At 37.0% G+C, this 61,362-nt stretch overlaps 1 protein-coding gene across 1 annotated transcript; it reads left to right on the top strand.

Annotated features, from left to right (window-relative positions):
* The first annotated feature begins 625 nt into the window (after positions 1–625).
* Positions 626–39,622, top strand: YTHDC2 (YTH N6-methyladenosine RNA binding protein C2). The gene is made up of 31 exons (XM_070742898.1): positions 626–921; positions 2,595–2,685; positions 3,861–4,057; positions 5,155–5,354; positions 5,526–5,692; positions 10,123–10,225; positions 11,775–11,931; positions 12,566–12,673; positions 13,366–13,511; positions 14,248–14,383; positions 14,800–14,926; positions 18,156–18,221; positions 19,337–19,515; positions 20,176–20,272; positions 20,368–20,455; positions 20,550–20,630; positions 20,976–21,058; positions 21,203–21,308; positions 21,784–21,903; positions 22,017–22,289; positions 24,076–24,202; positions 25,172–25,377; positions 26,374–26,569; positions 27,751–27,860; positions 28,890–29,182; positions 30,168–30,230; positions 31,245–31,422; positions 35,918–36,121; positions 37,442–37,624; positions 37,903–38,005; positions 38,433–39,622. Exons 1-30 carry the CDS (start codon positions 714–716, stop codon positions 37,981–37,983), a joined length of 4,374 nt encoding a protein of 1,457 aa, XP_070598999.1. The 5' UTR covers positions 626–713; the 3' UTR covers positions 37,984–38,005; positions 38,433–39,622.
* The last annotated feature ends 21,740 nt before the right edge of the window (positions 39,623–61,362 follow it).

The raw sequence follows: 61,362 nt of genomic DNA, 5'->3' as shown, positions 1-61,362 counted from the left end.
GAAAAGCTGAGCTCAAATTGGATTTTGCCTTAAGGTTAAATCAAGGGCTTCTTCTTCCTCAGGATGACAGAAAACCCTGCGAAGATGCCAAATTTTGATTTGGTTTAGCATACTTTTGGGAAGGCAGCCACTGTGATTTATTACTTTGCAGAAGTATGTTTTATTACTAAACAATTTATTCTTAGGACAAAGCTGAAAGTATGCTGGATCTTATCATCTGATCCCCAAAAATGTATATAAAAATAAATTTATCCATCTCCAGGGATGTCAGAAAAGGATGCGTTGTTCCATTTATTTAACATGTTCAGAAGGCGATTTCTCTCGGAAGATTCACAGAACACGCTAACCCATATTTTTTAAAATCGCCCTAATCACGCAACACCTTGGAATCGTGTCTTAATTTAACCCGCTCGCAGTATCAGTGTCTCTTCGCTGGGCCATTACCTTTAGTAAAGTATCGCAGTATCGACTCATTTCCAGACGGAGAAAAGCGCAGGCTTAACAAAACCGGCTTCTCCGCTTTCTACTTTCCTTTTCCCGCCTGGAAGGCCGTGACGTCACCCGCGCAGCCGAAGACTCCGCCCCCGGCGCTGCTCCTTTCAGTTTCCCGACGGAGTTTTGGGCTTTCTTGGGCCTGGCGCGGCCCGACCCGGCTCCCTCTGGCGGTGTCGAGCGTCCCGGGCTGAGCTTGAGGTCCAGGGCGGCCCTACAAGATGTCCCGGCCGAGTAGCGTCTCGCCTCGGGCCTCGGGGAGCGGCTCCACAAGCGGAGGCCCCTCGACCACCTCCGTCGCCGCCTCCTCGTCATCCGCCTGCTCCGGCGGTGGTCGCGCTAAGGGACTGAAGGACATTCGGATTGATGAAGAAGTGAAAATCGCCGTGAATATCTCTCTGGAGCGGTTTCGGTATGGGGACCAACGAGGTAACGGTTCCCTACTATCTCCCGAGGCGACCCACAATTGATGGGTCGTCCCAGCCTTAAGCCAGGGAAGCCCTCCTCCTTCCCCCACACCCCCGGTCAGCTAATCCAGTGTTTCCCAAGCTTGGCTACTTGAAGATATCTGGACTTCAACTCCCAGAATTCCCCAGCCATCATTCTCTGGCTGGGGAATTCTGGGAGTTGAAGTCCAAATATCTTCAAGTTGCCAAGCTTGGGAAACACTGAGCTAATCCATTGTTAAAAGTTTGCAAATTAAGTGTTGGTTCTTCCTTTGGATCGATCTGCAAGCTCTCTCACTGTATTGGACAAACACAATGGGAGTTGTGATTCAAGGCAACTGGAGGATATCTCTTATGGAGTGACCAATTACTGGTGAACAGCTGCCTTTGTTGTTTTTCTTAGCCTTGGGGTCAAAAGTGATCTGTGTCTGTTATGTAAAGGAGGTCAACCTTGCCCCCCCCTTGCATTGCAGGTGAAACTCGAAAAATTAGAATATCCTGCAAAGGTTCATTTATTTCAGTAAAAGGGGAAACTTAATACAGTATATGAGAGATATTCATAACATGCAAGATAGTTCAAGCCGTGAGTTGTCATAATTGGGATGATTATGGGGTACAGCTCATGAAAACCTCTAATTCCCCTCTCAGAAAATTAGAATATTACATTCGATCAATTTAAAAAAAGGATTGTAGATAGAACAATATCCGACCTCTGAAAAGTATAAGCATGTATATGTACGAAGGTTTTGGGCCCCTTTTGCAGCAATTACTGCATCAATCTGGCATGCCATGTACGCTATTAGCTTGTGGCACTGCTGAGGTGTTATGGAAGACCAGGATGCTTCAATAGCGGCATTCAGCTCTTCTGCATTGTTTTGTGTCATGTCTCATCTTTCTCTTGGCAATGTCCCATGCATTCTCTATGGGGTTCAGATCAGGTGAATTTGCTGGCCAATCAAGGACAGTAATCTCATGGTCATTGAAGTTGATTTTGGTGCTTTGGGCAGTGTGGGAAGGTGACAAGTCCTGCTGGAAAATTTAAGTCAACATCCCCATAAAACTCATATGTGGATGGAAGCATGGAGCAGTCCAAAATCTCCAGGTAGAGGGCTGTGTTGACCCTGGACTTAATGAAGCACAGTGGACGAATACCAGCAGATGACATGGTTCCCCAAATCCACACAGATTGTGGAAATGTTACCCTGGACCTCAAGCATCTTGCAGTGTGTGCCTCTCCATCCTTCCTCCATACTCTGGGTCCTTGGTTTCCAAATGAGATGCAAAGGTTTTAACAGTCTGTGTTGATTTTGAAACAAGTGTGCTCTTAATTAATCCAGGAAGTTTATCAGAAATACTTCAAACAAACATTTGTTGTTTAAAGAAATTAAGTTAAAGAATTTATATACTTCCTTGATAAAATATTTATCATATATTCACTTGTCTATTTATTTAAATGCCATGTAAAATAAAGCATATTTGCACATTTAACAGTCTATAATTAATTTTCTCCCCAGTGTGTTACTAATCAAATTTGTTCATCGGCACCTGCTATAACACTGTGTATTCTGTTCTGAAATAAACTTCTTTCTGAAACTCCTGTTTATGAATGAAAATAATCCAGTGTCTGAATATTTATGTTGTAATTTTCTCTTGCAGAAATGGATTTTCCTTCTTCATTGACCAGCACTGAAAGAGCTTTTATTCATCGACTAAGTCAATCTCTTGGTTTGATTTCTAAAAGCAAAGGGTAAGCTGGTATCTTATAAAATAATCCGCTTTCATGTATTGTAAGTCAACATGGATAGTTCAGAATTAATGTTTCTGATACAACTGTAGTTTTAAACTTCTGAAATATTTTAATGATGTGGAGTTCTTCATAAGTTTGGTGTACTTCTGTTTTAAATAGTGCTACGTATAGTTTCTGTATAGTTACTGTACTGCTGTCAAGTGTTCGTTCATAGTTCCATTTTAAGATAGAAATGATATTCAGATAACACTGGCTATCAATTTATCCTATGGTGCTGCATAGATAAATATATTCATTTATATTTTATATTTTTTATATTAAAATATTTAGAAAATGACTTTTCTTAGGTTTAAAATAAATTCTGTAGATGTTAGAAGTAAAATGAATTGAAATGAGTTGGACATTCTTCTAAATTCTGTTAAGAATTAAGTCTAGGTTTTCTGATCATTGACTGTAAAAATTCTACCATGTTTTTTCTGGAAATCTTTATCAGATGCTAAAACTATATATGATTGTTTGAATAATCACAAGGAATTTTCTTTAGTTACAAATAATTGTGATACTTATTCATGATTTCAGTAGATGGCAGCATCTGACAAAGTTTGCAAAGTAACTAGGCTCACCCTGGTTAGTGTTGAAATGGAAGATCACCAAGCACTGTAGACTAACTGGGAACTTAAAAACATCCCAGAAGTCAGCAGTGGAAAACCTTATATCAGGAAGACTTGCATGGATGCATCAATCAATCACCAAGATTCAGCTCCATTTAAAATGATCCTTAACATTTAGATTAATCAGAATATCTGGACATTAAATAATTATCTCAAATAATATTAAAATAGTGTTTAATTTGTTCTCTGTAACTGTTATTTCTAAATTATCAATTCTCAGATCAACTACTCTGAAATGCAATGAAGCATACAGTTGAAAATATCAAAGCTCTACTCTATTTTAAATACTCAGTATACATTTCAATGAATAGGATTTAAAACATGTAGAATTGAGTTGGTTTTTAGGACAAGGCTTTTTATACTGTAAGCTGAAATGGCTATCTAAACACATACATTTTAAACATAACTTTTTAGGAACATCTAAGATTTTAGTAATGGCAATCATATAAGAGTTAAAGTAAAGTATCTTCTGGTGATAAATACAACAATGCATTTATTTTACAGGAAAGGAGCAAACAGATATCTGACTGTGAAGAAAAAAGATGGATCTGAATTGGCACATACAGTGATGACTTGTAATTTGATTCCAAACACAAAGCATGCTATTAGAAGTTTAGTTCAGAGATTTCCTGTTACCAATAAAGAACGCACAGAACTTCAACCAAAGACAGAGAGGGGAAATGTATTTGCTGTTGAAGCTGGTAGGTTGAATATCCTGTGAAAAATTACACGTAAATTATGTCGGAAAAATATGTTGCTGAAAGACATAATTAAAAATATTACGATTGCAATCTGAGATTTTTGTAAATGTGATCATTGCTATCCTAATGAATGTGAGTTCAACCCTGTGTTGGTGGTGCTGATTCACCATTTCCCCAATACTGCTTTGTTGTTGTTTTAATTCTTCCCTAAAGAAGAAATTTTGGTGGAATGCTCCCCATTCTCTTTAATGAGTTCCAAGCAGAACTCAGGATTTATACCCATATTTTCAGTAGCAAGTAACAATAAGAGTCACAGGAATAACTTCATTAAGAATAAACAGTAGGTTGAATTTGACATTGTTCAAGTGGGATTTCAGTACAGATTCCACATTTCTTAATTTTATTTTGAAGAACCTGGGCCATGTCAGTTGAGATTTTGAAGACATCTGAGGAGATACACAGTGGACCAGCCTGATCTTTGATTCCTCAGAAACATTTTTGATTTTTTCCCCTACTATTGTAGTTCAAAGATCATTTCAAACTATTTTTGTACCAAAAATGAACTTACATTCTACTTCCGCTTTATCATAGGTCTGAATTTAGCTATTTTGGTCCCATAATCTGTACAATATTTTTTAAAAAATATGTCCTCTGTTTTATTAAGTCTTAAGTAGGCAGACCTTTAGCAGACCAGGTAGCCATACAGAAGAGATGAGAGTAATCCTAAAGCTTTCACCTGGAAGCTGTAAGACAGGTTTTATTAGTTCTGGATGTTATTGTGTAATCACTTTGTTATTTACTACTTTTATCTTTGATTAGCCTGGTTTTCAGAATGAAAATGTAAGCAAAGAATAGCTGTTCTGCATCTATTATGAACAAATGGAATGTGTGTCTATTGTTAGGCTGAGCAATTCCTGTTTATTCACAATTATGTTCCACCGGAATTTTATTTATCAAAGATACTATTACAATACAACTAAGTAATAGTTTGGTACTGTTTTGCTGTGTGATATTCAATTTCTAGAATAAAATTGTTTATTGTAAGTTAGAATAGATAGATTTTCAGTTTATCATAACCTTTATTTTTCTCCCCCTAGAGAATAGAGAAATGAGCAAAACAAGCGGGCGTCTTAACAGTGGCATCCCTCAGATCCCAGTGAAACGGGGAGAATCAGAATTTGATTCATTTCGGCAGTCTCTACCAGTTTATGAAAAGCAAGATGAAATTGTTAGAATTATTAAAGAAAATAAAGTAGTTTTGATTGTTGGAGAAACTGGATCTGGAAAAACTACTCAGGTATGCTATATATAAAGAAATTAAATAATATGGAACAGCTCTCCTAATAGATAAGTAAATAGTTTTAATATTTTTAAATCATCCAGTTTTAGATGGCAAGATGTGATGTGGGATTTGTATGTCGAGTTAACTTTTTGTTTTTCTACTAATAATACCTGTCTTTATGTTCAGATACCTCAATTTCTACTTGATGACTGTTACAAAAATGGCATACCGTGTCGCATATTTTGCACTCAACCAAGACGATTAGCAGCAATTGCTGTGGCTGAAAGAGTTGCTGCTGAAAGAAGAGAGAAGATTGGTCAGACTATTGGTTATCAGATCCGATTAGAAAGCAGGTCTTGTCAAATATTTTTCATAGTCTTGGATTTTAGTATTTTAGAAGACTTGCAGATTATAGACTGGTATGCAGGTAGTCCTCGATTTATGATTATAATGAATCCAGAATTTCTGGCATATATCATGACAATCCTAAATCAAGGTATCTTCATTACAAATTTTATGACCTTTTTTATGACAGTTATTGTATGAAACCATTGTCCCCAATGGATGTTTTTTGCTGGAAACTAGAAGTAAATGGCATGGGAAACTGCAGATGATCATAGATGAGGTCTGGTTACCAAGCACCCAAAATGCAATGACACGACCATGGTATGGAAACGACTGTCTTAACTTTGAATCTGGATTGTTGTTAGGTGGGAAAGATCAGGATAGTTTGACATTCCAATTAAATTGATTTTATTACTAGAGATGCCTATGTATAGGAATGTACTAAATGAATGGTTAGCACTATTTTGGTGTTAAGTAAGTATCGACAAAATTTCAGAGATTTTGAACTTAGTCCATTTGTGGCAATGTAGAGATACTAGGCCCGCCTGTGATGACGAACCTATGGCATTTATGCCACAGGTGGCAAGTGGAGCTAGGGTAAGCCCCACCCATGCTGCTCCTCCTCTCCCAGGAATCTCCACATGGGCCATTTTTGATGCCAGGTAAGTACAGGCCTTGGGCAGAGGCTCCGGGAAAGTGTTTTTTGGCCTCCAGAGGCCTCGGGGGTGGCGGTGGGAGGGCAGATGAGGCAAGAAAGGATGAAAAACAGGCATGCCAGGCCTTCTGGAAGTCATTTTTGGCCTCTGGAAGCTTTAGGGAAGCCTGCTAGGCCCAAAACAGGACACGGGGAATTGTGTGGCATTCGGGGGGGGGGGGGGGGGATGTCACATACACATGTTCAGGATAGCAGGACGTGGGGGGCATTGAATTTTGGGTGTGGGCACACATGCATGTGCAGTAGCGCACGCATACATACTTTCTGCACCCAAGGAAGAAAGATCGCATCACTGCTCTAGGCCGATTCCTTTTTTGACACTGTCCCAAGGGTTTATTACTTCTAAAGTCATTGATACATTTTTGAGGTGGGCCATTGTAATTTTTGACAATAACTAAATGATCATGAATGAATGCAAATATATCCTGGAATGCAATTCCAGGATAATGTTGCAGGATCCAATTTCGGTCGGTCACCGGGACCAGAGGTTTTGTCTTCCGAGCTTTCGCACTAATGCTGGAGCCCATCTTTGTACTGAAGGTGGGATCCAGCACAAGTCCAAACACTCAGAAGACAAAACCTCTAGTCCTGGTGATGACCCAGATTGGATCCTGCAACTAAATGACCAGTTATAAGTCAAGGACTACCTGTAATAGGCTTGTTTGATTATTAATGCTGTGTTGCATTATAATGATAAATACCAATAGCATGTGCTGTTTCCAAATGAATATCCATTTCATCTCCCAAGTCTTTTTTAAAAATAATTCTTCCTTCCAGAATTAGCCAGCAGTACAGTGTCTCATCGAAAATAAGACCCTGTATTACATTTTTTTGAACCCTGAAGTAAGAGCTTAGCCTTATTGCCATACTCTCAAAAGCCCAATTGGAGTTATTATCAGTGGATGTCTTATTTGGGGGAAACAGGGTACATAACAAGCCATAATATTTATTTCATGTTTTTTACAGAAAGTTTTGCCTCATAGATTTTTAAAAGAACTTTCTCCAGTAATTCATTAGCTTACATTTCCAAAGTTTTAAAAATGTAGTCCAAAATTTGTTTTAATGCTAGTACTGATTTCCATTTCCCTCCTCACCGTCCAGTACTCTACTCTTTCTTGTGATTCCTCACACTGCTATTCTTGATTATGTTAATCAAACTTGAAAATTGTGAAACTAAGATTAGTTAAGATATTTAAAATATTTCTTACATGTTACTTCTACAGATAAAACTAAAAAAATTAGAATATTGTGCAAACGTTCATTTATTTCAGTAATGTGACTTAAAAGGTGAAACTTAATATATGAGAGATATTCATAACATGCAAGGCACAGGGTGTCCAGCAAACCTGGAAATTGGAATTATCAGGGAAATCGGTGGTTTGGGGAATATCAGGAAATTATCAGCGAATTCGTGAAAAAAACAGAATAAATCAGGAGGAAAACCCCCAAACTGTATTAAAATGTTTAGAAATCAGGGGAAAATCATGTAAAAAAATAACAGATTGCGCTGCCTGGTAGAGTCAAGCAAAAATGAGCATAACTGTGGCAATAACTTGCTTCCTCAGCTACTGGTATTTCTCCACAGCTTAGCCGTTTGGTGGGCCGTCACCTACTAACGCGCCTTAACTAGATAGCAAGTTACAGGGAAATGTCAGGGAAATATCAGGCAATTTCAAAATGCTTCCTCCCTGGACACCCTGAAGGCAAGATAGTTCAAGCCGTGATTTGTCGTAATTGTGATGATTATGAGGTACAGCTCATGAAAACCCCAAATCCCTCATCTCAGAAAATTAGAATATTACATGCACACAGACTGATGAACACAAACTGTGGAAATCTTTGCTTCTCATTTGGAAACCAAGGACTCAGAGTATGGAGGAGAGATGGAGAGGCACACACTGCAAGATGCTTGAGGTCCATTGTAACATTTCCACAATCTGTTGATTTAGGGAGCCATGACATCTGCTGGTATTCGTCCACTGTGCTTCATTAAGTCTAGGGTCAATGCAACCGTCTACCGGGAGATTTTGGAGCATTTCATGCTTCCATCTGTATATGAGCTTTATGGGGATGTTGACTTAAATTTTCCAGCAGGACTTGTCACTTTCCCACACTGCCCAAAGCACCAAAATCTGCTTCAGTGACCATGGAATTACTGTCCTTGATTGGCTAGCAAACTCGCCTGACCTGAATCCTATAGAGAATCTATGGGGCATTGCCAAGAGAAAGATGAGAGACATGACAGGGAACAATGCAGAAGAGCTGAAGGCCGCTATTGAAGCATCCTGGTCTTCCATAACACCTCAGCAGTGCCACAGGCATCCATGCCATGCCGCATTGAGGCATTAATTGCTGCAAAAGGGGCCCAAACCAAGTACTGAGAACATTTGCATGCTTATACTTTTCAGAAGTCCGATATTGTTCTATGTACAACCCTTTTTTAATTAATTGCATGTAATATTCTAATTTTCTGAGATTGTGGATTTGGGGTTTTCATGAGCTGTACCCCATAATCATCACAATTATGGAAAATCATGACTTGAACTATCTTGCCTTGCATGTTATGAATATCTCTCATATATTAAGTTTCACCATTTAAGTTATATTACTGAAATAAATGAATGTTTGCACGATATTCTAATTTTTTGAGTTTTACATGTATGTAATGCTGACATTGATTTTTTGAGGAACCAGTGTATATCCCTCATTGAATGAACATGAACTGTTTCATATTTTAACCACCACCTTCTAGCTTTAGATTTTGTGCAGATAAGTTTAGAAAAAAACATTTCCACCTAGTATGTGCCCGTGTTACATATAAATTTTGATAGAGGAACTACATGTAACATATCCTTTCTCTATTGTTTTTACCTAGACAGGGTTTTCTATAATGCAATCTTTCCTTTGTGTTAAATCTACACTTTAAAACTAGCCATTTGGTCTTTCAGAATAATATTGCTCCATTGCAGTACAGCTTGTTCAAAATTTACAGTGATGAAATGATAACATTGTGATTAGAAGCTTTTATTTCTAGCAACTTCATGTCTATAAAATTGTGCTTAAATGTTTTATTTATTCATTAAACATTTTTATAGCTACCCAACTCACACATTGGTGATTTAGAGCAGTGTTTTTCAACCAGTGTGCCGTGGCACACTAGTGTGCCGCGAGACATGGTCAGGTGTGCCGCGAAGCTGAGAGAGAGAGAAAGCAAGAGAGAGAGAGAAAGAAAGCAAGAGAGAGAAAGAGCGAGAGAGAGAGAGAAAGAGAACAAGAGAGAGAGAAAGAAAGCAAGAGAGAGCGAGAAAACAAGAGAAAGAAAGAGAGAAAGAGAGAGAGAGCAAGAGAGAGAAAGAAAGCAAGAGAGAGAGAGAAAGAGAGGGAGGGAAGGAGAGAGAGAGAAAGATATAGAGAGAGGTAGGGAGGGAGAGAGAAAGAGAGCAAAAAAGAGAGGAAGGAAGGAAGGAAGAGAAAGAGGGATGGAGAGAGAGAAAGAAAGAGGAAGGAAGGGAGAGAAAGAGGGAGGGAGAAAGAAATAGAGTGAAGGGGAGGAAGAGAGAGATAGATAATTTTTTGGTCCAAACTTTTTTTAGACCCCCCCCCCCCCGCTCAATGTGCCCCAGGGTTTCGTAAATGAAAAAAATGTGCTGCGGCTCAAAAAAGGTTGAAAATCACTGATTTAGAGAGATTTACAAAATCTAAAAAATAACCTTATATTAACAGGGTTTCTCCGAAAACGCTCTTAACATTTTGCACGAACGGTGTATTACTCCGTACACTAATGGCTGGAGATAGCGCATTGTCTACTGTAACTCATGTTATTGTGGTAAGCTTGGCCATTGTTTTTCAGATATGGTATCCTTGCTAACATGCAAGCTTTTTAATACAAAATTCTATTTATTTAAAAATTAAAATTAAAATAATTTTAAAATAAAAATTTAAAGTAAAAATGTTAACATATAAATGAACTTTTTATTAGTATATTAGTGGTATTAATTATTTAATCAATTTCTAAGGATGCCTGTAAGTCTTGTTTTGCTTTATTGATCATATTGCTTTGAGGCACTTGCCCCTGGACTCCAAAAGAGGAATAGATTTAGATTCATTTTTTAAAGTTCTATAGATGCATTGAATAGAATTTGATTATTATACTTTTTATAATTATAGTAGGTTCTAAAGCTTAAACAACTATATCTACATACTATGTATTTTTACCAGTGTTTGTAAGATTGAATTGTGAAATAATACTGAATATTGATAAATTTACAATTTAACTAAAATTATTTTAAATTATTTTGAAATTTGGATAATTTTCACTTTAAGGTGCTTTGATAAAAACATTTATCTCCCAATATGAACATACCTTGTTCCCATGGGTAACAAATTATGAAAGCATATTATTTTCTGTCTTCAGCAATTTCTATATGTAATCAGAATGTGAGATTTAAGGAGCAGTTTTCAAATGAACCATGTAGAATTTGGGATCCTGATTGGGTTTTTTAAACTGCCTTTTATTTGACAGCTTGAAAATACTACTTAAAATCCCAACATAGGGAAGCAGGATGAATAATATGTTGATTTTTGGGACTATTAATATTAGATGGGACAATGGCTAGGTAATTCTGAGAGTGTGCATAAGGGAGGAAAAATTAAAATGAAATAAAATAAAAATGAAAATCCATATTTGTAGACAAATGCAGTAAAAACATAATAAAGCATAACTTCAGTATAGTAACCTTGATCATTATGATACATGCTATTAAAGACCAAAAAAAAGCATGATCGTCATTTTTACTATAATCTTTTCCATGTCAAAATCTTATGGCCGATAGTTTCATTGGAATTTTAAGAACTATGGATTCCATAGGACAAATATGGATGATAATCATAGTAATTATATTATCTGTTCAATCATGTTTGATTCTCAATGATTCTATGGACTAGCGCTTTCCATATTTTTTTAAATCCTTGCAGTTTCTTTCAGTTATTTTATAAAAGCTGCTGTTAGCTTTTATAGTATCTAGCCATTGTGTTTTTAACAGCCTTTTTCCTTTTACTGCTGACCATTCTAAGTATAGTTGTCTTTTCCAGTGAGTTTTATCATATGATAAGGCTGAAATAAGCAAGGTGGAATTTTGTGATTTTTGTCTTTCAGCATATGGTAAGGTTTTATATGATGTACTACATGCTTGTTTTGTCACCTTTTCTGTTCAAGGAGCCTTATTAAATTTAGAGAGATAGAGATAGATATGTAAAATTGAGATGTTGGCAAAAGCTGAACAACTTCAATTAACATGACAACAATAAACAAATGACTATGTGATATAACAAAATGCTCATGTTTTTTTTTAAATCATGGCTTCTTTATGTTACAGGATGAAGTCCATGAGAGAGATCGATTCAGTGATTTTTTATTAACAAAATTAAGAGATATGCTACAAAAACATTTGTCACTGAAACTCATACTTTCTAGTGCTGCTCTTGATGTGAATCTCTTTCTCAGATATTTTGGAGGCTGTCCAGTGATATATAGTAAGTTCAAATATTTTTTAAAATCCCAGTATTAAATACAATTGAATAAAATATGTATTAATCTGAGAGGAGGGAGAGAAAGGGGAAGGGAGGATTTCATATTTTGGACACATGCTCACATTTGAGATATCTTCGTTCAAAAATTATTGCCCTATGATGCACCATTTTAAGTTAAAGTTTACCAACAAACAGTTAAAAACTTAGTAGTACAGTGGTATCTCTTCTTAAGAATGCCTCTGCTTAAGAACTTTTCTAGATAAGAACTGGGTGTTCAATATTTTTTTGCCTCTTCTTAAGAACCATTTTCTACTTTAAAAAAATTCCCAGGAAATTTGAGAGCAGCACGAAGGCCCGGCCAGTTTCCTGGCATTCCCCCTTTAATCCCAGCTATCTCGGGCTTTTCTGGGCTACCAGAGGAGCCTTTTGGTGGCACTTAAGGAGGCTTTTGCAGTCCAGAGTGAATGAAGCATTTTCCTTTCTCTGGGCGCTTGGAGAGAGAATAAACCTTAATTCATGGAACGTATTAAGTTCTTAAGTAGAGGTACTTAGGTGTTGTCCAAAAATACATGTATTTGTTACAATTAAATTGATTGTTCAGAATGAACTCTAGGGATTTATGCATTTGTGTTTCTAGTTCCAGGAAGACCCTTTGAAGTAAAGGAGATGTTTTTAGAAGACATATTAAGAAGTACGGGTTATACAAATAAAGAGATGATCAAATACAAAAAGGAACAACAGCGAGGTGGGTATTTAGTTTTGCAGTTGTTGGAAATTTAATGTTTTGATTGATATAAAAATTGCAAAATGGAAATGGAATTTCGGCATTGGTTGCCGATCAGTTTCCGGTCACAATTCAAAGTGTTGGTTATGACCTATAAAGCCCTTCATGGCACTGGACCAGAATATCTCCGGGACCGCCTTCTGCCGCACGAATCCCAGCGACCAGTTAGGTCCCACAGAGTTGGCCTTCTCCGGGTCCCATCAACTAAACAATGTCGTTTGGCGGGACCCAGGGGAAGAGCCTTCTCTGTGGGGCCCCGACCCTTTGGAACCAACTCCCCCCAGATATCAGAGTTGCCCCCACCCTCCTAGCCTTTCGTAAGCTCCTTAAAACCCACCTCTGTCGTCAGGCATGGGGGAATTGACATGTTCCCTCCCCCGAGGCTTATAAAATTTATGCATGGTACGCTAGTATGTATGATTGGTTTAATTTGCGATGTTTTTTAAATTAACTTAAATATTAGATTAGATTTGTTTTTACATTGTGTTATTGCTGTGAGCCGCCCCGAGTCTGCGGAGAGGGGCGGCATACAAATCTGATTAAACTTGAAACTTAATATGCTATAAAATACAATGGAAAAACCTTAACATAGCAAAAGCTATGCATCTAATCTTGATTTTTTTCTTTATATAAAACATAAATACGGTATTTAGAAGAAAAACAGCAGACAACTTTGACTGAATGGTATTCTGCGCAAGATAATAGCAAACCTGAAATGCAACGACAGAGGGCAGTTCCAAATGTAGCTGAAGAATATGAACTGCTAGATGATGGGGGTGACACTGTCTTCAGTCAATTGGTATGCACTACTTTAAGATTTTCGTTATTTTATGTTAGATTTATATTGCATAGGAATAGTTATGATTGTATGCTCAGGCTGTGCCAATGAATATCAAGACCTGGTTGATACATCTTTTTCACAGATATCTTCTAAATTTTCATGCTTTTATCATTCTGTCTCTTAATTGAGGTCATGCTTTATTGTATCATGTAAAATTGAATTTGATGTACAGTATATAAATGAGGAAGCAGCTTATATTAGCTATGTCAAGAATATGTATGACTTTTTCCTAATTTTACAGTAATAACAATAATATAGTAATTTTGGCTGGTGAGGTCCAGAAGAAGAGCCTCTTCAGCTATGGCTTCCATCCCCTGGTGTTCCCCAGATGAATCTATACTCACCTTTTGGCCTTCCAAAAGTAGCCTGGGCCCCACTGGGCATGTGGCATTTTGGAAGTAGCTAATGGATTAGATAACATCTCAACCTTGTCCCTGTGCACATTTTGCTCCTTCTTTCTCTCTTGGTCAATTTTATTTTAACTAAATTTTAGATTTTAAATTTAAGATCTCTTGTTTATAGTTTTAATGTTTTATATTGCATTTTAATTGAATGATTGTAAACCTCCTAGAGATGCCTCTGGAGAGATGGGTGGCATATAAATTTAGTAATACATTTTTTGCCAGTTTTGGGACAAATGATGGGATAATTTTTAAAAAATATTTCAAGTGACAAAGTGAGTTTTCATTTGCAGGCTGAAAAAGATGTTAATTGTCTTGAACCTTGGTTAATTAAAGAAATGGATGCTTGTCTTTCTGATATTTGGCTACATAAAGACATTGATGCTTTTGCACAAGTGTTCCATCTTATTTTAACTGAAAATGTCAGTGGTAAGTTCATAATGTTTCAATTTCCCCCCCTGAATGACATGCTGAGATATGGTGTCATAGATGGCTAGGACATTTGACAGAATAATAACCCAGCTCTGTTTTCTTAGAAGTCTGAATAATAATTTTGAAATGGTTGATGGTTCCTGAATAAGTCAGCTATGTGATTGATGAATCATCACCATTTTTTCTGGTGTATGAATTTTCTCAAATAATTAAACTTGATCTTGAACAGGCTGTCTAGTAAATGTGCATAGAACATAACAGTCAAAATAATTAATATTTGGGCAATTCAATTTTAATGCTTTGTAACAATAACATAACATTTTGACAATCTTGGAAGAATAGTTAAAAGTTTGAGAAATTCATAAATAATATTTCTAAAATGTATTTCCCATCTCTTTTTCCACCCTCCCCAGTTGATTACAGGCATAGTGAAACAAGTGCAACAACATTAATGGTAGCTTCTGGAAGAGGTTTCTTGAATCAAGTAGAACAGCTGATTGGTATGGGAGCAAATGTCCATATCAAATCATCCAATGGCTGGTAAAAATACAGTTTTTTCCCCTCTATGCAATGTATGTGGATATAAGACTGGAAGGGGGACAGGAAAGAGCTTCGTGCTAGTTTTTGATGAATGTTTCAGTTTCTGATCATGGTTTAGTATGTAGTATCCAACAATGAAAAAAGTAACTCAGAAGTAAATTTGCCACAGAATTTGGCTCATCTTGGAAACCATTCCTAGATTAAGAACATAAGAAGAGCCATGCTGAATCAGGCCAAAACCCATCGAGTCTAGCATTCTGTGTCACACAGTGGCCCACCAATTGTACATGGGGATCTTGAGCAAAAGAGAAGGCAAAGCCCTAATTTTCCCTTGACCCCCAACAAATGGTACCCAAGGGAATCCTGCCTGCCTCAACCAACTTAGAGGCGGCACTTGGACATCCATTTCAATAACCACCGATACACTTGGCATCCATGAATCTGTTTAATCCTGCCGTGACGCTATCCAAGCTGACAGCTATCATGACCTCTTCTGGAAGTGAATTGCAGAAGAGGTGAATTGCAGAAGAAGACCCTCTGGGTGACGAAATATTTCCCTTTATTTGTCCTCACTTTCTTACCTATGAGCTTTAGGGAGTGCCCCCTCATCCTAGTATTTAGTATTATAATTCTATATATGGATTTGAAATGTGAGTTTTCTGCTAATCTAAAGACTTAATATTACAGTTTTAAAGGATCTTTTAAGCCATAATAAATCTCCGTTAGATTGATCTGCTGATTACTTCTGTTGATTTTTAACATATTGTTTGTATTTTAGCAAAACAATTATATACTATATTATTTAAAACTGGCTATTGAATATTGGAAATTCTTTATTTAATTCCCTGATGGTTGTAATTTTTCTCTTTCTTTATCTTTTTAATAAAATGCACTTTAAATGTATTGGATCAAGGAAGGATATTTTTCTCATATTTTGATACTATGATTCTGATACTCTGATTTAATTTAAAATGCATAGTATTGGTTATTTTGAAGTTGAAAGCGTGAGGCATTGGAAGACAGCAAGAAGGAAAAAAGAATAATTTTGGTTCTAACTTATTGAAAGCTATAATATACTAGAACTAACTTAACTTTTAAGCAATTGATTGTCTTATGATAATTGATTGTCTCACGAATCCCAGTGGCCGATTAGGTCCCACAGAGTTGGCCTTCTCCTCGAGTTGGCCTTCTCCTGTTGACTAAACAATGTTGTCTGGCGGGACTTAGGGGACGAGCCTTCTCTGTGGCGGCCCCGTCCCTCTGGAATCTCACTCCCCCGGAGATTTGAACTTCCCCCACCCTCCTCGCCTTCCGCAAGACTCTGAAGACCTATTCATATCGCCAGGCATGGGGGGGATTAACGCGCCGCCTTCTGACTAGTAAGACTTGAGTATGGTATGATTGTGTAGTATCAATTGTTTTTTTTAATGATAGTGGGTTTTTAACTTTAGTTTTAACCATTACGTTTGTACTGTATTGTTATTGTTGTTGTGAGCGGCCCCAAGTCCTCGGAGAGGGGCGGCATACAAATCTAATAAATTATTATTATTATTATTATTATTATTATTAGTAGTAGTAGTAGTAGTAGTAGTAGTAGTAGTATATCCTCACTTTCATTTCAAGAGCTTGTGTTTATTATTTGATTACATATTATTAAGTCAGCATTTAGTAAAACACATATTCTCTCTCCATGTGTGTGTGTGTGTGTGTGTGTGTGTGTGTGTGTGTTTTGTATGCACATGTATATGTATGTATTGTCCATGATAATTTGTACCCAATTTGGTCTTCAAATGATGTATCCATTGCCATTGTAAATAAATCTACCCAGCTGCTCCTGGTCATCCTTTTCTTTCTTTCCACCTTTTCCAACATTTGAGCTAGATCTTTGAGCAATGTGTCTGAAGGAGGATAATTTGAGCCTGGTCATTTGTGCCCTGAATGGGAATTGTGTAGATATCAGTGATCTACTTATTTGTTTTCTTGGCTATCCATAATATTCTGAGGAATTTTCTTCAAGACCAGAGCTCAAAATCATCAGTATTCTTCCTAGCTTGCTTCTTCAACATCCAGCTTTATAGAGTGCCACACAAAATACCGTTACTTGCACTTCTGATCTCAAGGATATATAGTCGCATTACTGCATATACCGTAATTATGTTTTCCAAAACTGTCATAGCTGCCCTACCAATGCTACTTTGCGGCATATGTCTTAACTACTTATTTTTAACCAACCAAAAGTGATACACATTGTGTACCAAACAAACTGGGCTCGGCTACTGTCCTTACCCAATACATAGGAGGAAAGCTAAATCTTCCTGGTTCTATGAAACGTTGATATAATCCTTGTGTGGATGGGTTGTGGGGGAAGGTGGGCACAATGATAGAGAACCTGCATCTCCCACATCCCATTAAATAGCAAAAATTCAGTGGGGGATCTGGAACATCTCCACTTAATGCAAACTTATCAGGCTGGTAGAAATAGCTGTAGAGAGGGGGTTCTTCAAATAATTAAATTAGACATATGACACCTGAGAAAAATAATTATTTTTTTCTCATATATTATAGATTACTTGTATTAGTAGCAGTAGTTACAGGTAAAACCTTAGAGGTCCAAATATTTTTAAGATACTCATTAAATAACATTGATTGATTGATTGATTGATTGGATTTGTATGCCGCCCCTCTCTGAGGACTCAGAGTAATAAAACAAGTTTAAAGATCAGACTTGTTCAAATGGAACTAATTGCCCCCGAGGTCCGTACCGCCTCCACTATCCTAGCCCTTAGGAAAGCCGTGAAGACTTCGCTTTGCTTGGGGCCATTGAGCTGTATAACCTAGCTCTGACCAAGTAGAATGAATGTTTTTTATATTTTGGGCTTTTATTGTTCTGATTGTTTTAAATAGTTGTACACTGCCCAGAGTCCGCAAGGAATTGGGCAGCTTAGGAAACAAACAAACAAACAAACAAACAAATAAATTATTCAAAATAAGGAGCACGTAGAAAGCATATTTCTTGCAACTATTAAACCAGTTGTATTTTTCTAGGCTTATAAAGATGTTTTCTAAGCTATGTGCTGCTGAATGCATGGTTTACATGTCATGGTGAAGCATTTATTTGAAAAGATCTTCATAGACCTATTGCAAATCCCGTAATGAATGTAACTAAAAGAGTATTGAGAATGTTTCATTGTTTTGCGTAAACCAAGCATTATATTAAATACTTTTACAGGACAGCTTTGGATTGGTCTAAACACTTTGGGCAGACCGAAGTAATTGACCTGCTGGAATCCTATTGGTAATGTATTTTCTGTTACTGAAATGCACTATTGTAATCTATCAAAACCTTTCTCATGATTATGATACTTTTGCTATCTAATTTGCAGAGATCCTTTACTTAACATAAATTTATCTAGGCCTTTAGAATATAGCTAGTTCTCAAATTACAATCACAAGTAAGCCACGAATTTCCATTGTTAAAACAGTCAGTTGATAAATGAGTGAGTCTTATTTTATTATCTTTTTTACCATGGTTGTTAAATTACTGCAGTTGTTAAGTGAATCATTTAGTCATTAAACAAATTATCTTGCCCCATTGATTTTGCTTGTTAGCCATTTGGGAAGATTACAAATAATGATCATGTGACCCAGGTTTGGTGCAACTGTCATAAATTCCAATTGCCAAGCATCCAAATTTTGATGATGTGGCCACAGAGATGCTCCAGTGGTCATAAGTGTGAAAACTGGTCATAAGTCACTTTTTCCAGTACGGTTGTAACTTCAAAGAGTTTCTAAATGAATGTAATCAAGAACTATCTGTATTTGTTGAAACAGATTAAGAGTTTTAAAGTGAAAAAAAATCATTATAAAATTGAAATGGGAAAAAGAGTTACTTAATGGTTTATGAAAGATTCTTAATGTTTAGTAAAAATATTTTAGAACCATTCCCAAACTATTTTTATTGCATACATTGCACTTCACAGTTTATTTTCTTCTGGTTGTATATGTTCAAAGTCAAGCTACCTCTAAAACAAGGCATTAATGGTCCTGGCAAAATTAGCAAATGATTTGTTTCTGTAATGTAGCCTGTATTTGAAAGGATGAACTGGAACAGCAGTTATAACACACTGCGGGAAGAGGTTTTTAAAGAATGAGGCAATTTAATGTAATTTAAAACATATTTTTTAGTGTTGATTGGAAGCCATATTTTATTTCAAGTGCCTAACAGCACTATATGAGTTGTTTTATGAGAACATTCTGAATTAGTTGTTTGCTCTTTTGTATTCTCATCTTTGAACTATAGAAAATATATTTTTAAAAAATCATTTTGGGATTTCTTATTTTTGTTTTTTAAGTTTAACACCTATTTCATAAGTATTATCTTACTTTACTTATCTCTGCTAAACATTTCAGTGCCTCTTTAGAGTCTGGTAATTTAGATGAAAGTTCCTTGGTCCATGCTAATGCTGGTGAACTAACTATAGAAGATCGAGAGCTCCTGAAAGCTTATCACTATAGTTTTGATGATGAAAAGGTAGATCTTGACCTGATAATGCACCTACTGTACAACATCTGCCATAGTTGTGATGCAGGTAATGTCCCTTTAGCTATGCCCAATATTAATACATTATGTCATATCAGGGTTTGCTTAATTCAATTATTTGGTTGTTTATTAATAAGGGTTTTTTGCTCAATCTTAGTCATTCAGGATGACTAGAAATTAATAACTATAAAATAACTTAAAAACTCAAAGATCTGAGAGAAGATATGCTAAAATTAGTGACTGAAGGATGAATTATCTGCATTACATTACAGCATGTACTCCAAGGCAGTGTGTAATGCAGCAGTGATTTTTTTGTATTTTTTTCAGCAGTATGTGATTAGATATTCTCACTTGTTTCTTGCAATTATGGTCAAGACTAAATGCATATAAATTAAATTGAGATTTGTTTCACATTCAGTTACGTGGCAGGAAAACAGAAACCTTAGCTTATTTTTATTTCTTTTGTAGCACATTCACATTCAGGAACAATCTGAATTAGCTATAATAGAAAAATCTTTTAGAAAGTGTTTGAATTGTTAACATATATAAAGACAACACATATAATTCATCAAAATTCCAAAGTTACAGACAGCATATATAATTCCTCAAAATTCCAAAGTTATTTTTATCAATTGTGAGAAACTTGAATGCAATAATAATTAGAATTGCTTAGGTTCATTTTTCTTATCTTTTGAACTTTGTTATATAGGTGCAGTTTTAATTTTTCTTCCTGGATATGATGAGATAGTTGGATTGAGAGATCGCATACTCTTTGATGACAAAAGATTTGCAGATAATGCTCACAGGTAAAAATTAATATATTTTTATTTTGAAGAGCTTTTTGATTTACTTTCAAAACTGCAATATTTTTGGTTTTCCATTCTGATTTTTTTCTTATCAGATTCCAGGTGTTTATGCTGCACTCAAATATGCAGACATCTGACCAGAAAAAGGTTCTTAAGACTTCTCCTCTAGGCATCCGCAAAATAGCAAGTATCAGATGATTTTAGTTCTTTAATGATTGTTCCCATTTTTATATTAATCTGTCACTATAAGGTTGGTGTTTTTTTTTCATTTCTGCAGATACTTTCTACAAATATTGCAGAAACCAGTATCACAGTAAATGATGTTGTTTTTGTGATTGACTCAGGAAAAATGAAAGAGGTATGTTCTCCTGAATGTTGTGGATATTTTATAATATAATGTATATTTTAGTTGAAAATTACTTTATAGTAAAATTGAATTAAAGAAAGTTATGATGGTATTGCTTTGGTAAAGTAATATTTTTTGTATATATTGTGTGTGTGTGTATGCAACATATTTTTTGCTAATAGTGAAAAGGAAAGGAGACTACATGTGTGTTTGTGTGTGTGTGTAATATTATTATATCTTAATTACTAATTTGGTGTTCATATTTATATTATGTTAATTGCCAAGAGTTAGAGGATTATAATTGTAACTAATAAATAAACTGATGTTTTATAATGTAGATTTTTCTTAACTTCCTAGAAGTCCTTTGATGCACTGAATTGTGTAACTATGCTTAAAATGGTGTGGATTTCTAAAGCAAGTGCTGTTCAGAGGAAGGGCAGGTAATGAAACTATTAAAATATTTTTCTTAGGCTTGCATTAGAGATATTAGACATATTTTTAAAGATACATTATTAAAAAAAACTATTTTTTAGACCTAGCAAGAAATAAATTTAATATAAGTTAAATCATGTTTTACTTCTAAGGGCAGGACGTTGTCGACCTGGAATTTGTTTCAGACTTTTCAGCAGGTTAAGATTTCAAAATATGTTGGAATTTCAGACACCTGAACTTCTAAGAATGCCTCTACAAGTGAGTAATTTTTATTTTCTTGTTAAGCCTTGTAATACTGTGCTTGAGTTGAATTGTGATTTGTTGTATCACTTATGAGGATTGGGCTCAAATTAATCTTTCAGCTAGAGAGGCTTAGCACAATTTTTGAAAGTCAACAAATGTCCCGATTCACTTTTTATTAGTCTTAATTTAGAAATGGTAATTAAAGAAAAGTTCATTTCTTTTACTTTTGGATATTTTTATCAATTAAGTTCAAGAATTGTTGAACTAGTGTTTTGGAATATTTTTTTTCAATCAGACTAGTTTTTATTTATTTTTATTTATGTATATTTCTGAACCACTCATCTCCCTCAGAGAAGAGCTGAAGTTACTATAATGGGAAAAATAAGGAGAAAAATAAACACTTTATTCTATCACTGACATCTAAGTGGACTTATATAAGATTATGCTATAAATGAAGTCATGATCTGAAACACATATCTTTACATTATAGGAGCTTTGTTTACATACAAAATTGCTAGCTCCCATCAATTGTCCAATCGCTGACTTCTTAATGAAAGCTCCAGAGCCACCTCCTGCTTTAATTGTGAGAAATGCTGTGCAGATACTTAAGGTGAGTACATAGAATGAAAAAACTAACTTGAATTTGAACTTTAATTACGGCCCAGAAAAGATTTCGGATTATGCATGTATGTCTACAACATTGCTTACAATTTGTTTCAATAGACCATAGATGCTATGGACACCTGGGAAGATTTAACAGAACTTGGCTATCATTTGGCTGACTTACCTGTAGAACCCCATCTTGGGAAAATGGTGCTGTGCGCTGTGGTTCTGAAGTGCCTGGATCCTATTCTGACAATTGCTTGCACACTTGCGTATCGGGATCCTTTTGTGCTACCCACACAGGCTTCTCAAAAACGTGCAGCCATGCTGTGTAGAAAACGATTTACTGCGGGAACATTTAGTGACCATATGGCCCTTCTTCGGGCTTTCCAGGTAGTGTATGTTTATTTACTAAAAAGACATTTAACAATTCATGTTTGATTATATGAAACAGATGAGCTATTTTAGCTAGATCAAATTGTTTTGAAAAGTTACCTAAGGAATAATATAATTAGGGCAGAGCTCTTGAAAACCTAATCTATGTTGTTGTCAGTTCCTGTCTCCTTTTCATTGCTGCCAGCTAGCCTCTGTTTGCCATCTGCTATTCCTTTCCTTTTTTTCATTGTTGCCAGCTGGCAAAAGACAATAGTATTACATTGGTTCTATGTGTATTCTCTGCTTTTTCTTCATCGCTTTCAAGACTTTCATCTCTAACCTGTGTTAAAAGTGGGAACCTCTTCAGCTTGTAGTTCTGGTTCCTGTAATGCTGTAATATGGTTAGATCAATTGATGAAACTTTTAAATTTTCCTTAAAACTAGGTAAAAATAGGCATCTTATTTTCATTTTTTAAACCCTGTATTAGTTGAAATAATAATAGAAAAACAACTGTAAAGATTATTGGACCAGATTATCTCAGGGACCGCCTTCTGCTGCACGAATCCCAGCGACCAGTTAGATCCCACAGAGTGGGTCTTCTCCGGGTCCCGTCAACTAAACAATGCCGCTTGGCGGGACCCAGGGGAAGAGCCTTCTCTGTGGTGGCCCCGGCCCTCTGGAACCAACTCCCCCCAGAGATTAGAATTGCCTCCACCCTCCTTGCCTTTCGTAAGCTACTTAAAACCCACCTCTGCCCCCAGGCCTGGGGGAATTGAGATACTCTTTCCCCCTAGGCCTTTACAATGTTATGCATGGTATGTCTGTATGTATGTTTGGTTTTTATATTAATGGGGTTTTAATCGTTTTTATTATTGGATTATTATTGTACGCTGTCTTACTATTGCTGTTAGCAGCCCCGAGTCTCCGGAGAGGGGCGGCATACAAATCCAATAAATAATAATAATAATAATAATAATAATAATAATAATAATAATAATAATAATAGGGAAAGGACATCTCTTCTTAGGTATAAAAAAGCATTGCTATAGAGCTATCCTTTGGTTTATTTGCAGCATGTAAGAAAAGGTTAATGGAGGGCTCAAGATTGTTTGATTTGAAAAGTGTTCAAGAGCAATGAAGAGTGAAGTGCTCTTTCCATTGCTGTGTGGGAAATTGCTCCTGTCAGTTTTATTTTCCAAATGTACTCTGTGGCTATAGGGACTTTTGGTGATTTTTCTTCCCTCAGGGGAATATAGTTTTGGAAGACTTCTGCAAATCCTAGTAAATTGCCTCAGAGAAAGTGCAATTCTTTTTGCCTTTTGAATTAAGGATTTATTAATTTGATCTTCTGCCTACACATTGGATGTCTATTATTGTAAGTTTGAGAGATAGGAAGCAATACATTATTTTTGGTAATTTGGAAAGGGGTTAGGCCACTGAATATGTAGCCGTCAGTCAATCAGTAGGTCAGGCAGCCAGGCAGTCTATCTCTGTCTGTCTGTCTGTCTGTCTCGCTGTCTCTCTGTCTATCCTGTATCTCTCTCTCTCTCTCTCTCTATATATATATATATATATATATATATATATATATATATGTGTGTGTGTGTGTGTGTGTGTGTGTGTGTGTGTGTCACATAGTGTTTTTTTGCTGAATTTGAAAATTAAGGGATTATATTATATATCTTTCTCTATATCTATCTATCTATCTATCTATCTATCTATCTATCTATCTATCTATCTATCTATCTCACCTCTCTCTCTATCCTATTGTTCTAAGCATTTTTAAACCACCATATTTGGCAGGCATGGCAGAAAGCACGAAGTGACGGCTGGGAAAGAGCTTTTTGTGAGAAGAACTTTCTTTCTCAAGCAACCATGGAAATTATCATAGGAATGAGAACACAGTTGCTTGGGCAGCTGAGAGCATCAGGTACAAATCTGTATATTCATAATAATGATAAATAATAACAAAAACCTTCTCTTGGTTCCATATGTAGAAAGCCACAACTTTCCTTACTGCATTTAATTTGGTATATTTGAAAGAATAAACTGTAATTTATTCAAGCCACATTGCAGTATTCAGTATTGAGACACATATTACATATTACTTTAGTTTCCTAATACAAAATAAAGGGATAATGGTTGTTACATGTAGTTTAATAGTCACATGGAAAATAATAAAAAATATAGTTCTTTCTTAAAAAATTATTAATTGTTTTAATTTTGTCTATGATTAATTATTTTCATTTCAGCTAGGTTTTCCGGGGGTGGGGGTGGGATTTGCCTATCTAGTGGCTCAGAATACTCCACAAAAATATACTTCATTTTCATGTTCAAAAGTAGTTTCTTCTATTCAAGTTAAAAGTTCCTATTTTTATGTTATTTTAATTAGGGCAGAGGGAAATGGGAAAATGTTTGAAGAGTGGAATGAATTACAGTTTTATGTAATTTTCTGAACATCTGTTAGAAAAACTTTTAGAAATTGCTTTTTGTTCATTGTTTAATTTAAGGAACAGTAATTCCAGACTACATTTTCTGAATTTATAGCTAATTCATAAGTATCTCTAATTGGATTAGAAACGCCATTGTAGAACTGCTAATGGTGAAAAAGTATTTTATGAAAGGTTCGGAATTACATAAGTTTACAAATCTGCCTAACCTCAACAATTTGTATGATGTTAAGTTACAAAAAGGCAAATACAAACCGGTCAAATAAAGTGGAGAGCAAATCTCCTAATATCTGTTTTTCAGTAGAATTCATCTGTGCTAAAGGTATACAGTAGTTCATATATCTTAAAAACAAAGGGAAAGTTAAGAAACTATCTTAGTCTGGTAGATGAGTACAAGAAATAGAATTGTTTTTTAAAAATAATTAACTATTTATTTGTTTGTTTGTCAGGTTTTGTTAGAGCCAGAGGTGGTGGTGATATAAGAGATGTGAATACAAACTCAGAAAATTGGGCTGTAGTTAAAGGAGCCTTAGTAGCTGGAATGTATCCAAATATTGTTCATGTTGACAGAGAGAATGTAGTTTTGACTGGACCAAAGGAGAAAAAAGTCCGTTTTCATCCTACATCTGTTCTTAGCCAGCCCCAGTATAAAAAGGTAAGATAAAATCATTAGGGTCACAGTTCTGGCCTATGGGAAGAAAGAATTGGAGATAGCCCTCAACATAGTTACTGAGGCCCAAATTAAGTTTGTTCTTAGTTTTACATTTGGCTCATTCTAGTATACTTTGCGATGCATCATTTTTTTCAAGAGCTTTGCACGCCTTGCTATTCAGGCTTGTGGGGGAGAGCAGTTCCAGATCCATGGGCAACTCACTGCCCAAATGTTTGGGATACCTTTTCCCATGATGATTTCTTGCATAATTTACCAGGCTTTAAAACATTTAACTAAATGTGAAAAGTGAAAACTAGTTTACTAATTGAACAGCTTGGAGGGAGATTAAAGACTTGAACTATTGATTAATTTCTGTTTAGAAGACAAGTGAAAAGATAAAGTTTTTAAAAAATGGAATGTGACTCTTGGTGATTTCAGAGACATATTTATGAATTTTCTTTTTTGGGGGGGTGGGGTATAATTATTATTTTTTTGCTCCATAAAAACTTTTTTAATACATTTCAAAATACCTTCATATTACAATAAAAACAGTTTCAAGTTAGTAAAACATATATAATTGCCCCCCCAAAATTACTGGTTCCAAATTAATTACTTCTGGTATTTATCAAACCTCGCAACCTTGACCTCTAATTTTGTCATCTAGATATCCAATTTTCTTCTAATTAAAATCTACATTGATTTCCTTTAATCTTATTAAGGCAATTTCATAGATTTGTTACATTTGTTATTTTACAGCATTTTTTTGTTGTACGATATTCAGTTCTAAAATACAAATAGATTATTTGGCTTTCAGGAAAGTAAAAGTAATTTCCTGCCTAAAATTTTTAACAAAACTCTACAGCTGCTTAGATTAATTTGAGAACATTAAATGATCCTAATTCTTTTCTTCTTAATTTGTGCAATATAGTTTAAAGTGAATGTTTTCAAATTGCCTCTTTTATTATGCTGAACCAAACCACTTTGTTGGACTGCTAACAGATTCCTCCTGCAAATGGCCAAGTAGCAGCTATTCAGGCACTTCCCACCGATTGGCTTATATATGATGAAATGACTCGAGCCCATCGAATAGCTAATATCAGGTGCTGCTCAGTTGTGACTCCAGTCACAGTGGCCCTCTTCTGTGGATCAGCTAGGTTGCCAAGTAATGCTTTACAGGAGCCTTCTTCTTTCCGAGGTAGGCTATTTGTATTCCTTTAATTTATATTTTAAACTATCATTGAAAATTAATGTTTAAACTACTGGATCAAAATGTAAACATAACTAACAGGTTATTTTGGTTATATGTGTTATACAGTGTAAATCTAAACATGATTTTTAATGTGTTGGATGAAAGAAAAATGGATGATGGGGTGGGTGTGGGAGTCGGCGGGGTAGAAAACAGGCTCAAGCCCTGTGGGGACCAGTTGGAGCAAGATTAGGGTGAATAAACTGGAAGTTGCTGCAGTTTCCCTGCAGTTAGTTATAGGGAGGAATCAGCCTGAATTTTGTGAATGTGATTATAGAGGACACTGCAGCAGCTATAACTTAGACACTGGGTTGTAAGTAGCTTGGAGGCGGAAAAGTGTTGTAATTTCAAATTATTGCTAAACACCTGGACATAAATAGAGTGTGCTATTGTAGTGTGAGCTATATTGTATTAACATTGATTAGGAAATAATTCCAGAATAAAATCAAGTTACTGTATATATTATTAGACATATTGAATAGTTTTTCACATATTGGGTCTAATTCACAGCAAGTTGAGTTTATTGTGACTGTAAAATGTGGTCTCCATACATGATAACAATATGAACAATTGTAATTTTATATTTATTTATTTATTTTATTTGTCTGCAAGTGTATATATATATATACAGTCCTGATTTCATTTCTAATTATAAAAATTAAACATGATTGTATAATAGTATGAGTATAATATTTCTATATTATTTTTGAAATAACTTATCTTTCATAGTAATTATACAGCTCTAAATTTCTGGTATTTTCTATCAATTTATTTATTTATTTATTGATTGATTGATTGATTGATTTGATTTGATTTGTATGCCGCCCCTTTCCGTACAATATATTCTTTAAAAAGTTGTATAAGTCTCAATAATCATGATTGTTCTAGTTAAGTGAACTAATTTGCTAAGTAAATGAATATGATTGTATATACAAGTTGCATAGTATATGGATTCCAGAAATGCTTTCTCTTTCCTGGAAAAAAAATGGTTCTATCACTTTGCATTTTAGGGAAATTGAATGTTTACTTTAGGGAGTTCTTAGTGCAGATTAAACATTAACATCTCAAATTATTAATTTAAATATTATTTTTAAATGACTAATACATAGGATCCTTGTTTTCTAATATAGTTGATGGTGTCCCTAATGATAGCAGTGATAGTGAAATGGAGGATCGAACCACTGCAAACTTGGCTGCTTTAAAATTAGACGACTGGCTCAATTTCAAGTTAGATCCAGAGGTAACTGATTGCTTAAAAAGAAACATTTAATAAAGGTTTTTTTCCCAAGAGAAATGTTTGCTTAAAGGATTCCAAATGTAGATCTGTGGGGGAAAAAACCTGTACTTCTGTATTTCAGTAAATTGGTGGAATTTTTGTAGCATCTTGCATTTAACTGTGTAATTTTATTGCCACAGCATGAGGCAATGGCCATTGGCATACAATGGTTTAAAAGAGAGTAGATTAAATCTTCAAAGAGCTCTGACTGCTAAGTGGATTTTTTGCCCTTTGTCAGTATGCTGCTGGGTACCAATTCATATTAGACAATAAAAGTTCAATGTTGATGGTGTTCATATATTTACTTTTCTTTCTTTTGTATTTTGGTTATTTTCTAGCTATCCATTCAAGGAAATGAAAGTCCAGTTTGCTTTCAGATCTTTTGTATTTTCCCTATATTTGAGGATGCAAATTATTGGCTGTAGATTTGCAAATGTTCACGTTCACATGTAAAAAAAGAAAAATAATGCAGCAAAATATCTATTTCATGGGAAAAGTATGGAATGCAAACATGTTAAAGGGTTAAATAAGGTCCAGGAGGGAAGTATTTTTAATAGGGAAGTGAACACAAGAACAAGGGGACACAATCTGAAGTTAGTTGGGGGAAAGATCAAAAGCAACATGAGAAAATATTATTTTACTGAAAGAGTAGTAGATCCTTGGAACAAACTTCCAGCAGACGTGGTAGATAAATCCACAGTAACTGAATTTAAACATGCATGGGATAAACATATATCCATTGTAAGATAAAATACAGAAAATAGTGTAAAAAGATGGACCATGAGGTCTTTTTCTGCCGTCAGACTTCTATGTTTCTATATAGTATGTTTATGATTCCTATCATAGATGTTGTATTTGTCATTCAGTTCAGTTAATAGTATTGGAGATGTAGAAAGTTCAGTTTGTACAGTTACTTGTATCTGAATTGTCAAGTTTCAAAAAAGCATCAAAGGTATGTGGGCAAAAATAAAACTTGTGTTTTTTTTAAAACAGGCTGCTACCCTCCTCTTGCAGTTAAGACAAAAATGGCATAGTTTATTTCTGCGACGTATGAGAGCTCCTTCAAAGCCATGGTCTCAAGTTGATGAAGCAACAATACGAGCAATCATTGCGGTTTTGAGCACTGAAGAACAATCTGCAGGTCTGCAGCAACCTTCAGGAATTGGGCAAAGACCTAGACCTATGTCATCTGAAGAACTTCCCTTAGCATCTTCTTGGAGATCAAACACCAGTCGAAAAAGTTCAGGAGAATCAGAGTTTGCAGATGATGCCTTTAATGCAGAAAGGTTAATATCTCAAACTTTACACGGGGAAAGCCATTTTTAGAGCCCCAATAATAAATGGGAAAATAGTTTTTTGTTTTTTCTTTTGAAGTGTGTGTTAGTGTTTCTTTCAGGAAGATGTTTGTTATGCTACGTAACCTATGTCATTTGTAAAATGTGAATTAAGGCATCTGGTTGCTGTTTGCTCTTCTAAAAGCATAATCCTGCAGTTGAATGAAATAGAGGGATGGATGGATGGATATTTCAGTACTAGCTAAATCTGTTTCTTTTATTGCTTTGTTTTCATTAATTAAAATATTGATTAAAGTGCATAGTTTTCTTCAGACTCTATCAAATAATTATTTTCCTAACAATTTAAAAACATGCTATATTATATATAGGAAGATTCTGCTAGTTCTATGTTGAGATATGTTTGCATACAAGTAGTGTATATATAAATCTATATAAAAGATCCCTCATTATATATCTTTTCCTGCTTAAAGCTGAATGTCTCATTTGTGTTAAACAGGCATCTTCTCAGCACAAATATAAAGGTAGTTTGGTATCTTTGGAACATTGTATTCAAGCCACAGAATTTAAAACATTTTGAAAATAGTTTCTACCTAATAGTCTTGATTAGACTATTGATAGCGATTGAGATGTATTGCGATTTTGTGGGACTGATGAAAATGTGCCTTCTCTGTCATTGTCCCAAATGGCAACTGCCAAAGTTGTCTGGTGCCCACTCTCTTGGGATTCTAGAAGACTCTTAAGAGGTCTGTTATCAGGCCTTGGAGTAGCATATTGGGGGGCGGGGGTGTCCCTGCCATGTTTTTGTTGTTACTGTTGTTTTTAGTCCCTGCTTCCATGTCTTGTTTCATGCTTTTAATCTTCAACCGTGTATTTGGATATTATAAGCTGTGCAAAGTCTTTTTTGGAGTAGGCAGCCATAGTGATGACAATCATGATAATACCTGAAATGTACTTAGGCTTTTTTTTTCTCTTTCAGAAATACTCCCAAAGCAACTTTAAGCTATGATATAAACAAAGAGCAAAACAATACAATATTAAGGTAATGTTTCTCTTACAATACTTCTTTTAAATATTACATTTACAGTAGCAATAGTATTGTTATTTTCCCAGGAAAGTATGGTAACTTTGTAGGAAGCCCAAGAATATCTTTAGGGTATCTCAGATTATGGGCTCTGATGATATTAGGTAACAGTATGTACTACAGTGATCCCTCGAGTTTCGCGATCTCGATCTTCGCGAAACGCTATATCGCGATTTTTAAAAAAATATTAATTTTAAAAAAACCACTTCCAGGTTTGGCTTCGGGAGTCAGCTGGGAAGCGGCGCGGCTGTTTTAAAAGGTCGCAGCCGGCCTGGGGGGCTTCCCAGCACCCCCCCGAACCCCCAACCTGGGTCTTCCCGGCCGCCCACGCAAAGGGGAAACCCCGGCTCCTCGCTGATGCCCGCCGCTCGCCCGCCCGCCAGCAAGAGGGGGAAGACCCAGGGAAGGTTCCTTCGGCCGCCTAGCAGCTGATCTGCTCGGTAGCGCAGCAGTAGCGAGGAGCCGAATCGGGGTTTCCCCTTTGCGTGGGCGGCGGGGAACGCAAACTCCACCATCTACACATGCGCGGCCATAGAAAAAAGGGCGCGCATGCGCAGATGGTGTTTTTACTTCCGCAACCCTACATCGCGAAAAATCGATTATCGCGAGGGGTCTTGGAACAGAACCCTCGCGATAATAGAGGGATCACTGTACATCAATTTTTTCCCATTATCAAAACTTAAACCTAGCTTCATAATGACAGATCCCAGAAATACTTTGGAAACAGTTAAGTATTTCTATGGTTCTGAACTATTTACCTAATACCAGATATGGTTACGCCACATAATTTTTGCTATATTACAATGAGGAGATGGTCTTGTATAAGTGCATATAAAATTGCTTAGTCTGATAGATTTGAAAATAAAAGGACTCCTGCAGAATTCCTTTTAAAACAACACTAAAGCTGCAGTATTTCTGATTAGAAACACAGTTTATTTCTATTAAATGTTGCATTTTGCTTTTTATTTACAGAGTCTTAATGAAATCTACATCTCCAGCATTTCACCAACCATTGAAATACAAAGAAAGGGGTGTTGTGCATTCCAAACGAAGTACAGATGACAGGGCAGACCAAACATCTGTGAAATCTACAGATAGTATCAGTTATCCCAGTCCCTGTGCCAGTCCTTCTCCTCCATCATCTGGGAAGGTATATAGTACTTTTAAATCCTAGTAAAAAAATAATGCAAACTGAAGAACATTGGCTAAAATCAAACACCAAGCTAAAATAAGTCTACTGCGATAATTAAAAGTTTGTGAATCCTTTTAAATTTTCAATATTTTTGTATAGTATATCTTAATATGTATTGTAATGTACGGGGATAGAAACACTTGACTTTTTGGCATCATGATGTTTGAACATGTTCAAATCAATCAAAACTTGACATGTTTTAATGAGGGTTTTTTGGTTTTTTAAAATTCTGTTATTTTATATGTTTTTTTAAACTACCGTATATACTCGAGTATAAGCCGACCCGAGTATAAGCCGAGGCACCAATTTTTGCCACAAAAACTGGGAAAACGTATTGACCCGAGTATAAGCCGAGGTTAGAAAATGCAGTGGCTACTGGTAACTTATAAAAATGGAAAACAATAAAATTACATTAATTGAGACATGTTTTAGAATATTTATTTTAAAGAAAACCAGTAAACTAGCTCTGTAAATTTAAAAGAGGGTAAACAAATTAACAATATTAACAATAAATTAAAAAGTAAAAAAAGTAGCTCGATCAGCAACAAAGCTAAAACCTAAGAGTTAAAATCCTTCAAAACTGGATTCCTTCTCATCATTAATTGGATTTACATTATTGTTCTGTTTTTATATATGCTGTGAGCCACCCTGAGTCCTTAGAGAGGGATGGCATACAAATCCAATTAAATAAATAAACAAACAAACAAACAAATAAGTGTATCCAAAGAAGAGCTTCAGCATTAGCTGCTGTGAGGTTATCAGCATAGAAAACTAAATAGATAGATAGATAGATAGATAGATAGATAGAGATAGATAGATAGACAGACAGACAGACAGACAGATAGAAAAATAGATAGATAGATAGATAGATAGATAGATAGAAATAGATACAGATAGATAGATAGATAGATAGATAGAAAGAAAAATAGAGAGATAGAAAAATAGATAGATAGAAAGATAGAAAAATAGATAGATAGATAGATAGATAGGAATAGATATAGATAGATAGATAGATAGATAGAAAAATAGATAGATAGAAAAATAGATAGATAGAAAGATAGACAGATAGAAAAAGAATTCCTGTCTAGCTCTGCCTCATAGCACATTATTAGATCCTATCCAAGCAAGGACAGCAACTACCACAAAATACCATTTTTTAAACAGTTTAAATCCTTTCAAAGGAGGGGGATTCAGAGAGAGCAAGGAATAGTTACTGTAAACCTGTTGACAAATACACACAGGGAGTAAAAAAAAAAGCCTCTGGGTTTCAGCAAGAGGTAGCTGGCTTTTTTCACGGTGGGGGGGAGAGGGGGCATACACACACACACACACACAACCTCACCGGCTTCCCATTGCTTTTTTTCCCCTCTCGGTTGGAGCAAATGGCTGCCTCCTTTGCTTGAGCCAGGGAGAGGAACTACGGTGTGCGAGAGGGGACAAAAGCTGGTGCCTCCTCGCTCTGGCTCAAGCAATGGCGCCCTCGTGTGGTGACTTTGTCAATGACCCGAGTATAAGCCGAGGTTGTGTTTTTCAGCCCATTTTTTGGGCTGAAAAACTCGGCTTATACTCGAGTATATACGGTACCTTTTTTTAAAACAGAAATTTAAGGAAATTGCTTATAACCTTCTAGAAATGGCAGATCTCTCAGACTTTCAAAGAGGCCAAATTGTTGGTGCTCGAATGGCAGGCACTACTGCAAGGCCTGATAACAGAGCTCTTAAGGGTCTGTTAGAATCCCAGGAGAGTGGGCACCAGACAACTTTGGGGGTTTCCATTTGGGACAATGACAGAGAAGGCACATTTTCATCAGTCTCACAAAGTGCCCAAATGTTTGGTGTTTCAAGAGGTAATGTCTCAAAAGTTATGACTGCTTTTGAAAGAGAAGGGAAAACGTCCTCAGCCAAGCACAGGTCTGGTCGAAGTTGTCTGAGAGACCGTCGGACTCTAAAGCGAATTGTTAGAGCGGATCGCAAGACCACAGCTCCTAAAATCACTGCAGAGCTCAATAGACATGTATAGAATCCAGTTTCCACAAAAACTGTTCGAAGGGAGCTTCACAAGTCTGGATTCCACGGAAGAGCTGAAATTAGAAAATCTCTGCTTGCGAAGACAAATGTTTCAAAGCATTTAGAGTGGTGTAGAAACCACCAGAAATGGTCCCTTGAGCAGTGGCAAAATGTGATTTTCTCTGACGAATCATCGTTTACCCTTTTTCTGATCTCTGACCATGTTTATGTCTCGAGACAGCCAAAATAATCATTTCATCCAGACTGCCTTCTCCCAACCGTCAAACATGGCAGGGGTTCAGTGATGATCTGCGGTGCTATTTCTTGGAAATCCGCCAGGCCAATGATTTCCCTTCAAAAAAGAATTAAAAGCATCACTATTTCGGAATTTTGGCCGGCCAAATTTATCCTATGGTTCAAGAACTGTTTCCTGTGGGGGATGCCATCTTTCAAAATGATAATGCACAAATCCATAGAGCAAGAAGTGTTAAAGAATGGCATGAGGAACATTCTAATGAATTTCAGCATCTCATCTGGCCACCACAATCACCAGACCTCAACATTATTGAGCATTTATGGTCGATTTTAGAGATTCAAGTAAGAAGTCGATTTCCACCACCATCGTCTCTAAAAGCTAGAGGGTGCTTTAACTGAAGAATGGGCTAAAATTCCTTTGGAAACAATTCACAATTTGTATGAATCAATATCTCGGAGAATTGAGGCTGTATTTGCTGCAAAAGGTGGACCAACACCATATTAAAAGATATTTTGATGATTTTTCAAGGAGTTTCCGTTTTTATGTCTACCCCCTAATATATGTTCATTTATTTGTCTAAACCTACATATTATCTAAACCTACATATTTCTATGTAGCAAATGTGAATCTTTGCTTCTTCTGTGTGCTGCTAAGGAGAGTCCAAGCATTGGAGCAAACTCTGGTTGGTTGTTAGGAACTGAGTTTAAATTTAGCTTGAAGTATGCCCCCTATCTGCTTCACGAGTCAGTTTTCAAAACTGAAGTTGAAATAGAAGGGATGTTTCTACTTGCTCTTACCACAGTTCCTGAATTTAATTACAACTGACTGTTCTCCAGTTTGGACTCTCCTTCAGCCTGATTCTCCTCCACCTTATCCAGGGTATTATTGAAACAACTTGATTCTTTTTTGCTTCAGTGACAAAAAGAAAAAGAAATGATACTGGAAGAAAGCCGTGGGAGGAAATAGGAATTAATCCATCAGCATCAAGAGATGGGGTATTGCTTTCATTACAGCTTTGGAGAAGATAGATAACCTTAGTCACATCAAAGCACAACTAGAACCAAAACTACCAGCTTTCCCCTCCCCCCCCCTATTCAAGTACTACACTACAACTTCATTTGTTGATCAAGCATGGAGAAAATTGTTTGTTTGCCAAGGTGGCAGCAGCTACTATCATCAGTTGCTGAAAAAGCAACAAATTCCAGGAAGACATTAGCTCAAGAGTTTTTCAAACGTGTCAACTTTAAGCATGCTGGCTGTGGAATTTGAGGTGGTGGTGGTTTGAAGTCCACACATTTTAAAGTTGACAACTTTGAAAAACATGGAATTAGCTGAAGGAACAGTAGTGTGTATAAAGAAGGCAAATTGGACGCAGAGTTTAAAAAAAAGATTGAAATAGACATGCAAGCAGAAAGGTTACAGTATGCTTGGGACTTGCTGGACTTGCCTTGTATTCTTCCTAGACTACTTCCACATTCCGCTGATGGAATATGAACATCTTGTTATAAAGCATGAGAAATGAGAGTGCTGACGGTATTTTCTGATGATTAATATTACTGGATATTTTTAAATTATTTTATGCAAAATATCTAGCCTCTTTTTAACCACCATAAAATAAAACTGCACCCTCCTACTAAAGCTTTAATATAGGTATAAAACATTCAAGAAAACCACTGTGTTAGCAAGTATTAGCTAAAATGAAATGCTTAGTGAAGTGGAATAGTGACTTAATTGTATAATCCATTCCACATTTCTAGCTATTGTGATTTTTTGCATTTTCCCAAGAGGCAAAATACTAATTTGCTCAGGAATCAAGAACAGTCTCTCATCTCATTTAGTTACGAAACCTTGGCTATAATTGGACTGTAAAATGTTTAAAAGACCAAATAAAACCTATTTCCAGATCTACATACTATTTTGGGAAACTTAATAACAAGCCATAGTAGAAGGATCAAAGTGTATTGATTTTATACTGCAATTATACTGAAGTTCCAAAGTCACCAGTTAAACATCAGTGTGATTGTTATATTTGATTTTATACTTAATTTGGAGAATATAGTATTCATACAAGATTCTCATTCTTTTGGTTGACAGCTCTTAAATTAAATGGTACAAAAATTGCTGAGTTCTTAAGGTTTTTACAAACCATAATTATATATCCTAAGCACTATAAAATACAACTTTTTTGCAGGGCTCCAAATCGCCTTCTCCAAGGCCAAATATGCCAATTCGGTACTTTATTATGAAAAGCAGCAATTTAAGGAATCTTGAGATTTCACAACAGAAGGGAATTTGGTCTACAACTCCAAGTAATGAGAGGAAACTGAATCGTGCTTTTTGGGAAAGTAGTGTCGTTTACTTGGTATTTTCTGTTCAGGGATCAGGACATTTTCAGGTAAGAACTTTCAAAACTGACAAATTGACTATTGACAATTCACTACATATTACTTACATGTCGATAATTTCAGGAAAAAATATGCTTTTGTGATATACAGATAATTCTCACTTAAAGACAGTAATTGGAACAAAAATTTCTATCTCTAAGCAACATAGCAAAGTGCAATGTAATATGACTGTGCCATTTAGCTACAGAAATTCTGACAGTCCGGGTGCTGTCATTAAATGAATCACCATGGATTAGTAAATGCAAGGATATCATGTAGTTGCTGTTTCCCAACTTCTGCTGGCTTCCATATTGAATTTGCTTGCAGGGAGTCAGCAAAGAAAATTGCAGATGGCAGTTGTGTGACAACAGGATGCTGTGAAGACCATAAGAATAAAAGTGGTTGCAACTACCATTTGTTCAGTGCCTTCTTAAGTTTTGAATGGTCCTTGAAAATGAATGGTAATTAAACAAGGACCAAATGTACTCCAGTGAAGGGCTACCATAAATTTTACCACCACACTGTGGGCGTGGCTTATGCAGGACACCCTGCATTTTCTTTCAACATCTTTTAGTGCAAATTGGGTGCTCTGGGGTGTAGTTCCATTTTTGCTACCCAACTGTGTTCCCCCTGTCCGGGGGGTAGCCCACCCCTGATGTGCTCCCTGCAAATGCAAAGTAACATAATTTTATATCATGAGCAGTAAAATTTTCATAAAAGCTGATTTAGATAAGTTTTCCCTTCTCTCTCTCTCTCCCCCTCTCCCCCCCCTCTCCCCCCCCCCTCACACACAGATTTTTGTGAACATTATTGTTTCATTTTTATAAATGTTTTAATTGATCTTAATAGAATTAAAATGCTAGTTATAGCAGTGTGGTAAATATGTGTGTTGTGATTTTATCACAATTCATTTTATAGAGGTATATATTGGGGGGAGGATGCTGCTTTTCTAAATAAATGCTCACATAGGGATGAAGGCTGAGAACTAATACATGATTTGGTTAAATGGTGTGTAATGTCAATACAAAGCAATCCTAGGATATTGCCTGGATTAGGCTGCTAAACCTTCACTCCAGTGGCTTCCAATAAGCAAAATAAACGAGGGAAGCCAAATTTGCGTAATGAGTACAGTGATTCACTTTTAATGACCACAGCAGAAAAGGTTGCAAAATCATGCACAACTTTCTTACCACCAGTGACAGAAGTTCCAGTTCTAATTGTGATTATAAATCAAGGATTATCTATAATTTAGAAGAGATTGTTTTAACACAGAATTGAAAATTAATACCTAAATTTTACTTAGATTTTTAATCTCGCTAAAATTTCCCCAGGGTTTTGCTCGAATGTCTTCTGAGATAGGCCGTGAGAAAAGTCAGGACTGGGGTTCTACTGGTTTAGGGGGAGTGTTCAAAGTGGAATGGATCCGGAAGGAAAGTCTTCCTTTTCAATTTGCTCATCATCTGCTTAATCCTTGGAACGATAATAAGAAAGTACAGATAAGCCGAGATGGCCAGGTATGCTAATTTCTACATGATAAAATAAGATTTTCTTGCTGCTTTTAGTCTTTTATTGTCAACAATGTTTTGATACAGGTAGTTTTTCTTTTAAGCAATAAATGGGAATCTTTTGCACTTCTGATTTCTGGGGAAATTTTTTTTATTACATTATTATTAAAATGATACTGAATTCCATTGCCTCAATTCTGTTTACATTTATAAAGTGATTTGCTATTTTTATAAGCCAGAATTTAAATTTTAGCAATCTCAAAACATTTTTTCCTCCTTCCATTTAGGAGCTGGAACCTCAGGTTGGTGAACAGTTACTACAATTATGGGACCGTATTCCTCTAGGGGAGAGAAACACAGCAGACTGAAAACAGAAGGGCAGAATTTGAGGTAGGTGCAAGAACCAAGTTGATATTACAAATGACGGTGTTGAAATTTTCTTCTTTTACTGATTCACATCAAGGTATTTAGATGAAAGTGTGACTTGGGACAAAATAGCTCCCATCAACACATAATTAATGTAATGTTAAATGGTGTATATACATGGCATTATACTTAAAGCAAGAAGAGGGAGAAGTAGAGCATCTGCTCACTGTATCACAGTAATAACAGCAGAAAGGGGGAAAAAGACTAATGTGGAAATGTATCTGTGAGATATTGTCACACTTACTTATACCCCAAGACATTCTTCCAGAATACCCTGATTTTGTACTGCAGATCTCTGCAAAACAACTGAGAAAATGTCAGGATCTTACCAGAAGGCAGATGTATTGCAAAAGTAATAGTTAAATTTTAATTTCATCCTTCTCCACCACAGTTGCATCTCATGTGAAGGGAAACTCAAATCATCAGTGCTCATACAGAAAAGAAATGCCATAATGAGTAAGTTTGAAGGAAACCAGGGGCATTTTTCAAACTCAGACTGAACTAAAGGGGCTACTGTTAACTTCCACTAAGAAATTTGTTCTTCACCTTGGAAGTTCTACTGTTTGCACATCAAATCAGACAAGATCCTGGTGAACTGTGAACAATTGTTGTAATTATATGTAATATATCTTTGGAGAAATAGATATGTCTACAATGCATAAATTTTCAATGAGATCCTGTTCAGAAATTCTTCAGGGGAAAATAAGCAGCATAGAAAGTTAAAGGTCTGGAATAATTGCAGTAAATATACAAATGAGAGCTTCTTCTCTTATTTAAACACAAATCAAACTATGTATTTTAAAGAGGCCTTTAGTTGGTTTCAGGGCATTCAGTTTACATTTGTCTAGTATGAGCTCACAAAAAGAAGAGTTGGATATTTTTGTATATTCTAGTAACAGTTGTACCAGAAATAATTTCTTCAGTATCGAAGAAAATGACACTTGAAAAAAACCATGTGGCATTAACCATGTAACAGCCTCTAGTACTGTTCTCTCTCTCTCTCCCTCCTTTCTTTTAAAAATATTCTTTTGTGTACTTCTATTTTTTCTTTTTCTTTCTGTACTTACATTTTTATTTAATACCTTACTCCTTACTTAACTCTTCATTTGATTTACTGCATCTTACTTTTAGAGTGATATTGGCCACTACAATTTGTAGGTTTTTTTATCTAATGTTTTGAGAAATGGTGGGTCAGTTGAACAAGAGGAAAGAAAAAATGTCATGCTAAAGATATGGTACCTGAGTACTTCTAAGCTATGTTTGAATAGTTAAGGAGCCATTTTAATTATTTGTCATGCTGTAATCTAATAATGAAAAAAAGAATGACAATTCTTATCCAAAACCACTACATGGAGGAAGAAATTATAAGGGAAGGCTTCATCTGCAGCACATTTGTTGCTTTTTCATTCATGTGTTCCTTTATATATAAATATATTTATCCATAGTGTGATTATTTGTAATTTTTCCACATTCATTTGGTATTCTCTTGTTAATGAATTGTAAATCATTTTAACAATTGTGTATCAATATCTTAAGGTTAAGTTGAAAATAAGATGTCTTAGAATAAATGGTTTTGTTTTAGGCGTGTGATTTGGAGTAATTTGTAATATTGCCAAAAAATTATTAAACGGTATATTGGAGAGTATTGACCTTCAAATCTCTCTTCACTTGTTGGTTGTTAAACTACATTCAAAAGCTGTGTACAACAACAGAATCATGAAAGCCAATAATTTTGTTTCCATCTCATCCTATACTAGACAAAAAACAAAGTGGTGTTATTTTGAGATTTTTATCTCATACTTCCTTTAGCTTCTGAACTCTATGATCTCTTGTCCAGTTCTGTTGGTTCACTCATATCTTCCCCAACATCAGCTCTAAATTTCTTTACTGTCCTTCCTCAGTTTCCTCCTGCAGGGGAATCATAACATTTGTATAGATTATCTCCAGGCGAGGGTTGCTAATTACCACCGCTACTGTTGCGCTTCCTGTGGAGCTCTGTGTCCCCTGCATGCACTTCCAAGCTAGATTTTGCTTCTGTGCATGTGCAGGAAGCAAAATCTCACGAGGGGACATGTCCCTGAGATTTTGGCGATATTTCCATGCATGTGCAGAAGCAAAAAATTGCCGAAATCTCACGCATGTGCACGCCCCCTCACTCAGACGTGCACACACACATGCCGGGGATACGGAGCGGTGTGCACAGCTCCATTTTCCCTACCAGAGCTATGGTGTGGCCCATACCAATAGCAACCCGCTAGTGGTTACATCACATTTTCCCCTGAAAAATGCAACTTTTCTGCCAAATTGCTTTGGTTCAGGATCACCCTGCCAACCAATACATTGGCCACAAGATGGTACATTGGTACCTCTACCTAAGAAGACCTCTACTTATAAACTTTTCTAGATAAGAACCGGGTGTTCAAGATTTTTTTGCCTCTTCGCAAGAATCATTTTCCACTTACAAACCCGAGCCTCCGAAACTGTAACTGGAAAAGGCAGGGAGCACCCTCTAGGAATCTCCTGGGAGGAAACAGGGCTGGGAAAGGCGGGGAGAAGCCTCTGTGGGGTTTCTCTAGTGATCTCCTGGGAGGAAACAGGGCTGGGAAAGGTGGGGAGAAGCCTCCGTGGGGCCTCTCTAGGAATCTCCTGGGAGGAAACAGGGACGGGCAAGGCGGGAAGAAGCCTCCATGGGGCCTCTCTAGGAATCTCCTGGGAGGAAACAGGGCCTCCACTCTCCCTGTGGTTTCCCCAATCACATGCCTTATTTGCTTTTACATTGATTCCTATGGAGAAAATTGCTTTTTCTTACAAACTTTTCTACTTAAGAATCTGGTCACGGAACAAATTAAGTTCGTAAGTAGAGGTACCACTGTATATATATATTTATACATCCACAAAAGATAAGCAGGTCATTTCAGCTTTGATGCAAGTGTGGTGTGTTGATGTGTCCTATATCTCTCTCTTGTTCATTGACAATTCAAAAGTGAAATAATAACAAAACATCATATTCTTTACAAATTTAAGATGACTTTCCCATTTTAAATTATTGAGGTAAATCTACTTTTAAGTAAATGCAGGAACCTTTGTTAAGTATAGCTTCATGCCTATCACATATTGCGTAGAGAAAAGTAGAAAGTTGAGTAAGCTTATCAAGTTTCCAATTATTAAGAAATATGAAGGCAGCAATGGAAGCAAATTACATGCAGAATTTGAATCTGATTATCATCTGCATTGACTGAACAGGGTTCATATCTATGAAGGACTAGAATCAGTTCATTAGAATGACCAATTACATTTCTATTCACACTGCAAGATCTCACAGGGAATTAATTTTTCTATTTGGCCTAGATATAATAAGCATTTTTTTATTCTGTACAGCAGGAAACAGATTATTTTTAAATTGAAGATTATAATTCAGGATTGGCTGCATCAGACATCAGGACTGGCTCACATCCATCTACCTGAAGGAGGCTTACCTCCATGTGCTGATACATCTTTCCCACAGATGGTATCTTTGGTTCTGCATAGACGGGCTCCATTATTAGTACTGGGTGCTGCCCTTTGGCATCTCATCAGCACCCCGGACATTTACAAAGCTGTTGGATGTTGTGGCAGTGGACTTATATCTCTGGGACCGCCTTCTGCCGCACGAATCCCAGCGACTGGTTAGGTCCCACAGAGTTGGCCTTCCCTGGGTCCCATTGACTAAACAATGTTGTTTGGTGGGACCCAGGGGAAGAGCCTTCTCTGTGGCGCCCCCGACCCTCTGGAGCCAGCTCCCCCCGAAGATTAGAACTGTCCCCACCCTCCTTGCCTTTCGTAAACTCCTTAAAACCCACCTCTGCCATCAGGCATGGGGGAATTGAGACATCTCCCCCGGGCCTATACAGTTTATGCATGGTATGTTTGTGTGTATGTTTGCTTTTAATAATGGGTTTTTTTTACTGTTTGTTAAATTATTAGATTTGTTGTACATTGTTTTATTGTTGCTGTGAGCCGTCCCGAGTCTACGGAGAGCGGTGGCATACAAATCTAATAAATAAATAAGTAAGTAAGACTTGAGGGCACACCCATTACACCTACAGTGTAGAGTGGCATACAACATATAAAAACAGTATAAAATAATTTACAACCCATTAAGTCATTCATATCCTTACTGGCCAGATCAAAATGGTATCAAATTTATCGACATTGAAGCAATGTTCATCCGGATGAATGGCCAGATGAAACAAAGTTGCATAAAAGACAAGTGCAATTAGTACTCATGCCACATTGGAACAGTTAAGTCAAGGGATAGCTCACCAGTTTTAATATAGAAATATTTACTATGGACAGGTTAGAAACAATCTTTATACAAAAACTATTGTTTTCATATTGGTTTGCTTCTCAGAAAATATACTTGTAAGTAAGACACAATATCAAGGTTTTTGTTTAAATTGCAGTATTAAATCTGATTTTTGTCTTGCTCAGTTTGGAGATGATCTAAGATTCCGAGTTATTAACATCTGCCTGATGATTCCCCAGTTGGCATAAAGTTGTCTAGTACCATCACCTCCCAGGGGATGGATCAGACATCTGTCTGTCTGTCTGTCTGTCTGTCTGTCTGTCTGTCTGTATCTAGACTTCTATGCCACTCAATTCCAAAGGACTCAGGGCGGCTAACTGTTAGGTTTCCTGATAATGTTTGAGGAATTCCCAAAGTTAGGTTAGGTAGGTTTAAACTAATTTTTGGAATTAGGTGACAATAACCTTGTATAAAATTGCACCTGAATGTCCTTCCCCAGCTTGCTGGGACAGGATAGCCTTTTGGTTCTTTTAGAAACTCTGGAAATGAAACAACTCAAAGATATGCCTACAGTCACACTAGTTAAAACAAGGCTCAGATGTAACAAACCTCAGATTAGACATAGTTTGAACCTGGTTTGCAATTTAAATGTCCTCTCAAATTCACAGCTCCTGTTTGAGGAACATTAGTATTCAAGGGAGACTGCATGGTTTCATCTATGCACCATTTATAACCTTTCTGGAATTACAAGCATAACTCTTAGTCAATTTTGATTGGACTGTTCAACATGAGTTTGCCATTGAAAAGCATTCAGAAGCTGTAGCTGATTCAGAAGACAGCAGCTCAAACAGTGGGGGGTGGGGTACCTCAAGGTATACCCACGTAACATCTTTACTCTTGAGAGCAGTCAGGTAGCTTCTGCTGTGATTCAAGGGGTTTATTGCCATTTTCACCATTGTTTGGGCTTGGATATTTCCCCACTCTCATAGCTTCCTGACTAATATGTTCCAACAGGTGATCCTACTATGTATCCCTTTTCAATCACAGCCCCTCTAGAACAGCATCCCCCTCTCTTTCTGATCCATAATTGTCCCCTTCACTTTTGGTTTTTAGGAAGTTGGTGAAAACTGGGTTGTTCCACCAAGTCAAGGTGCCAGGACTACTGCAATTGTCTCTTGGTTGTGACGTTATTGTTAAATGTTTTTATTTTCGACTTACAATTCCATGGAAATACTTCTAGTTTTTGAACTGACTATATAATTTAATGCCAATTATGGATTTGAAAATTGTATACTATTTAAAAGTTGGCACACTGGAGCAGCCTACAAGACATGTAAATAAATAAAATACAATTGGAATCTTTTATAAAAAGCAGCAGGTTACTTGAGAATAGCACCATTATGCTAGGTGGTGCTCTTGTATAAATGTTTGCCTTTATTATGTCTTCACAGTTATTCATTATAATATGCTTCCTAGTACAGAGTCACTGAGCAGGGCTTCTCAAAGTATGGGTTGCCCCCTGTCTCTCCATAGAAGGGTCATAAGTTTGGCACAGTTCCGACGTGAACATTTTTAATTGCTCCAGGCTGACCTCGGACTACTTAATATTAACTAAACTTATAAACTGATCCTCCACCTGTTTACTTTCCTCAGCATTAAATTATCTGTTAATTTGATCAATAGTAAATTAATAACTCACTGAGGAATAGCAATTCATTAATATCTCTTTTAACATTTCTTTGAAAACAGTATTCTCAACTAGGTTTCTCAATGAGTTTTGGGTCAAAATGAATACAAAGAATGAAGACTACAAACATACTGATTCTATTAGAATATTTTGTTTGCATGGATCTTATTTATTTAATATATAAATAATTGCATGGGGTGTTACAGGGTGGGTTCCACTTACCTTTGCCACCAGTTCATATTGTGATGTTGCGTGCACACCCCCTCATGCAATTTTACTTCCGTGCATGCTCAGAAGGTGGATTCAGCCCAAAACAGGAGCTGATTAGCTGTGCTTCAGACGAAGAACTAAAGGTCAGTATTAAGGTGGGAATGGACGTTTGGGGTTATTTCAAATCCGAGAACGAGAAGAACCCATCCAAACACATGGAAATTTAGTGAAAATTCAGGAAAAAAGTGTGCATGGAACAGCACTGACAGATGAGATGCCAAAGTTATGTCACCAATGGGTCACTAATGGTTCGGGCGATCTGGTCCAAACCCGGAGGAACCCACCCCTGGGGCGTTCATAGTCATTCAATTATCATTTTAGGAGTTCTGCTATAACATGGGTATATCCTGCATGAAGTTAGATCAACAGTAAATCTAAATATAACAAATCAAAAGACTAGGTGAGTTGTACAGTATCCCAGAAATACTGTTGCCTGCTGCATAATAATAGTCTATGCTAGCATTTTACTGCTATAACAAATAATGATAAAATGCTTTTATTTTTTAATTCTAACATCATTTGTATCCATATTAGAAAATGCACATACATGCATACTTGTTTCTTTGTTAAATGGCTCATGGTATTATTTAGCAAAGTTGATACAAACAAATATAGCAATATTGCATTCATCAAATATTAATAATTTATGCCAAAATAAGACACGATGGGCCAGAATGATGGAAATAGGTGGGTTTTTTAGGTATGGAAACCATTTAAATGCAAAATATTTGCATTGTTCTTGGGAGGGGACATTTATTTTGAGCATCTATCTGACCTTGTCTGGTTCAGAATCTAACGAAGATGATGGAGTTTTGTTAATACTTGGGGTGGGAGTTGTCCAGGAATAGAGCACTGATCAACTAGATTTGGAAGATATACAATAGATTCCAGAAGAAGGCAAGGGCCTATTATTTCCTTTCTCCTGTCAAAGGAACAACAGATCTTTTTTTAAAAAAACCATGAGGAGTCAAAGTCAGTTCAAAAGTGACTAGCTAAGTCTCCATTCTTACAAAAATAGGTCCTTATCACTAGGGCAGCGCAGCTTGACAAATTCTGTTCAATCTTAACAGAGCTGAGGCAGCAGATAGTTTGAAAATCAAAAGCAGCCCCCCCATCAGTGCTGTTTATCTCTGAAACACTACAATGCCAACATTGAGTATTTTAATAGGGCAACCTTCTGTCAATTATTGGGACAAAAAGCTTTGCGTTTGAGCTTGTAGGGAATTCAAAAACAGAAACTGCAGGGGATGCAACCAATTCAAAATAAAACACTAGGAAAACTAGTGTTACTGAAGTGTCAGCAAAATTAAGGATTAAAATGTGATCTATGAAAATACACTCTATTTAGAAATGCACAGCATAAGCACTGATCAAAAAGATTAACTACCATTGTCAGATATCTGATCTAGTGGAACCTATCTGCTTTAAAAAATACTTTAGGCTTTCGTTTATATAACTCTTTGTCTTCTACCCTTGGCAAAGCTTTGCACCTAATAGGCGCAATCTATCAGTACTGTTATTAATTGCATGTAAATGAACCTCTTGGTTGGTTCTATATGATATCCTTTTCAGTTACACTCAGCAACACTTCAGTTTGTTATGCATAACACTTTGCTCTTAGTAAAATTCTCTTTTGATTCTCCTGTCAGTGCCTATTTTCAGGGCTGTCACAATTCTGACCTGAGGTTTTTCAATGTGTTTCTGTAAACTTATGTAATCAGAGAGAAAAAAAAGGTATGCTAAAGAAGGAATGCTAGTCTCATGTGTTTTCACTTGGGGGAAAAATAAAAGCACTTTCCATCTTTTCATTTTATTATAAAATATAAGAAAAAGGTGTTCTAGAAAACAAGTAAGCATCCTTTGAGGATTTCAATTTTCCTCATTCTGCTGTATCTTATGAAGTCGGCAGTTTTGGCTTCCAACATTTTACTCTTCTCTCTTCAGGATTTGGCTGGGAAGGAATTTGATTTTTGTTTTTTAAATTTTGTGATGAAGATTCCAAATAACATCATCTATCACTTTCCCTTTGCAGAGGCGAGAAGCAATCAAGTCTTGCAACTTGACTTCTTTTAATGAATGATGATTGGAAAAGATTCTTGTACATTTGTAGACTAATAACTGATGTCATGAAATACAGTATTTAGAAACTAAAAACGATAACTGGTACTACAGAAGATGTTGAAGGGCATACCCTATTCTGCAAACATACACTATTTACTGCTGTGGCTGTTACAAGTAGAAATAACAAGAAATATTTCTTTATTCCTTTTGCACTTTTTCCCATATGGAAGATTAATATTCTTATGCTCTCTCTTACAGTTTATTTTCTGTAAGAAGAATATATTCCTTTTTCTTATTCTATTCTATCATTCCGAGAACAGAAGAGGGATGGCAGCTTTCCTTAATGTATCCATAATAAAAGAAGGGGAATTAAGGATTTATTGTCTTTTAGCAATCTCAGGAACAAGTTTCTCCCCATACATAGTCTATTTATTATATGTTCGGTTTAAAGATACCAATGAATGAATAAAATCAGAAGGACCTAAATATTTTCTCAACAATTGTGGGATTCTTGCATGTATATTTGAAGACTTCAGTGTAGCAGTACTGTGGTATAGCAAACCTGGAACTCTCAAACTTTTGTACCAACACATATGGATGATAAGACTGTGGGTTTTGCTTCCCAAGGACAACTCCATCTGGCCGTCCATTACCCTGGGGGGGGGGATTATTGACCTCCTCAGAGAGGGTTTGCAACTTGGGCGTCCTCGATCCACAGCTCACATTAGAGAAACATCTTTCAGCTGTGTCGAGTGGGGCGTTTGCCTAGGTTCGCCTGGTGCACCAGTTGCGGCCCTATCTGGACTGGGAGTCACTGCTCACAGTCACTCACGCCCTCATCACCTCGAGGTTCGACTATTGTAATGCTCTCTACATGGGGCTACCTTTGAAAAGTGTTTGGAAACTTCAGATCGTGCAGAATGCAGCTGCGAGAGCAATCATGGGCTTTCCTAAGTATGCCCATGTTACTCCAACACTCCGCAGTCTGCATTGGTTGCCGATCAGTTTCCGGTCACAATTCAAAGTGTAAAGCCCTTCATGGCACCGGACCAGGATATCTGTGACACCGCCTTCTGCCGCACGAATCCTAGCGCCCGGTTAGGTCCCACAGAGTTCGTCTTCTTCTCGTCTTCTAAACAATGTCGTCTGGTGGGATCCAGGGGAAGAGCCTTCTCTGTGGCGGTTCCGACCCTTTGGAACCAACTTCCCCCCAGAGATTAGGACTGCCCCCACCCTCCTTGCCTTTCGTAAACTCCTTAAAACCCATGTCTGTTGTCAGGCTTGGGGGAATTGAGACATCCCCCCTTTGCCTATGTAGTTTTGTGCATGATATGACTGTGTGTATGTATTTTATATACAGTATTGGGGTTTTTTTTCTTTTTAGACTTTTTAATGTTAAATTGTTATTTTAGATTTTAATTATTTGATTTGTTACCATGTATTGTTTTTATCACTGTTGTGAACTTCCCCGAGTGCGGAGAGGGGCGGCATGCAAATCTAATAAATAATAATAATAATAATAATAATAATAATAATAATAATAATAATGTACTAGAGGCTGTTTAGGGCTGGATGGGGAGCATCAGATTTCAGCTTCATTCTGATAAGATTGAGTGACTACCAGTATCACTGTTTGGCTACAAACAGTTTAACTCAGTGATATTTTCATTGCTGATCTTAGATGGGCTTGTAACGTTAGAGTCGTCCCAGCTTTGCAGCTCTTTCTTTAAGGCCTGACTCTGTTCACAAGCTGCAGTTAATGTATTCATTGATATTTTTGTGGGTCCCCTGTCATATTTATATGGTTTATTGCCCTGTTTGTTTTAATCTAGGTTACCTGTTTATGTGTGTTTAATTGGTTTCTGGATTTTGTAAATCACCCAGAATCTAATGAGGTCATCAACTATAACGAATTTAACAAAGAATTACCTAAATAAATCAAATTAAATCCAGCCTTAGCTGCTGGTCTGCTAGCTCACTATGGTAATCTTCCTCAGCCTGGCATTTAATTTAATTACAGACTTAGCAGACCGGCAGCCAAGGCTGAATTCAGGTTGAGAAAACGTCTAGCAAAATATTTCCACTGAAGTCATCCTTTGTTGGTGACTTTTTATAGACTCACCTGAAAAACAGTCTCTGCCTTCTAAGCAGTGGTAGGCAGTAACCACCAATCTGACTTCCCATTATGCCTTCAGTATATTATATTCCACCACACTGGGAAATTTTAATGGCAATTCCCAGATTCAACTGCTGAGTTTGGGGAGCATAAGAAAAGACAAAATCATGCTTTTGTGGAATTACATATTAATAACTAAAATACTTGGTCTACTGATATGGTATCAATCTAGGTACCCTATTTTTCGGAGTATAAGATGCACCTTTTTACACCCTGCCAAAAAGGTGAAAACTTGGGTGCATCTTATACACTGAATGTAGCCCCACCCAGCCAAAGAGTAATTTATTCCTTGCAGCAAACAGCAGCAGAGCTGATTGGCACAAGCCACTGATTATCTGCCTCCGGACACTCAGCTGATTGATTGAAGTTGCAGGCAAGCCCTTGCTAAAATGAAAGTGAAACTAAAACTGCATGGAGACAAATTGTTGCATGGAGAGGCAAAGGCTGAAACTGGCTGTTTGTTTTTTTGTTAAAAGGAGGCAAGTCAACTATAAATGCCTATAGAATGTCTTTTTTAAAGATTGATTTATTATTGTTCTAAACAACTTAACAAAATGAAGAAGCTTTTTAAAAGAAATGCTTGATCTGAAGAGGCTCAGTGCTATTGTATCTTCTTTTAAATAGCAGAGAATACTTATTTATTTTATTTGTTTGATTTTTGGGCGTCCTTCTCCTGAGACTCAGGGTGGCTTACAACATATAAAGGAGGGCCAGAGGGGACATGATAGCTGTATACAGGTATATGAGGGGTTGCCACAGAGAGGAGGGGGCCACTCTATTCTCCAGAGCACCAGAGGGCCAGACGAGGAACAACGGCTGGAAGCTGACCAAGGAGAGATTCAACCTAGAAGTAAGGAAGAACTTCCTGACAGTCAGAACGATCAACCAGTGGAACAACCTGCCTATGGAGGTTGTGAACTCCCCAACTCTGGACACTTTCAGGAGGAGATTGGACAGCCACTTGGCTGGGGTGCTTTAGGATGCCTGCTCATGCAGGGGGTTGGACTTGATGACCTGCATGGTCCCTTTCAACTCTAACAATAAATAAATAACACTGGAAGAAAGTGAAATTGAATAAAACAACACTATAAAACATCACTTTAAAAAAACCCTTAACTTAAAACATATCACAGATAAGCCACCTCATACAATTCTGTCATATCTCAAACAGTCAAACAATAATACGGGCTGGCACAAAGTAACCGGGTTCAGTTTTTAAGCTCTTCCAGAAGGCCGGTAGAGTGGGAATAGTACAGATCTTGGGAGGAGTTGATTTCAGAGGGCAGGGACTGTTCTGCCTGACTGGGCTCATGCAATGCGTAACAATCCAAGGAAAAGAAATCAAACACACACGTGCTCTTCTAATCAGCAAACTTGTATTAAACAAGCAAAAAAGGGTTACCCAAAACAGTCCTTAGTGTCAGGAAACAATGATAGTGCAAGGCTTACTTCAGCCGCATACAAAAAACACAGGAAAAAGCAAACAAAGACAACCTGAAATGAGCAAAGATGTTTCAGGAGTCCTTTTGAATCTTTGGAGCAAACAGCAAGTCCCAGAGGTTTCACCTCCCATGTGTCTGAAAAAGCTGGGTTGAAAACTCCAAAGGCACGGAACAGAAACTTCAGAGCAGGAACCACAAAATAACAAAGATAAACTGCCGCAGTTTGCCTTGTGCCTCTGTTCCCTTTTATACTTTAGCCCTCATTAAGGGAACCACACCCAGCCCTCAGTATAAGAACCACACCCAACCCAGGTGCTACTCTGATGACTTGTAATAATCCTTCAATTGATTCCTCCTTTGCATCGCTCTTCTGCTACGCATGTCTATGAATTGTTCTGCAGAGGAATCCAAGGACGAAAGACTGTCTGAGGGACTGCATGCCAAATCCCCTGGGCTGTCTGCCGAGTCCTGCAAACCAGTGGCCTCATCCTCATGGCTGTCTGCCACGTCTTCCTGGCTGTCAGCCAGGCTTTCACACTCACTTTGTGCCGCATCTCTCCCATCTGTGGGAGCAACGGCTGGCCTAGCCCCAAACACAACAGGGACAACCACAGAGAAGGCCCTTCCCCTAGGGCCCACCAACTGGCATTGTCTGGCTGACAAGACCTGGAGAAGGCCGACCCTGTGGACCCTAACCGGTCGATGCGATACGTGAGGCAAGAGACGGTCCCATAGATAATCAGGTCCTAAGCCATGTAAGGCTTTAAAGATCAACACCAATACTTCCAGAAAGCCACATCAATTTTAAAAAATTGTAAAAGTATAATCTGAAATGTCCTGTTTTCGAATTAAGTATTAGTATTAAGATAAGGCAGTTAAACCCTGATTTAGTCATTATTTGGATAGTTCTATTTAAATAATTGGGAGGCGTATGTGTGATTACATTTAAGAAAACTTTCTGGGATTAATAAATGTACATTTCTCCAATTCTTTGCTATTTCTATGGATTAGGCACACATACACAGAAATACACAGCTAACAGTGTATATCATCTGTGCTGTTTGCTGTTTGGCAAATCGCTAGGAGGCAGAGGCCTTTTTTCTTTTTCTTTCTCCATCCTTTTATTTATCTAACCAACCATCCATCCATTCATCCATACACACGCACACACACACACACACACATTTTTTCCTGGTTCTCAGATAACAAGAGTCTGTTCAGGTAATACCATTTCAACCTGATATCTATATAGATAAATGATGATCTATGTCCTGTAGTTCTTCCAAAGACATCCTGTAATTTCTTTGATACCATCCATGTTTCATAGCCGTTATCTGTTTTTTTTTCTTTCCCTTAACTTCATTGGGATAGTAACAGTCTCTCAGCCCAATCTACCTTCTAACATTGTGCTAAGGAATAATTTGAGGCAAGAAAACAATATATGTACCTCAAACCTCTGCAGGAAAGATATTTAGTTATTCTCTTTAGACCTCATCTAATCAGATTTCCAAACCAGTTGGATTCAATCTATTTACAGCTATTATTTTCTGACCAATCTTAATCTTTAATCTTAGAATGTGGCTAAGTTTGGCTTTAACCTATGTAAAATATATAGTACTTTCACCACATCAAATTTGCAATTATTTAGTTTTATTATGACTTTTGTTTGCTGCACTAGAATTTGTCTTTTTTATGAGATATTCAATTACCGTAAGTTATATAGAAATATGAAATATATCTACGTCCATCCATCCATTTATTTTATATACACTACTCAAAAAACTAAAGGGAACACTTAAACAACACAATATGACTCCAAGTAAATCAAACTTCTGTGAAATCAAACTGTCCACTTAGGAAGCAACGCTGATTGACAATCAATTTCACATGCTGTTGTGCACATTCAACTTTGTATAGAACAAAGTATTCAATGAGAATATTTCATTCATTCAGATCTAGGATGTGCCACCTGAGTGTTCCCTTTATTTTTTTGAGCAGTATATGTATAGCAGTATCGGGTTGCTACACAGTATATGCCACATTGCGCACCGGTATCTCTTATCCTAGAGATAAGTTCATAGTCAAAGCAGACCTGGGCCAAGATTCAAGGAAGCAATCAGATAAGGAAACAGATTAGGCATTGTACTTCCAGCTAGTACAACTAGAAGGTTTATAGAGCCAAGAGGACATGGAATTAGCTCTTGGTATTAGCCTCAGGCAAGTTGGAACAGAAGTCAAAATGATACCTCAAATACAGAACACATTTATGGGTGATGCAATGGCAAAAATGATGTAATGGCAAAAATGGAAGGTATCTCATTGCCAACTTTAAGATATGTCTCCTTGTCCAAGTTTCTTTGGAAATCTGTATTGGATGGGTTCTGGTTTTCTTCACTGCCGGTTTTGCTCAAGGACGTGATGCACAGGTGCACACACATGCACAGTGCTTCAACAAAGCTTCTGTGCATGCGCAGAAGAAAAAAATGATGGCAGCATCTTTGCGCCACTGAGAGAACCAGCTCAGTGGCGTGGCAGGCCTGAGTCACCGCTGGATCTAGCAACCCAGGCCGTCAAGTTACTAAAAGTTCTATAGAACTGGGAGAAACCCACCTTTGATGTCTATGCAGAAAGCTTCCATGTATATGTATAGCAGTATCGGGTTGCTACACAGTATATGCCACCGGTAGCTAAAATGGAGCTGTGCACACAGCTTTGGGTGGCCGGAATGCACATATGCATGTCCCAGCAAGATTTTACTTCTGCGCATGCCCAGGGAAAAAAAGTTTGCAAGGGGACGTGCATGCGCGCATGATTTTCATAATTTTTTGCTTCTGCACATGGGTGTAAGCAAAAAAATTGCTGAAATCTCATGCGTGTGCATGTCCTTTCACAAGGTTTTGCTTCCTGCGCATGCGCAGAAAGAAAATCTCACTGGGACGCCTACATGTGCACGCCAGCAACCTGAAGTTGTGCATGCATCGCACCAGTAGTGGCGGTAAGTAGGAACCCCCACCTGATATATATACAGTGTTCCCTCGCTTTTCGCGGGGGGATGCGTTCCGAGACCGCCCATGAAAGTCGAATTTCCGCGAAGCAGAGATGCGGAAGTAAATACACTATTTTTAGCTATGAACAGTATCACAAGCCTTCCCTTAACACTTTAAACCCCTAAATTGCAATTTTCCATTCCATTAGCAACCATTCAGATTATTACTCACCATGTTTATTTATTAAAAGTTTACTAAAAAAATATTTATTAAAGGCAGACGAAACTTTGGCGATGACATATGATGTCATCGGGTGGAAAAAACCGTGGTATAGGGAAAAAACCCGCGAAGTATTTTTTAATTAATATTTTTGAAAAACCATGGTATAGACTTTTCGCGATGTTTGAATCCGCAAAAATTGAGGGAACACTGTATATTCTTAAAAGGAGCAAATGTATATGAAACCATAGAGTTTAGTAAACTATATCCTTTAAAAGAAAAAAAAATCTGAAGGAAATTAAGTAAAAAATTAAGAGAAAATTAAAAATCAAACTAAAAATCAAACAGCAGGGCCTTCTGTGGGTTTTTTATTATTTTCTCAAAATAGCTTTTATTTTCTTTTGTTTCAAGAAAAAGAAATTGTAGGTGCTAAGGTAGAAAACTCAATCATAAAATAGGCTAATGGAAAAAAACATTTGTATGTATATTACATTTATTCATATAATGATGTGACCATTTACAAACGAAATTACAGGATATTGGAAACATTTGCAGAAAATAAACACAGTAAGGAAGTGTCCCTATTAGAAAGTGGGATATAAAAGGCAATAAAAAATACATAATAGAAAATGAAGGAATGTGAATGTTTGCTTAGATTTTCTTGTTTTATATTGAAAAACTGCATCCAGTCATCATACATATTTCTTATTGCCCAATTTAAAATTTTGCTATGATGATTATTTATTCTAAAAAACTGTTTGCAGGTTTTTGCTCTGATATTTTGGAAATCTCCTTCACTCCCCTATTCCTGTTCTTGATTCTCTGAAGTCACTGAAGCTTTTGAAACCTTTCCATATATAACAGCGGTTTCCTACTGGGAGGCTTCCACTTTTTAATGTTCATTTAGGGTCAAAAAATCGAATCCCAATTTCCCAACAATATATGGGAACAAATTTTGAACCAGTTTGTTTTTTTCTATGACAATATCCTTCTTGGAGAAGGTACTACAGTGACACCTCTACCTAAGAAAGCCTCTACTTATGAACATTTCTGTTGTGGTTAGCTCTGGCCCAGCTCCTGCCCCAAGGACTGTGGATGTTGGGGAGACATCCACATGCTGCAGGCCTGTTTTGCCCCCGGTGGAATCTGATGATGAAGGCACCTCTGACCAAAAAGACATGAGTGACAGGGAGGAGGAGAGTGTGGCAGACAGCTCAGAAGGAGATCAATTATCTAGCTCCTCCTTGGATTCAGAACAAGAGTTAATGATACAGCCATGCATGCGGAGAGATGCATAGGCAACAACAACTGAGATATTATTATCAAAGAAAATGAGGCCACCTGTGGTTGGGTGGGGCTGTGGTCATTAGTGAGGCTGCTATAAATAGCAGCCTGTGGGTTTGGCCATTGTGGAGGATTATCTGATCGTTATGTTTCATGACTGCTTTCCTGACTTTGACTTTTTGTGTGCTGATTTTTCCCTGCTTTGAACCTAAACCAGAGGAAAGTGTGTTTCACTTTGTGAAAGAAGGACTTTGAATTGCCTCACAGCTGCAAGCTAAGTATCACAGGACTGATAAGGGACTTGTATAAATTACCAGTTTGTTTGGAGACGAGTGCTCTTTGCTATAACAAAAAAGGGCTTAGTTTAAGTGAATTTTCATTATAAAGAACATTGTTTTGAATTTTCAAACATGTGGGTGTCTGAAATTTTTTACCTGTGAATTTTTGGGAGGATTCTACCAGAGAGCCCGACAGAACAATTTCTAGATAAGAACCAGGTGTTCAAGATTTTTTTGCCACTTCTCAAGAACCATTTTCCACTTACAAACTGGAGCCTCCGAAATGTAACCGGAAAAGTCAGGGAGAAGCCTCCGTGGGGCCTCTCTAGGAATCTCCTGGGAGGAAACAGGACCTCCACCCTCCTTGTGGTTTCCCCAATCGCACACATTATTTACTATTTCATTGATTCCCGTGGGAAAAATTGCTTCTTCTTACAAACTTCTCTACTTAAGATCCTGGTCACAGAACAAATTAAGTTCGTAAGTAGAGGTACCACTGTTAGAGAACTATTAAAATATGTTTGCTTCCATTATTATTAAAGTATATGCAGTCCATTTGATTAGTTCCTTTAAACCAGACCATATGATGTTGAATGAAGTATTGAATTCCGGACTGCAGCATTTCAGAATGTAAATTTGAGATATGTAATTCTGAAATTAACAAGATTATGTCATATGGTAGCTCAGTATGCATTAGCGAGAAGCCTATAGTAAATTGTTGCCACGCAACAATTTATATAGTCTTTTCCCCTCCTTTTAGTTCTGCAACCTACAAAAATTTCTTCTCCAATGAAGTCTGAAGTAGTATAATTTAGATGTCAACTGCTGTACCTCATTCTATGAAACCTTTAGAAAAACACTTAGTATTCTACTCCTCTTATGCACAGCTTCTGATCTTTATATCTATGTTTGATAGAAGATATCTCAAGCTAAAAGCTACTATTTTCTTCTACAACAACACAGCTGCCATCTCAGTCATTCCAACCTTCTCACTATTTGTCTTTCATATGTTCTCTAAATGTATGAATTTGGGAAGGAATTTAGCTCTGGCCTTAAGAGAAAGTGGAAGATATGAAATAGATATTCACCCCTGGGAAAATTGAAAATGAAGATAGAGATGCCATGATCTTACATTGCTTAAAAAGTGAAGTACAGGATTTCAAGATTCTGTTAATATGGCAACTCTACAATAAGAACATTTCATACCTGGAATCCCTACAGTATGTATCTTGAACAGGCCTATCCAAAAGGGCTGAAAGAATGTGATCCAGGACAGGAATGGATGAGTTTTAAATGAGCAAATATTAGTCTGGTCCTAAAGATAAGTTCATAGCCAAAGCAGACCTGGGCCAAGATTCAAGGAAGCAATCAGATAAGGAAACAGATTAGGCATTATGCTTCCAGCTAGTACAACTAGAAGGTTTATAGAGCCAAGAGGACATGGAATTAGCTCTTGGTATTAGCCTCAGGCAAGCTGGAACAGAAGTCAAAATGATACCTCAAATACAGAACACATTTATGGGTGATGCAATGGCAAAAATTATGTAATGGCAAAAATGGAAGGTATCTGATTGCCAACTTTAAGATATGTCTCCTTGTCCAAGTTTCTTTGGAAATCTATATTGGATGGGTTCTGGTTTTCTTCACTGCCGGTTTTGCTCAAGGATGTGATGCATAGGTGTGCACGCATGCACAGTGCTTAAAAAAGCTTCTGTGCATGTGCAGAAGAAAAAAATGATGGCAGCACCTTTGCGCCACTGAGAGAACCAGCTCAATGGCGTGGCAGGCCTGAGTCACTGCTGCCAAATTACTACCAGTTCTATAGAACTGGGAGAAACCCACCTTTGATGTCTATGCAGAAAATGTTTTTTTTTCCAGGATGTATCAAGCTGTGATTATAACATAATATATAATTATGTGATCAAGTGTTTGCATGGTAGATCTAATGATACACATCTGTTCCTTGCTTCCCAAATCCAGATAGTTTTGGATTAGATATTTCTACATCAAGGAAAATCTTGCTTTGAGCAGCTGTGTGTGATAGTTTTGATGAAAAAAGAGAAACATGCTAGTTCCTTTTTTCAATAGTAATTTTATTAAAAATCGCAACTACAATGGTAAAAACTAATGTAAACTAAAAATAATAAAAAATAGAAGATACAGGAAAAACAAGATTATAGTAAATAAAAGGAAAATAAATATAGGCTCTTCCCCTGGGTCCTGCCAAATGGCATTGTTTAGTCGATGGGACCCGGAGAAGGCCAACTCTGTGAGACCTAACTGGTCACTGGGATTCGTGCGGCGGAAGGCAGTCCTGGAGGTATTCTGGTCCGATGCCTGTACTCTTACTTCTACACTATTTCAGGGATTGTGTGTCCTCATCCTTATATATTTTCTATTCTTTTATCATATTTAAATATACACAAACCAAATTATAACTTTTAGTTGCTCATACTAATGTGCAAGTGGTCTCATGAATGACAATAGCAGCCTATTTATATCCAGACTTATCACCATCACACTTTTCAATGAATCTAGAAATGCAGCCAAGAGGAAGATGTCTCACCTTTATCTGAATTTCTGGTTAATGCCAGTGGTAGGTTGCTACCAGTTTGCCCTAGTTCAGGTGAATCGGTAGCAGCGGTGCTAGGAGACTCCGTCTATCTGCCCGGACATCATCACTGATGATTTGCATACGCACAGCTCCGAACTGGTAGCAAAGGTAAGTGAAACTCATTACCGGTTAGTGCTATATCTTTTCTAGTTCAGAATCTTTTGATCATTTAGGATAAATGTTTTATGTAGACCTCATCCAAAGATTACAACTATAGTCTTAGAAACCCAAGGCAATGTGTACTTTATATTAGTATTTCTCAATCTTGACAAGTTACATTCTACAGAGTTCTACAGAGGAATCATTGAGTCTGTCATCTGTACCTCTCTAACTGTCTGGTTTGGTTCTGCAATCCAACAAGATCGACACAGACTTCAGAGGATAATCAGAACTGCAGAAAAACAATTGCTGCCAACCTGCTTTCCATTGAGGACCTGTATAATGCACGAGTCAAAAAGAGGGCTGTGAAATTATTTACTGACCCCTTGCATCCTGGACATAAACTGTTTCAACTCCTACCCTCAAAACGTTTCCTGAACGCCATCACTCTACTAAACAAATAATTCCTGCAACACTGTCAAAATTTTTACTAATTCTTAACTTCTATTTCTACTAGTTTTTTCCCATCATTCCTATCATCTATTTCCTCCCACTTATTTATTTATTTATTCGACATCTATGGCACCCAATCCCGAAGGATTTATGACTATATCCTTAAGATTTTTTGTTAATATTGTCTCCTCATTGCTTATTTGATCCCTATGACAATCATTAAGTGTTGTATCTCATAACTCTTGACAAACGTATCTTTTTCTTTTATGTATATTGAGAGCATATGCACCAAAGACAAATTCTTCGTGTGTGCAATCACACTTGGCCAATAAATAATTCTATTCTATTCTATTCTATTTTCTGACCTCCCCAATCTGGCTTTCACCTGAATAATTAATTGCCTTTGCCATAACTCCCAGTCACTATGCATGACTAACACACCTTTGGACCACTTCACTCAGGAAGTTTATAAATCTTTCCTTTTGTGCATTCTTTTTATTCCCTAGTCAGGCATAGAAAAATACAATTGGGCAAAGCCTTGGGGATCATCAGTAACTGACACACAAATGGTTTTCCCCTATCAACAGATGGCCTACAAAAGCACAGCAGGACATATCTTTTCTCCAGAGTACAACTGATAACTCACTTTTTAAATAATTGTTTTAAACTGAGATTCCCAGTTTGACTTAGCTTAGGCAGATGGCAATGTTACTACAGATTATCTCCTGTCTTAAGAGTGACAGGTAGTCCTTCTATAACTGTGAAACCAATAACAGATGTGAATAATATGCCAGGCCAATGTGACTGCTGTTCTAATTTTTCAGATAGTCGTTTCACTGACCGTACTATGTGTGGCCTTGTAGATAAAGTTAACATTGCAAAATGTCTTTGCCCCAAACTGATACATATTTTTAGGTGTATGCTAAACAAACACACATATTTTTTATGTGTACAGACATGTAGAATTTTATATCTATATGAGTTCAGAAATAAATCACATAGAATTAATGCTACATTTTCTGTAGGCATTTATAGCTGTCATCTTGATGTCCCTGACATCTATACCCTTGGTACCCTTCCCATGTGTTGAATGCACACTTACCTTGCTTTTTACAGCTCTGATCACAGTGAAAGATTGGTAACATGCTGAGTGTAGATAGATAGAATAAATGTGGATGGCCGTACAACATACATTAACAATTTCCCTCTCTCTTCTTTCATATTTTATTTTATTTTCCCAGACCTTCATTTTAATTGTGGAGATCTCTTGAGCTTGTATCTCAATAGAGACAGTAATAATCTCTTAAGACATTTCTCTGAAGATTAAAATGTTACTCTTATATACAAACATCATTTGTAAATCCTATAATATATATAAAGTTTAAAATTTACAGTGGCAAATTGAGGCTACCAATTTCAATTAATTTTTATATATTGGCAAGAAACCTATCTATATGATGTCTATAAATGTAGTGGGACCCTGATAGAAACTCTACTATTTGATACTTGCATTGGAATATTGCTTGCATAAGGGGCAGATTTTTTGTTGCAATGTCATGGCGTACGTTTTAGCACTTGACCCTCTTTTTCCATTCATGGTTGCCTATGATTGTGGATCTTTGGTAGGTGAACATCTAAATACAGTGAGATTGCTTGGAGAGAAGAGCAGGCAATCTGTTTTTTTGTGGAACACTTTCTAAGGAAAAAAAAAATCAGAATCATATATGCAATACCTATCTGTTGTGGTTAGCTCTGGCCCTGCTCCTGCCCCAAGGACTGTGGATGTGGGGGAGACATCCACATGCTGCAGGCCTGTTTTGCCCCCGGTGGAATCTGCTGATGAAGGCTTCTCTGACCAAGAAGACATGAGTGACAGGGAGGAGGAGAGTGGGGCAGACAGCTCAGAAGGAGATCAGTTATCTAGCTCCTCCTTGGATTCAGAACAAGAGTTAATGATACAGCTACGCATGCGGAGAGTGATGCATAGGCAACAACAACTGAGATATTATTATCAAAGAAAATGAGGCCACCTGTGGTTGGGTGGGGCTGTGGTAATTAGTGAGGCTGCTATAAATAGCAGCCTGTGGGTTTGGCCATTGTGGAGGATTATCTGATCGTTGTATTTCATGACTGCTTTACTGACTTTGACTTTTTGTGTGCTGATTTTTCCCGCTTTGAAACTAAACCAGAGCAAAGTGTGTTTCACTTTTTGAAAGAAGAAGGACTGTGAATTGCCTCACAGCTGCAAGATAAGTATCACAGAACTGATAAGGGACTTGTACAAATTACCAGTTTGTTTGGAGACGAGTACTCTTTGCTATACCAAAAGAGGGCTTGGTTTAAGTGAATTTTCATTATAAAGAACATTGTTTTGAATTTTCAAACGTGTTGTGTGTCTGAAATTTGTATCTGTGAATTTTTGGGACGATTCTACCAGAGAGCCCGACAGAACACCTATCTATGAAAAAAAGGAGTCCCTGTGGATTAGTCGTTGCTGACTGTAGGGCAGTGTTTCTCAAATAGTGGGGTGGGCCCCCTGGGGGTGTGTGCAAAGCAATGTCGGGGGGGACATGTGAGTAGGGGGTTTTGCACTGAACAATAGCACATAGCACATTGTAGGAGATATAAAGTGCATATAATAAACACTTAAGAGACACCTTGGAAAAATACCTGTTAAATAGTATTTAATATGGATGAAAGAAAGGAGGAGAGAGATGGAGCTAATGAGACAAGCGTAAGTCTCCCGAAAGCTGACAAGGAAATACTGTATGATGAAGCGTATGCAGCGCTTGGCTTCACTGTGACTATGGTGGTAGATGAGGAAAGACCACTATGTTTATTTGAAGCCAAATAAATTAAGGTATCACTTAAACACATTACAGCCCAATCATGCTGATAAGTCACCTGGTTTTTTTTCAGTGAAAATGTGCCGAATATTGCAAACAATCATCCAATGGAGAGTTGGGGGGGGGGGCACAAAATGTTTACTTCTTCCTGGGTGGGGGTGTAACAGAACATAACTGAGAAACACTGCTGTAGGTGCTCATATGCATTTCAAGGCCATTGATCCAGCGCTGTCTGAAGTCATTCCCGCAGTCATATGGCCAGCAGGACATCATAAACGTGGTGATACCAAAGTGGTGTCTATTTATTCACTTGCATTTGTTTGCTTTCAAACTGTTAAGTTGGCAGAAGCTGAGGTGAGAATAGGAGCTCATCCTGTTGCATGGAGCTTAGGTCTCAATCTCGAACTTGGGCTGCTGGCTTTCCAGCTAACAAGCTCAATGTTTTAACCACTGAGTCCTGCCGCTTCCCTACACACACGCACATGTACACAGTATAAATAGAGTTAATGGAAGACTACTATATGTGTTTAGTTCTTGTACTCTCATATGTGTTTAGTTTTTATAATATAAAGAAAAGAAAAAAGAAAGGAAAAGGAAAAAGGAAAACAAAGAAATTATCA

The sequence above is a fragment of the Erythrolamprus reginae genome, chromosome 2 (genome assembly GCF_031021105.1).
Source record: "Erythrolamprus reginae isolate rEryReg1 chromosome 2, rEryReg1.hap1, whole genome shotgun sequence".
NCBI classification, from domain to species: domain Eukaryota; kingdom Metazoa; phylum Chordata; class Lepidosauria; order Squamata; family Dipsadidae; genus Erythrolamprus; species Erythrolamprus reginae.
Note: the sequence above shows the minus strand (reverse complement) of the source record. Positions and strands in the feature narration are given on the sequence as shown.

Excerpts from the sequence above, each read along its gene's own strand:
- YTHDC2 (XM_070742898.1), top strand. The coding sequence starts at position 714 with ATGTCCCGGCCGAGTAGCGTCTCGCCTCGGGCCTCGGGGAGCGGCTCC. Across the intron at positions 13,512-14,247 it reads ACACTGTCTTCAGTCAATTG|GCTGAAAAAGATGTTAATTG; the intron begins GTATGCACTACT and ends TTTCATTTGCAG. Across the intron at positions 21,059-21,202 it reads GCTGTTCAGAGGAAGGGCAG|GGCAGGACGTTGTCGACCTG; the intron begins GTAATGAAACTA and ends TTTACTTCTAAG.